At 32.3% G+C, this 72,089-nt stretch overlaps 2 protein-coding genes and 1 long non-coding RNA gene across 6 annotated transcripts in view; 1 reads left to right on the top strand and 2 right to left on the bottom strand.

The window, feature by feature from the left end:
* LOC107866084 overlaps nt 1–3,294 on the bottom strand; it is a 5,443-nt gene extending 2,149 nt beyond the window's left edge. The window contains exon 1 of the mRNA XM_016712268.2: nt 2,518–3,294. Coding sequence (XP_016567754.1) covers nt 2,518–2,679 — 162 coding nt within the window. The 5' untranslated portion in view covers nt 2,680–3,294. The remainder of the gene's footprint in view (nt 1–2,517) is intronic.
* Nucleotides 3,295–32,961: 29,667 nt separating this feature from the next.
* LOC124897106 lies at nt 32,962–35,757 on the bottom strand. Its single transcript, XR_007053717.1, has 2 exons — nt 35,454–35,757; nt 32,962–34,239 (listed from the first exon to the last, which is right to left on the bottom strand). It is a non-coding gene; the product is annotated as an uncharacterized LOC124897106 (long non-coding RNA).
* Nucleotides 35,758–38,662: 2,905 nt separating this feature from the next.
* On the top strand, nt 38,663–43,054 carry LOC107862976. 4 transcript variants are annotated; one of them, XM_016708706.2, is made up of 4 exons: nt 38,663–38,938; nt 40,287–41,745; nt 41,872–42,103; nt 42,196–43,054. In XM_016708706.2, exon 2 carries the CDS (start codon nt 40,363–40,365, stop codon nt 40,798–40,800), a length of 438 nt encoding a protein of 145 aa, XP_016564192.1. In that variant the 5' UTR covers nt 38,663–38,938; nt 40,287–40,362; the 3' UTR covers nt 40,801–41,745; nt 41,872–42,103; nt 42,196–43,054. The 4 variants fall into 4 exon arrangements, with proteins under 4 accessions (XP_016564192.1, XP_016564190.1, XP_016564193.1 ...); XM_016708704.2 differs by having other exon boundaries at nt 40,287–42,103; XM_016708707.2 differs by having other exon boundaries at nt 38,778–38,938; nt 40,294–42,103.
* The last annotated feature ends 29,035 nt before the right edge of the window (nt 43,055–72,089 follow it).

Genomic DNA, 72,089 nt, shown 5'->3' with positions numbered 1-72,089 from the left:
AAAATTTTAAAAAAAATTAAAGTTTTTTAAAATTTTTAAAAATATTTTTAAATTTAAAAAAATGGAGAAAAAAAAAGGACCCTTTTTAATTTTTTTTTATAATTTATTTATTTATTTATTAATTATTTTAATGTTAAATTGGCCAAAAAAATGACCCCCACTCGCACCCCCAGGCGAGTGGGTACACTTTCCTTGTTCTAATCAGCATGACTTTGCCACATAGGCAAGGTCAACGGTCAAAGGGTGCAAAATATTGTCTTTTGAATGGTTCAAGGGTCCAGAGGACAAACATGTAAGTAGAAGTGTTCAACTTACAAAACTGACATAGTACAAGGATCCAGAAGGTCATTTTGCCCCAATAAAATAAAAAAATAGTTGTTCCAAGGGATTCGAATTGGGGTATAGCATGTGAGGCATTTCTTCAAGCCCTTTTTGAACTAAGAAGCCAACTAACAATTTTGTTTATGGTTCCTTACTTATAATTTTTATATATTTAATATATTTTTAATATAATTACAAGGCATACGAAAATGCTTGGGGTTCGGAACCCACATTAGTAATGCTACATCCGCCCCTTGCTGGGTTCAAATTGGAAAATTTTCAGAAATAGCAATTATAGAATCTTAATTGTAACTTTTATAGCAACGATTTCATAATCACGAAAAATAGTAAATTATATTTTGTATTTAAGTAAACTATTGCTATACAAATACATATACAACAAGATTTACTACCTTTGTTTTACTCAGATTAGTTGAGTTAAATAAGGAATAATTATCTCATCTAATTAAATTCCCATAAATTACTCTTGTTTAAATTAGTAGATTTTTTTTTTCAAATCAAACTCAATTATGAAGATTATTATTTCCATGATTTTCTAAATTTGAAAATATCATTCTCTTATATCTCTAACTATTTTTTCTTGTTAGTTTTTTCATTTTTTTTTATATTTTCTTATTTTAATTTCTTTTTCTTTTCCACCTTTTTCTTCCCATTTTATTTTCTCTCTTCTACTTCTCTTTTTTATTCTTTTTTAGTTTATTTATTTCTTTTTTTTTTCTTTTCTCATTTTTTTTTCATTTTCTTCTTCTTTTTAAAAAAGAAAAAAATTTGTTTTTGTTTTTATACTTCTATTTCTAGTTTCTATTTTTCTTTCTTATTTTTTTTCTTTTTCACTTCTTTTTTTTTGAATTTTTCTTTTTCGTTTTTATTTTTTCTTTTTTCTTTTTTTTATACTCTTCTATCTCTATTTTTATTTTTAAAAGACAAATATCTATATCATATATACATATTCAAAAAATATACAAAATAAATAGACATACAGATTTGCATATGTATTTACGGTAAAAAATATACATATATATCTGCATATGTATTTACAGAAATACATATCTAACTCACATGTATATATATAAACGTATAGGTCCCAAAATCTTTATTACAAAAATAACAATTATATACATATACATATAGGTAATAAAAAAAATATACGACACATATCTTAAACAGTAAATATATATGTTACCCTCTAAAATAATATAGATGTACAGTTCAAAGACAAATCTAACACTGTATAAAATACATATAGCTCTGCATATGTATTTACAGAATATATACCTGATCCATATGTATATGTTTATTTTATATGAGTCACCTTTGTATTTCACAAATATGTATGAAGATATATAGTATATTTATATTTGTTACTGTTTAATATGAATATAATATGTATTTCGTAAATACATATTTATGTTTTATACTGTAAATACTTATACAGATCTGTATGGATATATATTTGATATGTTTTTTGAATATGTGTATGTGATATACATATTTATCTTTTTAAAATAAAAGTTAGAAATAGAAGAGTAAAAAAAACGAAAATAAACAAAAATATAAAAAGAAAAAAAAGAAAAAACAGAAGTGAAAAAAAAAAGAAAAAAAACACAATAGAATTAAAAAAAAAATATGAGAAAAAGAAAAAAAATATGAGAACAAAAAAAGAAACAGAAGAGAGAAAAATAAAGTTCAAAGAAAAAAATAAAAAAGATAACGAAATCAAAATAAAAAAATAAAATGATAAAAAAGTAAGACAAAAAAACTAACAAAAAAAAAGGAAAAAATATAAGAGAGTAAAAGACAATAATGATGATAATTATCTTCAAATGTGAAGGGAGAGAAAACAAAAAATTAAAAAAAAAAACAAAAAAGGAAAAAAAAATAAAATAAAATAAAATAAAAAAATAAAATGATAAAAAAAATAATATGAAAAAAAGAAATAAAAGATATGGCTATATTTGAGAAGGTGAAATAATGGAGTGAAAATAAAAAAATGTAAAGTAGTGAAAGTAAAATATATACTTGCCTAGTTAATAAGTAAAATAATGTTACTCTTGTTATATTCTGTAATTTTATAAAAGTGTTGTTTTTTATTGTAATTATCGTCTATACTTTCTGTAATTTTTCCATTCAAATTTCTATACTTTTTTGTTAGTGGAAAGAAAAATTAAGACGAACCTCCATCATAGCGCGAACCCAGAATTGACGATTGATTGAATTGATGCCGATGACAGTATGAAGAGGATGTTTAAGGATGCGATGAAGAAGCCACAAGTGATAAGCAACCATGAAGAGGAGGCCTACTGGTACCAACATGTAGTCCAAAACTTGTTTCTCCATGATTTTGAATGGAGTTTCAATTTTGAAGGTGGGAGTGTATTTCTCTTTAAAGGCTGAAAAATGCAAAAGTGAATGTGTATTTGGGGAAAATTTTTAAAGTGGTGTAAATTGGTGTAATCTTGTGACTCTACACTTGTCTCTTGCCTTAAATGGAGGAAGAAGGAGAGTCTCTCCAATTGTGACACGAGTCCTCCTTCCGGTCGAGTGGTTGGGTGGTGAACAGCTGATGTCTGGTAATTCGAGTAAAAATTTTCAAGTTTGAATTGCCATATCTATCAAAAACTAATACCAATATGGAGAAGGAGAAGAAAATTCAAAAATTTTCCTCCATAACGAAATAGAGTGACGATTTGCAAGTCATCACGGACTATCTCGAGTAAATATGTGTTATTGGCTAGAAAAATGTTGATCCACTCTCTGTCTTTGCCTTTTAGACTCTGCTAGCTTAAATTCAACGGCAAAAATTTCAGTAACATTTAAAAAAGCATCAGCAGAATTAGATATTTTTTTGTTAATTTTTGTTGGACAGACAAAAGTTCTGTCCAAAGAGCATGAAATGGCTGATTCTTTATCTAGAATTTAGCATCAGCACAGCCCACAATATTTGTACCTGTTTCATTTAGTTTGGCTAATTTTAAATGTTTATTTGAGTCACCTCAAATCTTTTCAAATATGCGCTAGATCTGAACCCCACTTGTAGATTGTTAATACTCCCTCCGTCCCAAATTGATATGATATATTGATTAAGAAAAATAATAAATAATACGATTAATTTATTATAATATCTCTATTAAATGATATTTATATTTTAATTTAAAAAAAAAGTAATTAATGCAAAGGGTAAAACATGAAGAAAAAAATTATCACTTCTTGATTAATGAAAAAAGACAAGTAAAATTAGAAATCAAATTAAAAAATTTGAGACGAATAATTTAGAACGGAGGGAATACGAATCAAAGACATTGTGTCAAATCAATAATACGTATTTAATAGGCAAGAATTGGCTTTGCTTTAAATGTCCAAAGGATTGTAGTCGTTAGTTTAAGTTGTCTAAATTAAATTCTTTTGATCAAGTTTGAGAGACTATTGATGTATTCACACACTTCTAATTTAAAAGATTGATGTATTCAGCCATTTAATTAAGGGAAATTATATTTGACTCGAGAATTTTTGTCTCAAAGGACTCGAATTGCATTTTTTGCTCGGTCAATTCGTAAATAAAGCGACAAATGAGAGTGATATTGTCTTTTCACTTTTTTTTCATACACAAAATAATCTCTCTAATTGGAAACTACCCGATTTTGACCAAACCACTACCTCAAAATTCAAAAAGTTAGCTGACATTGTTCCTTTCTTGCCCCCCACTTTCTCCTCCCCCTTAATCCTTTCCTCTTCACTTTTTTTTTTTTTTTGGTTTTCCATCAGGTGTCCGATGCTCGCATTGGAGCCCCAACTCCTCTTCACTTATTACTCATGAAACGTTTCATTTTTTCAAAAAAAATTATCATGTTGGCCAAGTGGTATTTGATTCTTTATCTACTTCTCCAATTAGTTTTTTATTTTTATTCATTCAATATACTCTTTAAAACTTGAAATTTTATTTACTTTACATTTTTATTCATGGAAGTGGAAGTCAATATTTCTTGTAAGAGTATTCGCTGTTTGATTTTGGTCAGCTTTTCGCAAAAACAAAATCAAATCAAATAAGTCACATTTTAAATATCAGAATCAAATTAATTAAAACAAATTTATTGCTTTGATTCTTTTTTTGGTTATACAATTTAGTCATTTTAAAAATAAATATTACAAAATCAATAACTCTTTAAGAAAGAAAGACGTACAAACATTTTATCAAGTTATTTATGAAACTTTTTCAAAAAATTGTAAACATTGTCAAAAATTTTAGTCATTTCAAATGAATATAAATAAAATTTCTTACAATAAATTTTTATGCAAATAATGAAATATTTGGTCGTATATATATTGATGATGGTATTTGAATTAAATAATTATAATTAATTAAAGAAGTACAAATTATTTTGAAAATTTAATATATTCTTAGAAAAATTACGTTATATCACTATTTAACTTATCATAACTATTAAAAGTTTTAACACTTAAATAATTATATAAATTCATGATTTCAGATAAGAGCTTGGATAACGATCTGATATATTCACGTAAAATTAAGTGATGTTTTCGAAAGAATGTGATGCGTGAAATGTAATGTATTCGTCTAAAATTTAATAATGTATTCAAAAAGATTTGATGTATTCGTATAAATTAAATCAGAATTATTATCATAATATTAAAAAGAATTGAATCGCTGTGACAAAAAAAGACAAAAAATAAAAGAATAAATAAAACTAACCTACAAAATCACACGAGTGCCTCTATGTTAATTGTTAATACATAGAATTTGATTTTATTTTTTGAATCCTTAACAAATTAATTCAATAAATAAAATAGTATGTTTATATTATAATACTAGAGTAGCATGACTCGTGTCAGCACAGGCCCAATATTAAGATATTTTAATTATGTACGATAAGTTAGATTAGTGTCAATCTGAATTATAAAACATGAATACACAAAACATATTAACTACTTGGTGGGATTTTTCAAGGAGCCAAATTATTTCACAAGATAATTATATATAACTTACTCATATAAATCAAAATTCAATGCATTTTGAAGTTCAGATCTTTAATCATATGACTAAATTCTGATTCATTAAGTATAAAATATGAGATTAAAATTGATACATAAGACTCGACACCTGTTGTATAAAATAGAGAATAATTGTTGAAAAAGATAAAGTGTTATTTAGTCATTGCATATTATATCAGTGGGTTGCAATTAATAGCCCAAAATTGCAATGTATTCTCCTACTAATCCCACATAAACATACTTTGCTTTCATTTCTCATTCTCTTTTATTTGTCAACTTGTTCTTTGAAGTTAAATTAAACTAAAATCTTAAATTTAAATTTTAAGTAATTTGAAAATTATTAAAAAAAAACTATAAGTTACCATCTATCATATTAATTTAATTGACTTTGAGAATACGATAAAACGTATTTCTGTAAATGTTTTGTCGAATTTTGTCTTTGTATATGTTCCTTCCATTGAAACGTAGGAGTTATTTGTTAGAGTGTATAAAAATAATTGTATTAGTAATGTTTGCATTAATAATACTTGTATTAGTAATGTTGGTATTATTTATGCTAACATTATTTCTTATACACTATTTGATGTGATGTATTATAACTTGTCTTTTCAATGTTAACATATTTAAACAAAAGTTTTTTTTTAAAAAGGATTGCATATACGTTCTAATATTCATCCGGGATCAAGCACGGGTTCAATACATGTTTTTTTCGTCTCAATTTATATGATACAAATACAATTTAGATAATCAATCATATTTTTAATATGTATTTAGATAATTTAAGTTGTTAAATATTATAATATATAGTATTTTTTATTTAATTTTTAAATAATATACATTACTTTTCTTGTCCAAACTTTTGTGGCATTGATAGTCAATTATATTGTAAAACTAATTTAAGTTTTTAATTATTATAATTTATAATACTTTTCTTCTATTCCAATTTAAGTGACACTAATATAATTTCAAGAGTCAACTAAATATTTTATATTTTAAAATTTTTTAACTTGTTAATTATTGTGATTTATAGTATTGTTTACATATTTTTTGAAATATATAACAGATTAAATTATTTTTAGATATTTTAAGTTGTTAACTATTATTATTTGTAATACTTTTTATGAATGATATATGTTACTCTCATTGTCCAGAGTTTTGTGTCGTTGATAACCAATTATATTTTTTAAATAATTTAAATTTTTAATTATTGTGTTTTATAATATTTTTTTGATTTAAATTTAAGTGGCACAATGCTTATATGACCATAATAATTAATTGAGAGTGATATAATAAAATAACGACTGATCAGCGAAGCATAAATATCTTAAATGATTTACAACGACTAATTAGAAGCGACATAGCAAAATTACTATAAAAATAATACCCGTGAAAAATTTTTAAGTGGATCTCATATAAGATGTCAAGTTAGTTTAAAACATCAAGAGTTAATTTATCATTTTAATATCTATTTTACCTTTTTATTAAGTATTATTAATTTTTTAATTTTTAAATGACTTATAATAATTATTTAGAGGTGATATTTAGTAAAACTATGATTGAAGAAGCTGAAACAAACATGTCATAAATTTCTATTTTACTTTTTTTGGTTAAATATTATTAATTTTTAAATACCTAAATGACTTATAATAATTATTTAGGGGTGATATAGTAAAATCGCGATTGAAGCAGCTAAAACAGACATATCATAAATGTTTATTTACCCTTTTTAATTGAATATTACTAATTTTTCAATACATAAATGACTTATAATAATTAATTAAGGGTGATATAATAAAATCACGGATTGCATATTATTAACTTTTCAATATATGAATGATTTATAATAATTAAATTACAAGTGATATAGTAAAATTACGATTGAAGTAGACATGTCATAAATGTTTATTTTATTTTTTAATTATATATTATTAATTTTTTAATATATAAATGACTTATAATAATAATAATAATTAATCAATGTTGATATAGGAATGATGGTGAATTTTTAAAAATCAAAGAAACACTAATTATTAGGTTTATTTAGTTAAAATCATAATTCGGTAGGTTTAAGATAAATCAAGAAAATATCGACTTAATCAAATAAGTTATACGAGTAAAATACATTTTATATATAATTTTTTTTAAAATAAAATATTAAAACTTTTGCTTTGAGTTTGAGGTGATTAAAATAACTACAATCCAACAAGTAATTAATGCTCAAAGTTTTAACTAAAACATCCATTAACTAGTAGAAATAGTATGCTTGATCCAATACGGATAATATGATTTGCATATATAAAAATAACTAATTATTATTATTTAGTAATGAATTATGTTTAACCTTATATAAGTAGAATCTTGTTAGGTATTTTTCTTTAATTTCTTTTTGTTGGTATATATTGACTTGGCACAAATCTTAAAAAAATATTTATTAAAAATTTATTTTACTAAATTAACTTTATTAATTATACATTAAAAATTTAAATTAGACAATCTTGTATTTCGTGGAACAAATAAGGAAGAAAGCAAATTATATATTTGATATGAAATGTAAATAAAGAGTAAAATGTATTTAATTATATTTATCATATTAATTATTATAATAAATTATTATCTTATTAATCAATCTACTTAAACATAATACATTTGAACAATTTTATATTATATAATCTGAATAAAAGCAGCACGTAGATACTGCACGTAGATACTTACTTTGTCCTAAATAAAATGAGAAATACAATTTATAGAATAATTACTATCTTTTTAGGAAAACAATGAAAAATGGATGACAAATAAAGGGCCCACATGTGGAAATGAATGCAAGGCTAAAAAGCCACTTGTGATGGCATTATGATAAATTTTTTACATGATATTGTTTGTAATTAATGAAAAAAGTGTGAACTTTATTTTAAAACTTTTGATAGGTCCACAAAAAAAAGCACAAAAGATTTTCAATATTTGCTTACAATTTTTTTTAAAGACATCAATACCCATATTTTTGAATTTAATGTCAAATAGATGACATGTTGAAACAACTCTTTCTAATATATAGAAAAGAAAAGAAAAGAAATAATGATAAATACGATATTCAAATCATATCTTTTATTTATTTATTTTGTAAAATTAAATTTTAATCCTTATCACTTATTATCTAGTATGATTTTTAAATTTGAATTAAACAAAATTGAGTTGGAATCCTATTTATAATTATTTTTTTAACATCAATCGTGCATCGCGCGGGTACGAAGACTAGTATAATTTCTAATAAGGAATGAACCTCCATTTGGATCTTGGTTTACTAGTCACATAATTCGGTGATCTTTGTATTTTATAATTTTATTGTCTACTTTGCCTATTTTCAACTGTTCTTTTGTAAACTAGATATGCACAATTCGTGCTAGCATAGGTCCAATATATATTTTTTTAATTTCAATTTATGTGACGTAAATAGAATTTAGACAAGTAATCATTAAAATAATTTAAGTTTTTAATTATTGTGATTTATAATACATTTTTTTTATTTCAATTTAAGTGGCAATGAAATAATTTCGAGAGTCAACCAAATATTTTATATTTTAAAATTTTAAAATTGTAAATTATGTGATTTATAATATTTTTTACATAATTTTTTAATAAAATATTAATACTCTCTCCGTTCCAATTTATGCGGCACAGACAAAATTTTGGAATTCTGTCAATTTTTTAAATATTTTTATTAATTATTGCTATTTACAATACTTTTTATTTCATTTTCAAATAATATATATTGCTTTATATCTTCCTCTGCCCTGTCCTAATTATATGACACTAATATAATTTTGATAGTCAATTAATTTTTTTATGTTAACATATCATTTTGTTATTCTTAATTTTCTAATACATAAATGACTTATAATAATGGGTGGTATGGTAAAATCATCATTTGAAGGACGACAATTTAATTTAAAACATCAAGAGTTAATTTTGAATTTTATGTCTATTTTATCTTTTTATTAAATATTATTAAAATTTTTAATATTTAGATGGCTCATAATAATTAATTAAGAGCTATTGATTATGATACTCCTATAAAAATTAACATAATTTTTTCATATCCAATAGTAATCATTGATAACTCACCAGAATAATATATTAATTAAATACGCAATGCTATATTTTGCATATACAAAATATGATAATATTAAACATTATTGAATAGGGCATTATGTTTATCTCTCACAATGATAAAATTTTATTGTATATTTTTCTTTCTTTCTTTTTTACTTGATACATATTGACCCAATACAAATCTTAAGAAAATATTTATTAGGAATTTATTTAATTAAATTAAATTTATGTACTTTAAAAACTTAAAGTTAAGTTTAAATAATAGTATTTCTATATAAGAAAAAAAATAATTTTAAAATTTAAATTTACCAAAATAAATAAGTAAAAAAAAATAATTTTAAATATAAAAGTCAATTAAAATAGTAAAATTGATTTACTTTAAATATTTAGTTGTAATATTTAAATTAAATCTATGGAAAGTTGGAAAGTACTGTGGGACCCAGTTACTTAAATGTAGCTTTGGGGGTAAACTTGTAAATAAATAGAATAAAGTGGATTTTTGTAAGGACATGTTCTGTAAGTAAATAGAAGATTGTGGACATTTTTTACCGCTATTAATAAGATACAACTAACATAGCATAAAAGACAAATTATTTAAGCAGATTTTTCTTGTAAAAGGATTAAAATGCCTTCAAATTTTCATTAAATTCCAAGAAGCAGCCATGTTGAAGTTGACTCTTCTTATGTCTTCCCCCGTTTTATCTCAGTTTATGTGTACTAATATAATTTCAATAGTCTATTAAATTTTTTATGTTGACATATCATTTGTGTGTATTTTATCTTTTTTTTTTGAATTATTTTAAATATTTTAATGCTTAAACGACCATAATAATTACTTAGGGGTGATATAGTAAAATAACGATTGAAGCAGCGAAACAAACATGTCTTAAATGACTTATAATAACCAATTAGAAACGATATAGAAAAATCATCATAAAAGATACTTTTGAAAAAAAGTAAAGGGATCTCATATAAGACGTCAAGTTAATTTAAATATCAAAAGTTAATTTATCATTTTATTTTTATTTATTTTTCTATTTAATATTATTGGTTTTTAATATTTGGATGACTATTATAATTAATTAGGGGCGATATAGTAAAATTACGGTTAAAGCAGCTAAAACAGTCATGTCATAAATATCTATTTTATTTTTTTATTAAATATTATTAATATTTTAATACATGACTTATTTAATTAATTAAGAATAATATAGTAAAATTATGATTGAAACAACTAAAGCAGACAACACAAACAGACATGTCGACCTGTTGCCTGAGTTAACTCCCTCTTATTATATATAGTAATATATAAAGAGAGGAGGGGGGAGGGGAAGTACTCTAATAATGTGGAGTACCATGACTATTTATATTGTTAATTTGGTGTAGATTCACATTTTTAACATTTTAAAAGATCCACAACTAAATTAAGTCTTGCAAATTAATAAAAAATAAATTGAGTCTCAAATTATCACGATTTTAGTTATCACAATAATTAACTTCTAATTGAGAAATATTGGTTCAATATATGTTAGAATTAAATTGAGTGTCAATTTGCCACGACTATAGTCAACATAATTAGTTGACTTCTAATTGGGATATACTAATCCAATATAGGATCGAATTGGGCCTCAATTTATCACTATTACAGTCAACATAAATAGTTGACTTATAACTGACGAATGTTGATTCAATCTGTGTTATATTTAAATTGAGTCACAATTTGTCATGACTAAAGTTAACATAAATGTTTGGCTTCTCTTTAAAAAATATTGATGCAATTTATATTAAACTACACATCGAAGGATCCATGCTAGCACAGACACGATATTATTATTTTTTTATCTCAATTTACGTGACACAAATATAATTTAAATAATGAATCATTAAAATAATTTAAATTTTTAATTATTGTGATTTATAATATTTTTCTTTCCATTTCAATTTAAGTGACCCTGATATAAGTCCGAGAGTCAACCGAATATTTTATATTTTTATGTGATTTATAGTGTTTTTAGCATAATTTTTCAATAAGATATCAATACTCTCATCGTCCTAGTTTACGTGTCTTCTCATTTTTAAATAATATATGTTACTTTATGTCTTCCTCTGTTCTATCATAATTTTTGTGGCATTAATATAATTTTGATAGTCAACCAAATAATTTATATTGACGTATCATTTTGAGTGTATTTTTTATATAAAATATTATTAATTTTTTAATATCTAGATGACTATAAAAATTAATTAGATGTGATATAATAAAATCACAATTGAAATAATGAAGTAGGCATGTCTTAAATGACTTATAATAACTGATTAGAAGTGATATAAAAAAATTACTATAAAAAATATTTGTGAAAAAAAATTAAATGAGTCTCATAAAAGATATGTAATACCCCAAAAAATGTAAATCAATATTAGCGGCATGTTTTAAGCTTATGCATAGTACATCATGGTTCTTTGGTAGTTTCATGATCAAGGTTGATGTGAATTAAGGTCTCAAATACATCCTAGCTATTCGGCGAATCAAAACATTCCTTACCCATTGAATTCTTGAGAAGGATATTGCTATAGTCAACTTCAAATGAGCATATATCTCGTTATACTATGAATTTTTGAGCTCATGGCCTACCAACAGATAGATAGTTGAATTAGCTTTCCAACTTACCAATTTCGCCAAAATTCGATATCGGAGTAAAAAGTTATGACCGTTTTACAGTAAGCTGTCCAAACTGCCAAAGTGCGAAGGGAAGGCCGACGGACCGTCGCCCAAACCATTACAACTGAGGCAGTAAGCCTGTTTTCTGGCCAAAAAGCGACGGGTAGAAGGGACGGTCTGTCCCCAAGGCGACGGTTCGTCGCCCAAACCGCCGCAGACCTCCATTTACTGACTTTAAGTCGTTTTTAAAAGGATTTTTGGATCTTTTCCACCATTTTAACCCCTAATCCCACCTATTTAAACAACATAACTCCTCATTCATCCCTAACATCAAAATTTAGGTTTCTCTCAAGATCTTTCCCCAAGAACTAGATTCAAACCTTTCCTCGAGAAACTAAGAAATTCAAGTTCTTCAAGTTCAAGAACCATAAAAAAAAAAAAAAACATCAAGATTTGTGTTTGCCAATCCAAGAACGTTCAAGAAACATTAGATCTCTTTCAAGATCAAGCTTTAAGGTATGTTAAGTATTTATCCTTGGGTATCTTTCCACCCTTGGAGTTCAAGAATCTATTTTAAACTACAAGTTGATTTCATAGATCTCAAGTTAGATCTAAATTTAACTTTGATTATGATGTTAAATTGAGTTTTCGCTCCATGATTTACCTCAAGATTCATGAAAACTAGTTAATGGTTGTCTGATTTATATGAACTTCACGTTGAACTCTTAATCTATAAATTAGATGTAGTATCCATGAGTGGATTCAATTGTATTCATGATAATAACATTGATTGGGTTTCTAATCCATGGTTAAGTGTAAGATTTTTGTGAAATTAATATTTATATGTGTAGTATCATGTGAATTCACGTTAGACCCTTCAAATTGTGAACTTGGTGTAGACCCTTCAAATTGTGAACTTGGTGTTGAAATTGTGATACTCATGTGTTGATTAGTATTATGTGAAAATACTATGCCTTCCAAGTGTTTGATGAATTGTTCATGTGAATTATACAAGGGAAATTATATCATGTAAGCATGTATACTAGTTCATGCCATTCAAATGTTTAATAAAATGCCTCTATAGTTGTATTATGAATGAATATGCATTTTTATGCTTTGCAAGAACATATGATGCTCTTCCTTTATGCTATCGAGTCTTGGGGTACTTGTACCCGACAATTTAGTTGTATGCCTAGATTCAGTGTCAGTTTACACGATACTCTTAGTCCAGCCATGATCAGTAGAATTCAATCAGTCACAGGACTCAGGAAAATTAATAATCTCAGTAATCTCAGTACTCAGTAATCTCAGTACTCTCAGTCAGTCATCAGATCTCAGTAGTATTCTATCAGTCAACGAAACTCAATGAACTTAGTCCAGTTAATCATGTTCAGTGTCTATTCAGATGGGAGTAGGATCCAGTACCGAGTGAACCCAAGGATGGGAAGCACACACTATTAGATGAGGGTGTGATTCTTAAAAGCAATCCCTGCGTTCCAGAACTATGTATCCAGCATAGGTTGAGACATCAATACTATCAATTGAGGTTTGATGAGGTAGATTAACACTTCCAGATGAGGGTCCCACCGTTCTCTTTTGGGGGTACTGCCAGATGAGGGTCACTCACAGCTTGTCCTTACCAGTGGTGCGATATTGACACTCTTCCAATTGGGGTTGCAGATTGTAACACCCCGTATTCAAGAACGTGTATTGGCGTATTCAAGTACGTGTATTGATCTTATATATATGGAATTATTTTTTTTTATTTATACCGGAATTTGTCCGTCGATGGTTCCATGAGAAGGTTATTGAATAAGCTTTCCAATGATATAAAGACTTCCAAAAACGGATAGGTTTCGGATATAATCGAGCACGTTCGAAACTATAAAACGGTGGCCAGGATATTTGGGAATAGTAAATGTGCAGAAAAATTTCCTATACACAAACTACTGAGGCCAGCCGAATTTTTGGGTCAACTTTGAATGATCATAACTCCCTTAATATAGTGAACTGGGAGAGATGCGACCTATGAAAAGAAATATCGTTGAGTGTTATTTCCAATGCAATTGGTTTCATCCAAATACAACGTCTGAGTAAGGATTTATACTCGTTTTACTTCAGCCTATCAAAACAGATTTTTAGAGTCAACTTCAAACGACCATAACTCCTTGTACAGGACGAACTGGGTGGCCTACTTTATATGAAATGAAATCCCTTTAAATTATCCTTGCAACGATACCAATTTCACCCAAATTCAATATCGAAGCAAAGAGTTATGGTCGATCTACTTTAGCTTATCAAAACAGTCCACCAAAGGACAGATTTGATATTATTTAAATTTTAAAGGCATTTTGGTCATTTCCTATTATATTATAAATGGGAATATGTGTATATATACATGTATATGAGTTCAAAAACTCATTTTCATCATCAATCATTGAGAAAGAACAAACCCTAGTCAAATTTGACCTTTAAATTACTTTTGATTCAACCGTAGAAATTCCAAAGTAATCCGATAACTGCGTTTGTCATCTCGAGAGCTTCGAACGGCACCTATTATTTGTGCAAACAGGATTGCATAATCAAGAGGTGAATTCTAAGGTATGAATATTGTTTGCCTTTATTCTTTTCCATATGTATATGTGTGATAGAGGATTATATGTATTGGTTGTTATTGAAAGGTGATGGAAATAGGGTTATGGACTATTTTGCATGGTTTGGTTGTATTGAATTGTGAAAGGTGGATATGGTAATTGAGTTATGAAAGGTGGATATGGTGATATACTATTGAATTAGTGATTATTTATGTCTATGGCTCAATTTGGTTTAGTGGATTGGTTGGAAGGATAAATGAATCCAAACTTGATATTGGAGGATGTTGTATGAATATGCATGGCATGTGAATGTAATTGGAGTATAAGAGGGTTAAAGTGACCCCCTTTATGGTGTGATGAAGGCTTACTACTTAACCACTAGTTTGGTGAATTCAAATAATTGAATTGTGACGTTTGGTTGCTAATACTAGATTGCTATATATGTTCATTGTAGATAAGTAATCCAAAAAGATGGGAAATCCATTTGGGACTAGTATTGAAGGTTGACAGTTAGGTATGTAAAACATACTCTATACCATATCTTTGGCATGAAAGTGAACAATTGTTCTATTAAGAAAGTTTCCAAAGTTATTCAATAACATGTGATCCATAATGGTTTTGTATGATGTCCTACGTTACTAATGAACTTGTTTCCACCCTACAAGATGTCAAGACATTCCAATACTTGTTTTCCAAATCTTACATGTTTATTGCACTAATGAATGTCAGAAGGTATCCGGTTACTCAAACAAGATCCATGTGCTATTAATGACTCCAAAACATTTCATTGATATACCAATAAGTTCCTACTTCATTGTTATGGCATTGATGAATCCAAAACACTTCCTTGATGTGCGAATGAGTTCTTACTTTTTTGTAATTGCATTGATGGTCTATTTATATGTCTCTTATTGATGTATCATTATTTCAAAGTATCAAAAATGCGGTGGCGATCGAAATAACAATGTCAAAGATTAATTGAACTAAGTGATGGAAGTTCTCTCTTATCGGGTGGTATCCCAGGAGCATAAGCCTATCATGGGTCGATCTCTATTTATGTGTTTATGGGTGGTATCCCAGGGGCATAAGCCTATCATGGGTCGATCCCGGTTGATATGTACTGGAGGCAGCCTAATGGTCACAGTACAGTACAGTAATGATTACAAAGATGATAAGAACGAAGGTAAAGTGATTGAATAAATACAATGTACAGGTTGTCACAAGTTCTAGTAAGTGTGGCCCACTCCTATTACGATTTATTCACTTGTTTCTGATTTCTATTGAGCTCCGATATCAAATGTGATTATCTACAGCTTTACATACTCAGTACATATTTTGTACTGACGTCCCCCACGGGGACCTGCATTTCATGCTGCAGGCACAGGTACCTCAGCTCATACACCGCACAAGTAAGAGCCAGGATATCCAGTTGCTTTTGGTGAACTCCAGTTTGCTTCGGGGCTTTTCGTGTCATATCCAGTCACTTTTGGTATTGTATAGAAGTTAGTTATATGGCGGGGTATATCCCGACCTTAGTTAAACTCTGTGTATTGTCTAGAGGCTTTGTAGACCTAATGTACAGTCAAGGTGGTATTTTTTTAATAGATGTAATGGCTCCAACGGCCAAGTATTGTATATATGTATATGTGTGTGCTCGATCTTATACAGGTGATTATTTCCTTTTATATGCGACATGATGCTGTCTAAATTTTGGGTTGTCATAGAGGTATGCATGGGAAGTATAAGGTTATGAGCTGGTTCTCCTGGGCCTCCTTGGTTACGGGTGTCAGTCCCCTCCAATAGGATTTGAGGCGTGACAATAGTGGTATCAGAGAAGTTCATCCTAGTGAGTCTACAAAGTCGTGTCTACGTAGAGTCTTTTTTATCGGTGTGTCGTACACCGCATCTATAAACAGGAGGCTATGGATATTTAGGAATTGTTTCTTTTCTTCATGTCTTAGATCGTGCGATAGAGACTATATTATATATGAAGTCATAGTTGACCACTGAATTTGTTTGTTTCTCTTATTATAGTAATGATGCCGATTATCAAAAGCAAGAACATCGGTAAAAAGTAGATGTGGCTGCCGGAGAGGGGACTAGTAAGTCACCCGCTATACCAGCTAATCAAAGTGAGGCTCCAGCTGAGCAAGCATCAGAAACTTCTTCTACTCCGGAAGAAATAAGGAGGAGGAGAACTATATCCCCAGAGCCACCTATTAATGCTGCTGATCAAGATCTTAGAAATGCAATGCAACTTTTGACTCGTATAGTTGCTGGGCAAGCTCAAGGACAAGTCATTCCTACCACGGGTTCTAGTGGTACAGATAGGGCGGCTAGCCTTCAAACACAGGATTTTATTAAGATGGATCCTCCCACTTTTACTGGATCAGATCTTAACGAGGACCCACAGGACTTTATTGATCAAATTCAAAGGGCCTTAGATGTTATGCATGTAATGGGTAGAGAGACAATGGAGTTAGTGGCGTATAGATTCAAAGGAGAGGCTATATATTGGTACGAGGACTAAAAACGATCTAAGGGTATTGATGCACCCCAGCTACTTGGAAAGAGTTCAAAGAGGCATTTCTTGATCATTATCTTCCATTCGAGATTCGTCAGCCCATGCAGATCAGTTTTTAAATCTTTGTTAGGTGAATATGAGCGTGAGGGAGTACAGTCTCCGATTTAATTCCTTGTCGAGATATACTCCTAATGTTGTAGCTACTATGGATGATAGAGTTCATCAATATGTGGATAGGCTAGATCCATATCTGGTTAGAGATTGTACTATTGCTGCTTTGAACAAAGATATGGACATAGCAAGGATCCAAGCTTTTGCACAGAAAATGGAAGATCAGAGGTAGAGGAGAAGAACACAGGAATTAGAAAGAGGATATTCCAAGAGGGCCAGATCTACAGGGCAGTTCATGGCATCCCAAGGAAGGTTCAGACCACAGTTTTCTACTAGACCACCTAGGCCATTATCTTCTTATTCTGCAGCTAGTGCCCCACCACAGTTCCAAGGGTCCAGAGAAAATCAATTTAGGCACAGAAGTGAGAGTCAGAGTTCGCGGACAGTGGGGTACCAAGGGCAAGGAAATATGAGCCAATGGAGACCTCCTCGAGAGCCATGCAATAAATGTGGAAGGTATCATTTGGGCACATGTCGGCTGGGGACCAATATTTTTTTTTGGTGCGGTATGTCGGGGCATATGATGAGAGAATGCCTACGAACGGGCATAGGGGGTATGGCATGACCTACGGGGGTATGGCACGACCTAAGAGGTGCACAACCAATGGGTCGTGTTAGAGGTGATAGAGGAGCCACGAGTTCTAGTGGGGCTCAAAATCGTACGTATGCTCTAGCAGATCGATAGAATTTAGAGGCTTCCCCAGATGTGGTTACGGGTACGTTGTCTATCTTTTCATTCGATGTATATGCCTTAATTAATCCCGGTTCTACATTTTCTTATGTTACTCCATTGGTTGCTGGAAAGTTCGAAAGAATACCCGAACTGTTAGTTAAACCATTTAAAGTGTCCACACCGGTTGGGGAATCTATTATAGCTAGAAGGGTTTACCGAAACTGCATAGTAACTGTTTGTGGTCGTGATACGATGACAGATATTGTGGAGTTAGAAATGGTAGATTTTGATATTATAATGGGTATGGACTGGTTGGCGTCTTGTTATGCCACAATTGATTGCTGCACGAAAAGTATATTTCTATTTTCCTAATGAACCAGTCCTTGAATGGAAAGGTGAAATTGGCGCGCCAAGAGGTAGATTTATTTCTTATTTTAAGGCAAGAAGAATGATTTTCAAGGGATACATATATCATTTAGTTAAAGTGAGAGATACAAAAACGAAGCCACCAACTCTTCACGCTGTTCCGATGGTAAATAAAATTTTTGATGTATTTCCTGAAGAACTTCCAGGTTTGTCTCCTGAACGAGAAGTAGATTTTGGTATTGATGTAATACCAGGCACCCAACCAATCTCCATTCCTCCGTATAGAATGGCCCCAGCAGAATTACGAGAATTAAAAGAGCAATTGAAATATTTGCTAGAGAAGGGATTCATAAGGCCTAGTATGTCCCCCTGGGGAGCACCATTGTTATTTGTGCGCAAAAGGGGTGGCTCGCTGAGGATGTGTATTGATTATCGGTAATTGAATAAGGTGACTGTTAAGAATAAATATCCTCTCCCAAGAATTGATGATTTATTTGATCAGTTACAAGGCACCAAGTGCTTTTCTAAGATTGATTTGAGGTCAGGTTACCACCAAGTGAGGGTCAAAGAGAAAGATATACCCAAGACAGCTTTTCGAACACGGTATGGTCATTATGAGTTTCTAGTTATGTCATTTGGGCTAACAAATGCAGCGGCAACTTTTATGGATTTGATGAATAGGGTGTTTAACCTATTCCTGGATGTATTTGTGATAGTTTTTATAGATGATATTCTAGTTTATTCTAGATCAGAAGAGGACCATGCCAATCACTTACGACAGGCATTGCAGACTCTTCATTGTAAGTTTTATGGAAAGTTCTCTAAATGTGATTTTTGATTAAAATCGGTGGCATTTTTGGGTCATATTGTATCTAGTAAAGGGATAAAGGTTGATGCTCAAAAGATAGAAGCTGTGAAGAAGTGGCCAAGGCCTACAACTCCTACGAAGATTCGTAGTTTGCTCGGGTTGGCTGGTTATTATAGAAGGTTTGTTGAAGGCTTTTCTTCCATTTCAGCACCCTTAACCAAGCTAACCCATAAAGCATCCAAATTCTAATGGAATGGTGCATGTGAGAAGAGTTTTTAAGATTTAAAGTTGATTTCTACACCCGTGTTGGTACTTCCAGAAGGCACCGAAGGATATACAGTGTATTGTGATACTTCCAGAATTGGTTTAGGATGTGTATTGATGCAGCATGGTAAAGTAATAGCATATGCTTCTAGACAATTGCGGTCACATGAGAAAAATTATCCTACACACGATCTTGAGCTGGCAACAGTTATTTTTGCTTTAAAGATATGGCGCCACTACTTATATGGGGTTCATGTTGACATATATACTGACCATAAGAGCTTGCAATATATTTTTAATTAGAAGGCAGCGGAGATGGCTTGAACTATTAAAGGACTACGATATTGATATCTTGTACCATCCAGGGAAAGCAAATGTGGTAGCAGATGCGTTAAGTCGTAAGTCTATGATGGCGTCTATAGAAAGGCAAGGAATGATTAAAGATCTTCACCAGTTAGCTAGTTTGGGAGTTCACCTTCTTGATACTCCGGATAAAGAGCTTATCGTATATAATGCTGCGGAATCTTCATTAGTAGCTAAAGTGAAAGAGAAGCAATATGCAGATCCTATTTTATTACAGCTTAAGGAGAATGTTCAAAGTGGTGCGACCAAGGCATTTGAGCTTACGCAAGAAGGAGTACTTCAGTGCCAAAACCGATTGTGTGTGCCAGATGTAGACAGGCTAAGAAAGAAGATTATGACAGAGGCACATTGTTCAAGGTATTCCATTCATCCATGATCAACCAAAATGTATCAAGATTTGAAAGATATGTATTGGTGGAATGACATGAAGAAGCGCATTGAACAATTTGTAGCTGAATGTCCAAATTGTCAAAGAGTTAAAGTTGAGCACCAAAATCCCAGAGGTTATATGCAATGCATTGATCTTCCAAGCTGGAAGTGGGACATGATCAACATGGATTTCGTTATTGGTTTGCCTCATACATCCTGGAAGTTTAATTCTATATGGGTGATTGTTGATAGGCTTACTAAATCTGCACATTTCCTACCAGTTAGGATCACTTACACAGTTCAAGAGTATGCGAAGTTGTACATTAAAGAGATAGTCCGATTACATGGAGTGCCAATCTCTATTATATCAGATCGAGGAACCCAATTTACCGCAAACTTTTATAAGTCTTTTCAGAGGTGTTTGGGAATACAAGTGAAGTTGAGTACAGCTTTTCACCTTCAAACAGATGGACAAACAGAACGTACGATCCAAACACTTGAAGATATGCTACGAGCTTGTGTAATAGATTTTAAGGGTAACTGGGATGATCATTTACCTCTTATTGAGTTTGCCTACAATAATAGCTATCATTCAAGTATCAAAATGGCACCATATGAAGCTTTATATGGAAAGAAGTGTAGATCACCAATAGGATGGTTTGAAGTGGGTGAAACTCTTTTGTTCGGACTAGATCTTGTTTATCAATCCATAGAGAATTTTAAATTAATTCAGCAATGACTGAAAACAGCCCAAAGTCGACACAAGTCATATGCGGATAGTAGAAGGAGAGAGCTAGAGTTTTCTAGAGGTGATTGGGTATTTTTGAAGGTATCACCAATGAAAGAGGTAATGAGATTTAGCAAGAAATAGAAGTTGAGTCCACGTTATATAGGCCCGTATAAGATCACTCGAAGGTTTGGAAAAGTTGCATATAAATTAGAGCTACCCCAAGAGCTCTCATCAGTACATCCGGTATTTCATGTGTCAATGCTTCGAAAGTGCATCGGAGATCCATCACATATCACTTCTACTGAGGATATGCAAGTTGCGGAAGATCTTACCTATGAGGAAGTGCCTATTGCTATTCTAGATCGCCAAGTTAAGAAGATGAGAAATAAAGAGATAGCATTTGTGAAAGTACGTTGGAGAAATCATCAAAGGGAAGAGATTACATGGGAAGCTGAGGAAGCAATGAAATCTAAGTACCCTCATTTGTTCAAAGATGAAGAGGAAGTTCAAGAAACGGAGTTAGAACATTAACAAGTAAGTTATTTTTTATATACGCATAGTATTTATGTGATGATGTGAATATTAATGATGTACTTGAACTTGTTTTGGTTGAATAACTATGCTAACATTCTAGGACGAATGTCCTAAATGGGGGAAGGATGTAACACCCCGTATTCAAGTACGTGTATTGGTGTATTCAAGTACGTGTATTGGTCTTATTTATATAGAATTAATTTTTTTTATTTATACCGGAATTTGCCCGTCGATGGATTCATGGGAAGGTTATTGAATAAGTTTTCCAACGATATAAAGATTTCTAAAAATAGATAGGTTTCGGATATAATCGAGCACGTTCGAAACTATAAAACGGTGGCCAGGATATTTGGGAATAGTAAATGTGCAGGAAAATTTCCTGCACACAAACTACTGAGGCCAACCAAATTTTTGAGTCAACTTCGAACGATCATAACTCCCTTAATATAATGAACTGGGAGAGTTGCAACCTATGAAAAGAAAGATCTTTGAGTCTTATTTCCAATTCAATTATTTTCATCCAAATCCAACGTCTAATTAAGGAGTTATACTCGTTTTACTTCAGCCTATCAAAACAGATTTTTAGGGTCAACTTCAAACGACCATAACTCCTTGTACAGGATGAACTGGGTGGCCTACTTTATGAAATGAAATCCCTTTGAATTATCCTTCCAACGATACCAATTTTACCCCAAATTCGATATTGGATCAAAGAGTTATGTTCAATCTACTTTAGGTTATCAAAACAGTCCACCACAGGATAGATTTGACATTATTTAAATTTTAAAGGCATTTTGGTCATTTCCTATTATATTATGGACGGGAATATGTGTATATATACATGTATATGAGTTCAAAAACTCATTTTCATCATCAATCATTGAGAAATAACAAACCCTAGTCAAATTTGACCTTTAAATTACTTTTGATTCAACCGTAGAAATTCCAAAGTAATCCGATAACTGGGTTTGTCATCTCGAGAGCTTCGAATGGTACCTATTATTTGTGCAAACAGGATCGCATAACAAGAGGTGAATTTTAAGGTATGAATATTTTTTGCCTTTATTCTTTTCCATATGTATATGTGTGATAGAGGATTATATGTATTGGTTGTTATTGAAAGGTGATGGAAATAGGGTTATGGACTATTTTGCATGGTTTGGTTGTATTGAATTGTGGAAGGTAGATATGTTAATTGAGTTATGGAAGGTGGATATGGTGATATACTATTGAATTGATGATTATTTATGTCTATGGCTCAATTTGGTTTAATGGATTGGTTAGAAGAATAAATGAATCCAAACTTGATATTGGAGGATGTTGTATGAATATGCATGGCATGTGAATGTAATTGGAGTATAAGAGGGTTAAAGTGACACCCTTTATGGTGTAATTAAGTATTACTACTTAACACTAGTTTGGTGAATTCAAATAATTGAATTGTGACGTTTGGTTGCTAATACTAGATTGTTATATATGTTCATTGTAGATAAGTAATCCGAAAAGACGGGAAGTCCATTTGGGCCTAGTATTGAAGGTTGACAGTCAGGTATGTAAAGCATACTCTATACCATATCTTTGGCATGAAAGTAAACAATTGTTCGATTAAGAAAGTTTCCAAAGCTATTCAATAACATGTGATCCATAATGGTTTTGTATGATGTCCTACGTTACCAATGAACTTGTTTCCACCCTACAAGATGTCAAGACATTACAATACTTACTTGCTTTCCAAATTTTACATGTTTATTGCACTAATGAATGTCAGAAGGTATCCGGTTACTCAAACAAGATCCATGTGCTATTAATGACTCCAAAATATTTCATTGATATACCAATAAGTTCCTACTTCATTGGTATGGCATTGATGACTCCAAAATACTTTATTGATGTGCCAATGAGTTCTTACTTCATCGTTATTGCATTGATGGTCTATTTATATGTCCCTTATTAATGTATCATTGTTTCAAAGTATCAAAAATGCGGTGGCGACCGAAATAACAATCTCAAAGATTAATTGAACTAAGTGATGGAAGTTCTCTCTTATCGGGTGGTATCCCAGGAGCATAAGCCTATTATGAGTCGATCCCTATTTATGTGTTTATGGGTGGTATCCCAGGGGCATAAGCCTATCATGGGTCGATCCCGGTTGATATGTACTGGAGGCAGCTTAATGGTCACAGTACAGTACGGTAATGATTACAAAGATGATAAGAATGAAGGTAAAGTGATTGAATAAATACAATGTACAAGTTGTCACAAGTTCTAGTAAGTGTGGTCCACTCCTATTACGATTTATTCACTTGTTTCTTATTTCTATTGAGCTCCTACATCATATGTGATTATCTACAGCTTTACATACTCAGTACATATTTTGTACTAACGTCCCCCACGGGGGACCTGCATTTCATATTGCAGGCACAGGTACCTCAGCTCATACATCATACAAGTAGGAGCCAGGATATCCAGCTATTTTTGGTGAGCTCCAGTTTGCTTCGGGGCTTTTCGTGTCATATCCAGTAACTTTTGGTATTGTATAGAAGTTAGTTATATGACGGGGTGTTCCCCGACCTTAGTTAAACTCTGTGTATTGTCTAGAGGCTTTGTAGACCTAATGTACAGTCAAGGTGGTGTTTTGTTAATAGACGTGATGGCTCCAACGGCCAAGTATTGTATATACATATATATGTGTACTCGAGCTTATACAGGTGATTATTTTCTTTTATATGCGGCATGATGTTGTCTAAATTTCGGGTTGTCATAGAGGTATGCATGGGAAGTATAAGGTTATGAGCTGGTTCTCCCGTGCCTCCTCGGTTACGGGTGCTAGTCCGCCCCAATAGGATTTGAGGCGTGACACAGATTGGACCCTAACTCAGCTATAATAGCTTATTAGGGGAATGTCGGTTAAATGACTACTTCCCATAGTTTCAGTTACAGAATCGGGACTTCAGATACAGTCACTAAGTCTTAGTAATAGAACTCAGATAGTTCTACAGAATTCAGGACTGTCAGATATAGTCACTCAACTCAGTACGGAACTCAGCTAGTTCCATCAGAATTCAGGACTGCCAAATACAGTCATCCAACTCAGCATAGAAACTTAGATCAGTTATTCATAATCAGGACGTTAGAAACGGTCTTTAGTATCCCAGTATCAGTAAGCTCAAACATCAGTAATTCCATGTTAGCAGTAGACTCAGTTCTTCAGTATCCCAGTATCAGTAAACTTAGATGACAGTAAATCAGTATTCAGAACTCAGTGTCCAGTACTATCACGACTTCAGTTACAGTTACGTATTCATGCATGTATTCTCACGTTCATGTTATTCAGTCAGTTAGTATTGTTCATGCATATGAACCCCATGCATCCAACCTACCTCACTTGCATACCAGTACATTCAATCGTACTGACGCATTTGTGCTATGGTGTTTTATACCATAGGTTCAGAAGTATGAGCTCTAGAGCATCAGTAGCATTTCAGTTTCAGCAGTCAGAGTCAGCAGTGAGTCCTCATTATGCAAGGATGTTATGATTTGATTATTTTATTTCTTCAGTACTTTGTTTATTTTAGTAGCTAGAGTTAGTTGGAGACATGCCCCATCAACTCCTTATTCAGACAGTTCAGTTAGTTAAAGGCTTTCAGACTAGATGTTTTCAGACAGTTTATTTCAGTTTTGGGAATTTCTATACCCTATTCAGATATTGTATTATTCAGAAGTTATTTAGTTTTAAACCTTACGGTCTTACAGTATACTCCGCATTTTTACAGTGTATTTATACAGAATATCATGCAGTGCTCAGTTACAGATATCAGTCATGGGTTAGCTTGTGTTTCTTCGGGATCATGAGCACCATGTAACGTTTCGGGTACCAGATTCGGAGCGTTACAAAACATCAAATTAATTTAAAACTTCAAAAATTAATTTATCATTTTATGTCTTATTTATCTTTTTATTAACTATTATTATTTTTTTCATACTTAGATGACTTATAATAGTTAATTAGGGTGATAAGTAAACTTATGATTGAAGCAGCTGAAAAAGGTAACACAAAACAACAAGAGTTAATTCATTATTTTATTTCTATTTTACCTTTTTATTAAATATAATTATTTTTTAATACTTAAATGACGTATACTAATTAATTGAGAATGATATAGTAACATTACGATTGAAGCAGCTGAAGCAGGCATGTTGAAGACGTGTTTGCTTATTGCCCTTTATTTTTATTAGTTAAATTAAATTAAGTCTCAATTTGTCGCCACTATAATCAACGTAAATGTTTGACTTCTAATTGAAAAATATTGATTCAATCTATAGTACGATTAAATTAAGTTTTGATTTATCACTATTATAATCAACATAAATGTTTGACTTTTTGATTTTCTTTTATAACCATGGTGTTCGGGCCAGCTTGTGCGCACCAATCAATGTTAGGATTGGATTGTATCTGAATTTGTCATGATCGACTATAGTCAAAATAAATGGTTGACTTTTATTTAGGAAATGTTGATTGAATCTATGTTAGGATTGAATTGAATTTCAATTTGTCGCGATTATAATCAACATAAATGGTTTACTTCTACTTCAAAAATATTGATTCCATCTCTGTTAGGATCAAATCGAGTCTCAATCTATCACAACTATATTTAAAATAAAAGATTGACTTCTCTATGGGAAATATTGATTTAATGTATGTTAGGATTGAACCATGTTTCAACTTGTCACTATAGTCAACATAAATGGTTGACTTCTATTTGGAAAATGTTGATTCAATATATACTGAGATTAAATCGAGTCTCAATTTGTAAATTTAATGACTCGCCAAAGTAATCATATTTGGATTTATGTTGATTATAAATTTAGCAACTGAACTATCACTATTTTAGCGACTGAACTATCACTATTTTCAATTCCAAAAACTTAGGCACCTCAAACGGACGTTATTCACTTTTGACACCTCAAGTAGTGTACGAATGTATCATTTTGACAAATTTTACGCAATCTTAAAAAATATATTAGATGTGTATATTACATGCACGCTGACATGTAAAGTAACCAATAATAGCAAGACATTTGTCATTTTTTATTCAAATAATTTTTAAATTATTAATTTTAAAAAAATTACCCCCTTCCTCTAACCTACCCACCCTGCCAGTCATCTTCTTCAAATACCCCGTCCTCCACCTCACCCCCGCCCACCCCCCTCAATAATCTTCTTCCCCTTTTCTTTTTTGCAAACACCCTGCCTCCCTCCCCCACCGCACCCCCAATCATTTTCTTCCCCCTTCTGCAAACACTCATCCTCCCTCCCTACCCCCACCCCCACCCCCACCACCAAATTATCTTCTCCAAATGCCCCATTCTCCCAGCCCACCTACCCATCTAAATGTTCTCCAAACACTTCCCCTGTCCCCCAAGCCCCACCCACCCGAATCTTCTCCAAACATCGCCCCTCCCCCAATCATCTTATCCAAAAACCCAACCCCACCTCTTTCTCCCTTTTAAAAAAAATTTCGTCGATTTTGCTTTGATTTTCAATTTTATTCATTGATTTTGCTTGGTTGTCAATTTTCTTCTTGGATTTATCTTTCTTCTAAATTTTTCTTCACCAATTTTGTTCGATTTTCAGCTTTTCTTCATTAATGTTGCTTGATTTTCAGTTTTGATTCATCAATTTTGCCTTTAATGATTAAAAAAGATTTTGCTTATTATCTAATCTTCACGAACCCCTAAACGCGTATGTAAATTTCTCTCAATAATTTTTACCATTAAATTTAAGATAGACAAAAATGATGGATAAAAATGTGAAAGAAGTATAAATTAATTGGGGAAGGGTGAGTTAATATACTATTTTTGGCAAGACAAACCCCTAAATGTGTATCTAATTTTTAAATCTCTCCCAATAATTTTTCACCATTAAATAAGCTTAAGATTGATAAAAATGAGGAAAAAGGTATAAATTAAAGGAGATGAGTAAATATATTGTTGGTGGGCTAACTTGGGAGCTACATCAGCCAAAAAAGGCTTTCACGCGCCTTAATGGGGGTGTAATACATGCACCTTGCCAACTCAGCAAAAGGTGTCAAAATGACACACCAGTACGCTTCTTGAGGTGTCAAAAATAAACAATGTCCACTTGAGGTGTCAAAGGAAAGATGACGCCAAGTTGAGAGGCCTGGCGATATATTCTGCCCTTTTTATGTGATTTATAGTGCTTTTAGCATAATTTTTCAATAAGATATCAATCTCATTGACCCATTTTACGTGTCTTCTCATTTTTAAATAATATATGTTACTCTATGTCTTCCTCTGTTCAATCGTAATTTTTATGGCACTAATATAATTTTGATAGTCAACCAAATAATTTATTTTGACGTATCATTTTGAGTGTATCTTATTTTTTTTATGAAATATTATTTGTTTTTTAATGCTTAGATGACCATAAAAATTAATTAGGGGTAATATAATAAAATCACGATTGAAAAAACGAAGCAAACATGTCTTAAAGAGTTAAATGACTTATAACAACTAATTAGAAGTGATATAACAAAATTACTATAAAAATATTTGAGAAAAAAATTAAATGAGTCTCATATAAGATATCAAATTAATTTAAAACTTCAAAAATTAATTTATCATTTTATGTCTAATTTATCTTTTTTATTAAACGTTATTATTTTTTTAATACTTAGATGACTTAAAATAATTAATTAGAGCGATAAGTATAATTACGATTGAAGCAGCTGAAGAAGGTATCACAAAATATCAAGAGTTAATTTATTATTTTATTTCGATTTTCTATTTTTATTAAATATTTTTATTTTTTAATACTTAAATGACTTATACTAATTAATTGAGAATGATATAGTAAAATTACGATTGAAGCAGGAATGTTGAAGACGTGCTTGCTTATTGCCCTTTATTTTTATTAGTAAAATTAAATTAAGTCTCAATTTGTCACCACTATAATCAACGTAAATGTTTGACTTCTAATTGAAAAATATTGATTCAATCTATATTACGATTAAATTGAGTTTCAATTTATCACGACTATGATCAACATAAATATTTGACTTTTTGATTTTTTTTATAACCATAGTGTCCGGGTCAAGTTGCACGCACCAATCAATGTTAGGAATAGATCGTATCTTAATTTATCTTGATCGACTATAGTCAACATAAATGGTTGACTTTTAATTGGAAAATGTTGATTGAATCTATGTTAGGATTGAATTGAATTTCATTTTGTCATGATTATAATCAACATAAATGGTTTACTTCTACTTGAAAAATATTGATTCAATCTCTGTTAGGATCAAATCGAGTCTCAATCTATCACGACTATAGTCAAAATAAAAAGATGAGAAAATGGTGAAATGCCCCCAACCTTTACCTCAAATCTCAACTACACACTTATATTTTGCGGGAGTCCTATGACCCCCCTAAACTATTTTAAAGTGGAATTATTACTCCTCTGAACGCTGACTGGCAAGAGAGTGTGTTTCACTCTCTTTAAAGAGAGTGAAAACGAATATTTTTATTAAAAATTTATTTTTAATATTTCTTTACTCTTTTCTTTATTCATTTTTAATTATTATTCTTCTTTATTCATTTTCTTTCTTCTTCTTCTTCTTCTTCTTGAACTCAACAATGGCATCTTCAAGAACTCAACAATGGCATCCAATCCAAAACTAACTTATCATCTCCTTCGATATAAATCACAGTAAACGGTCAAACTACACCAACTACCATTTCATCCAAACTAACAATCACCTCCCAAAAAACTCCATTCCTCAGAATACTAAGATTATTCAAACTTACATACTCATTAACCGAATTACCATACCAAGAATCATCATTCTCATGAAATGAAACATAAACTTCCAACAATGCTCTATACACATTTTGTGAAATCTTGAAATCTTTTAACTTTACATCGATTGAATTTTTAATCTCAAACCATTAATCATCATTCAAATCCACATTTCTTGAAATTGAAACAATCAAATCAGCACCATAATCAAAATCAACACCAAATTTTTTCACAATCATAAATTCAACATCAATTTTCATAGCTGAGAAATTAAAAAAAATAAAAAGGAAAGAAAAAGGAACAAGATTGAAAATGATATTTCTGCTCGGCATTGTATCAAACATTTGTTGAGCATAATCTAACATCCCATTTCTTACATACCCAGAAATCATACAGTTCCTATATTCTTTTTGGGGCATTCGTCAAACAATTTGCGTGCTTCCTCGACATCACCTTTCTTGAAAAAACTAGTAATTCTTGAGTTCCAATTGAACAACAAATTTGCAATTGAACTCACATAACGAATACAAAAATGAAAAAATTTGTTCCTGAAGCAAATGTGTGAAGCCGTGTAAATTTTCGTTCTTGAAATAATTTTTTTTCTAAACTTTGAGTTTAATAGTCGACTTTGAATTTACTATTTAACAAAGGTTTGAGATTTAACAACGGTTTGAGATTGAAAAAAATCAAATGAAGAGAAAGAAAAAAAAAATGGAGAATCATTATTGTGGAAGAACATGAAATAAATGGAAAAAAGTAATGAAATTGAAAGGAAATTAAAAAAGAATACAAAGAAAAAAATATAATAAATAGAAGTAATAAATTTTTTATATTAAAAAAAGTAATATTACGTGGATTTACGTAACAGCGAGTGCAGCTCACTGTCTGAAATAATGTCTGGGCGTCAGTTTTTGGGGTGTAAATATTCCACTTTAAAATAGTTCAGGGAGGTCATAGGACCCCCGCAAAGTATAGGTGTGCAGTTGAGATTTGGGGTAAAGGTTTGGGGAGCTTTTGTCCATTTTCTCTAAAAAGATTAACTTCTAAATGGGAAATATTGATTCAATCTATGTTAGGATTGAATCATGTGTCAATTTGTCACTATAGTCAACATAAATGGTCGACTTCTATTTAGGAAATGTTGATTCAGTATATACTAGGTTAAATCGAGTCTTAATTTGTAAATTTTATGACTTGCCAACACAAATGATGACTTCTAATTACTCAATTTCACTTCTTAAAATTTTTTAATGATGATGATGATAATAATTATTATAATAATTGACTTGATAATTTTTTGAGTTTAATTTTGATCAACTATTTAAAATACTTAAGTGAAATAATATAAAAAATATTTTAAGGTTTTAGTTCACACTATTATTGACTTCTAATAAATCAACTTCATCTTATGTATATTTTAAAAATTTATTTTTATGAGATTAAGTGAAATTTTTTTAAAAGATACTACCTTTGAAATTTCTTTTGAGTTTAATTTTGACAAATTATTAATATATATTTTAACGAAAATATATAAAAATATTTTAAATTTTTAGTCAACACAATTATTAACCTCTAAGAACTTAATTCACTCTTATATATATTTTCCAAGTGAAAATTTTTCAGAAAATAGCCTACATTTCAGCAAATTGGAAGAACCATAATCTAACTTCAAAATTATCATATTAAGTGAATGTATCAACCTACTTTATTTGATATAAGATATAAATACAACGAGAACAGTTAAATGCAATCTTTTTAAATTTTTTTCTCTTTTCGTTTTCTTTTTTCTTTTTATTTTTTCACTCTTTTTTATCTCTAACTTTTATTGCTCTTTCTTTTTCTTCTTCTCAATTTTTTTTTTTCAATTTTAGGTACTTTTTGCTCCTTTTTTTTTTCTTTTTCGCTTTTACCTTCTTTTTTTAAAAAATATGTTTTTTGGGATACTTTTTCCTCAGTCTTTTTTCTTTTGTGAGTTTTCCCTCCTTTTTTTTTTTTCTTTTTTCTGTTTTTGTTTCATTTTTTTTTATTTTTTCTCTCTTCTATCTCTTACTTCTATTTCTCTTTTTTTTTTTGGAAAATTTTTTCTTTTTAAATTTTTCTTTCCTTTCTCCTTTTTTGTTCTATTTTATGTTTTTTTTTTTTGTATTTTTTAAAAATATGGATACGTCAAGCATAAATCATGAATGATAATGAAAATAACACAATCACTTATTGTATTTGCACCATCATTTATATTTTTCTATTCGTTGATGCAATTCTATTTGTATCTATTTTATAGTTCGCATTTATATGGATGCACTTAATTGGAAAGAGAGACAATGAATTATAAATCATTTCACTCCCTCTTCTATTACTATTAGATATCGTTTGAATTGTAATTAATTAAAATTTACGCTAAATAAAATAATTAAGAGTTTATGTTTGTTCAGCTATGTAGTTTTTTTCTTTTTAATATTTATTTTTTGTGAGATGAAGTAAAAAAAAAAAATAAACAATATATTGAAAAAAAAAAATTGGCTTCAATTTTTATAAGCTAATTAATTTTCTTAGATAAAATAATTATGAAAATACTTTATAATTTTAGTGAAATAACATAAAAATACTTTCAAAATATTAAATATAATTTAACTAAAACAAATTTATATTTTATCGCGGCTTTCTAATCCCCAAATCGTGATTCAATTATTATAATTTTTTTGACCAGTTTGTTAGAATAACATTATGTGACGATCCCAATAATTTTTATTTATTTACTTAATCTTTGCATACTGTTGAATTTTTAATCAAATCTATATAAACTCAACATACGAATTTATTTAGAGTCAAGATAAAAATTACACTAAAATTTTCAAGTCAAACTTAATTAATTTACAGTTGAAATATCACGTTGATAACTATCAATTGAATTGCTATTTAAAGGCAATTTTCTTTTGTTTTGCAAACAAAATAAAAATGAATCTAACTTTAAAAGTAATCATATTTGGATTTATATTGACTATAAATTTAGTGACTTAACTATCACTATTTTCAATTCCAAAAATTTCATTTGTGATTTCTCTTAAATATTTTTGTTATATTGGATTCATTTGAAAAAAAAAAATTATAAGAGGAATTTTGTAGATTACATATATGGAACATTCAAAATTACAAAAAAAAAATAAAAAGTTAAAAAATCTATATAGTAAAATAATTAAAGAGATAGAAGTATTGGAAGAAAAAATATACAATACAAATCAAAAATGACGATTAAAAGATTTCAAATTAGACGAGAGAGCTTAGAATAAGTAAGGAAAAAGTAGAATGAAAAAGTAAAAATATAAAGAGTAAATATGAAAGAATAATAAAAAATCTGAAATAAGAAAAATATGAAAGAATAATAAAAAATAAAAAATAAAAGTCAAAGTGATTTTGTTTTTGAAGGGAAAAATAAAAGGTTTTGGTGCTTAAAAGTAGGTGGTTTTGCATTTTGAAAGGATGGTGATTTTGGGCCAAAGTCCAAGTAGTCTTTCTACAAATTTCTAGTCATTCGAATCAAATGCTCTTCGAGTCACTTAACAGCACCCTTTAATTAATTTGTTGTCCAATCATTTGGTACGAAACCTCACGTGCCCAGAGCCAAGTGCAACAGTGACAATAACTAACTAGTAGACTGCCAAAAGGTTAATAAGATCCCATCACAAGTTACAACAGTGGATTTTTTATAGTATACATCTTATTTTCAGACTTACACAACCGCAGGACGATTAAATGATCAATATGGCAGAAAGGCTCAAGATCAGATACATGATGGCATTGTGCACAAGTCTCCTGAACACGGCTCATGATCAGACACCCAATGTCATTGCGCACAAGGTTCGGGATCAGATACCTGATGTCATTGTGCACAACGCTCAGGATCGGATACCTGATGTCATTGCGCACAAGGCTGGTGAACTTTATGGAGCTGCTAGTTCAGAAATCAATAGGTGCTTTCATATGATACCATTAACTTTACTATTCAGGCTTTTGAGACTTGTGATTGATAAAAGATTCGCTGGAAATCAAATCTAGCATCAATTGCAAAACATCAGACAAGAGAGAATGGTACTATAAAGTAGAGGGAGCAGGAAATGAAAAGACTCTTCTCTTTTTCGATACTACTACTCTATGTCACTAACCAGGAAGGGGAAAAATGCATTTAGGCAAGAATGAATCAAGGGACTGTATTTATATTCTAGGATCAAATGTTCTGCAAGTTGAAATATGTATTTGGCACTTCCAACATTAGCATTCCTCATTGGAATTCCTGGAATTAAACAGCCTTTAGCAGAAATGCTAGGTAAGGCTGCGTACGATACACCCTTGTGGTGGGACCCTTCCCCGGACACCGCTCATAGCGGTAGCTTTAGTGCACAGGGCTGCCCTTTTATTGAAATTCCAGGAATTAGAAAGGAGAGGGGGCATAAATGACTGAACTATGCAATTAACAGAAAAAGAATGAGGAGACGATGTTTAATTCTTTGAAATCAATTATATCCTTTATGCTAGGTATCAACGGCTTCATAGTTGAACCATGCATTTTAAGTAAACAAGCATACAAAAATATTTGCCGTTTTGACACACATATAAAACAGGAGGCTTGTGGTATATTGACGGCCAACGTAAAATAGTCTAAACATGATGAGCTACCCTGAATGGACTTGGACACAATGGAATAAATCCAGACACTAAGTAATTACGGATTTAGGTGTAGTTGATCATTTGAAACAATTAAGGGAAAAGAATCCTCAGAAACCTTTATCAAATCAAACACCCAACTTTGGTAGAAGCGTCATTCGGCACTTGCAATATAAGCATTCATCATCGGATTCTGACTATGTACAACTGCACCATTCCAGTGGAATCACCCAACAATACATACAGTGAACCACTACAATTGTAAATGCACAAAGATTCAAACTAGCAGCTAAAACAATAATCACCAATGCTTGCAAAATGGCATTCGGCACAACAATAAGGAATAAACCCAACAATATGGACAACCAACCAAAATAGAACAGATTTGATTACACTAGTTTACGATTTACCTCCCTTCTGCGGAGTCTGACACAAATGTCAAACTTACAATAACAGCACACGCAGTATAATCCCACAAGTCGGATCTGGGGAGGGTGGGTGTACGCAGACCTTACCCCCACCTTGTGTGAGGTAGAGAAGTTGTTCCGATACAACCTCAGCTCAAGAAAATGGTTTCCAAATACAGCAACAACAACATACCCAGTATATTCCCACATAGTGGGGTCTGGGGAGGATAGAGTGTACACAGTCCATACCACTACCTCTAAAGAGATAGAGAGGTTGTTTTCGATAGATCCCCAGCTCAAGTTAGAAGACAACATACAACAGTATGAAAATCCTAGAACACAATAAAATAACAACGGTACGACATCCACAGAAAATTGCACGTTGCCCAACACAAGACCCCAAAGACCGTTTCCAAATACAGGTTAGATAAAAAGCTATGGTGAGAATGCAGCAAAATAGGAAAAGTATCCACAGCAAAAAGATATCAAAAGTAACATAAAAAACAGTACTAATAAACATTTTCACTCATTTCTGCTAATTACAAAAGATAACCAAAACTAAGCTTCACTTTGGCCATAGATTTTGAAGTTGAAACTTGAAATTTTGAGTTTTTGAAGCAGTGATATTTGAAACTTGAATTTATGTTTGGACATGAGTATTTTACCTGGAAAATTTTTGAACTTCTGTGACTGAAAGTGAAAAGACCAGTTTTTGGAACTTGAAAATTTTCTAAAAACAGATTTTCAAAACCTGGTCCAAAATCCAAGGCCAAACAGATATTTGAAAACAGATTTTCAAAATCTGGTACAAAATCTATAGCCAAAAGCTATCTAAAATTCTAAACCAACAGATTAATCAAGAGCAAACCATAAGAAGTACAGGTGAATAATTTTAGACTAGTATAACAAACAGAAAAGAGTTAAGACGATAGATCATCAAGATCAGCCCCATATATTTTTGTAAGAGCATGGCGTTCAATTAGTTGTTCTACTGACAGTATCAAATCAGATAAGAGTTATAGAAACCGAAAAGTAAATGAAAAGTATAACATAAAATTACTATATTGAGGTGAGAGTTAAAAGGAACAATTGTTCGAATTTCAGGATCCATCGTCGAGGGAGCTGGAGCCTGGAACTTTGAACTTGGAAATTGGAAATGGGATTGGGATCGGGATCGGGAATTGCGGCGGAAATGTAGGGTTTCAGGCTATACCTAAAATATCTTATGATTTCTCAGAAATACCCCTCGATTGTAATGGATATTTTAAATAAATAAAGTGCACTTTATTGGATTTTACTGGTTTGACAGGGGAGGTCATCTAAAAGAGAGAGGTAGTTTTCAAGTATTTTGGTTTTATAATAATAAAAAAAATAATAATTAATGAAGATGTCACTTTTGGCTTGTATTGATAGATTTGTGTAATAAGAAAGTGTCACCTAAATTTAAAGGTGAGTTTTACATGATTGTTAGATCAGTTATGTTGTATAGAGCGAAGTGTTGGATAGTTCAAAAACTCTCATATTAGAAACACAAAAGTGGTGGATGTGAGGGTGTTGTGATGGATGATATGGTTTAGGCATGAAATGGGAGGATGCATTAATGCGTGAGAAGTTGGTTATAGATGAATTCACGAGAAGTAGAGGTAGACCAAAGAAGTACTCCCTTCGTTCCATTTTATCCGTCCCAAATTTTCTAATTTGGTGTCCCATTTTACTTGTCTTTTTTTACTTATCAAGATAAGACATTTTTTTTTCTTCATATTTTACCCTTTGCATTAATTGTTTTTTCTTTAAATTAAAATGTAGATATCATTTAATAGGGATACTATGGTAAACTAGTCATGTTATTTTTTATTTTTTTTAATAGTTGTGTCATCCAATTTGGGACGAGTAAAATGGGATTGAGGGAATATAAAGGAGGAAGTGATTAAAACTGACATGACGCAGTTATCACTTATTGAAGACATGACCATAGATAGAAAGATGTGGAGAAAATGAATTAGAGTATAATGTTAGTAAAGAGAAATGCATATTTACGAGTGCACTATCTTGTTGCTTTACTAGTAGTTTTATGACTACCTTATAGTTTCTTATTCTTTATGTTTCTCTTTATTGTTCCGTGTAGTTCGATTGTAATATTATTATTATTACTATTATTATTCTATTATTTTTGTATTATCATTTTTACTATTTACTGTCTTTTATACTTCTATTATATACTTTTTAAAATTATTTTTATTTTGAGTTGAGAGTCTTTCAAACACCTTTGAGATAGAGATAAGGTGTAAACTCCACCCAAAACCAGTATGTGAAATACATTGAATAAGTTTGTTGTTTTCGTATGAATAATCACTTGAAATTGAATTATTATTTTTTTCTTTTTCTGGGGTGGGGTGGGGTGAGGTGGGTTTGAAGTTTGCACTATCAATATTTATTTATGTTAATATTATCAATCTCTTTAAACATATTATTCAATTTAAATTCATTTTTTAAACATAAAATTCAATTTAAATTCATTTTTTATACATAAAATTCAATTGTACTTATTCAAACATATTATATTTCAATAGTTATAGATTCGAAAACTTTCATTATTACCGAAAAAAAGAAAATCATAAATTGTAATTAAGTAAGTAGTAGAAGAAGGAAGAGTCCAGGACATTAATTTTCTCAATTTTGCGTATACTGCATTTAATTTTCTAAAAATTACACAAATACACAACTTATGTTTTCAATATTACAAAAAATTTCAATTCCCTAAATATATTACAAAAATCCCAATATATACACAGAATGTTATGTATATGTCGACTATGTTATGTATATTAATAGGGAGAGAAAGTAAAATAATTTAAAAAGTGGGAGAGAGTGTAATTACTTTCAAAAGGATTGGTATTTATGTTATTTATACTTTAATTTTATTAAGTAGTAGAAGAAGGAAGAGTCCAGGACACTAATTTTCTGAATTTTGCCTATGCTGACCATGAATATAAAATATTTTTGAAAAATAATTGCGCCATTAAATGATGCTGTAAAAACTAGCTGCCCGGAGAAATTAATACCGATGGGCGATGGGGATGAGGCCCCTTTAGAATTGGGTCATAAAAGTGATGGGTAGAAGCCCAATACTCGGATCCACTTATAAATAAAGGGCAAAATTCAAAAATAACATACTTATTCATTTTATTATGAGTTTTATAGCAACGGTTTTATAATTACACAATATAACAAGTTGTATTTTATATTTTTGCAACCTGCTGCTACAAAAATATAAATACATATGATTTTTACTGCCTTATGATCGATATGTTTTTTGTATTCTTGCAAACTGTTGTTACAAAAATACAAATACATACAAATATATTACAAAATGTAATTTGATAAAAATATTATTATTTTTTATAACTTAATACTTAAGTATGTTAACGTATTTTTTCCTATAAATAAACACGATAAAAACGGGTTGTTGCTGAACAAGCGAGACAAAGGCCACGCTCCCAAACACACCGTTATACCCAACACGTGTCAAGCACCGTTAGGTCTTTCAACTCTACTTTTGCCCTTTTGGAAAGTCTACTCTAACGTTACTAACCGACGACGACCTCGACAAAAAGCTCCCACCAAAAAAGGAACAATATAAACAATATAATACCCTCCACCTAAATTTATTTATCAAATTTTAATTTCACACCAAGTATATAAAATAGAAAATTTTTAAAATCTTTTGTTATTAAATTAAAAGTATCATTATTTTTCAAAAGCTGTCACTCAACCTCTATGCGGTTGTAATTGTAATTTGACAAGAAATTTATTAAATAAATTTTTTATTATTCTTAAACTAAAAGTATTAATATTATTTTTCAGAATCGGTCATTCGACCTCTACGAGATTGTTATTAGGTATGCATTTTACTTTCTTCAGACTTCATTTCTAAAATTTCATTAAAACTATAGTTGTAAACTAAAAATACGCATAATAAATATCTTTTGATCTTATAATCTTAAATATATTAGGTAAAAAATTGAAGTAAAAAAATTGCCAAATAAAAAAGAAAATATATGACATGGACATAAAAAAAAAATCAAAACGAAATAAAGAGAAACAATAATAAAAATTAGAGAAGAGCCCAAGAGCGTGGGGCACGTGACAGAAGATGGAGCTTCCGTTTGAGACGTAATAGTAACAGGACTAATACAACGCCGTATTGCATCCATTGAAGCTTTAACACACTTTAATAAATTGCAAAAAAGGGAGAAAAAATAATACTCTAACAAATTGCAGAAAAGGACAAAATTAAATTTCATTTGAGGTGAATTTCATGTGAATTTACATTTACGTGCATCGTCTACACGAGAATCGGATCAACACCTTATCCGTGTGTCCCACTGATTTATTCTATAAATACTCTTTCATAGTCTCCCCATTTCTTTGCTTCAGTATAGGGCATTGCGCTGAAAAAGTCTCCGAGAGAGAGAAAGTCAGTGAGAAGTGTGTGAGAGAGAGAGAGCGGAGGAAGAGCTTGTCAGGTTTCCATTTCCAGTACATGTAAGTTTTTTTCTTCTTTTGTTCTTTTGTTTCATGGATTTGCTCTGTTATTTTCTATTTTCTGCTTTTTTTTTCTGATAGTTCATGGTGATGCTGTGTTTTAATTCTATTTTTTGCTGATATTTCATGGTTTTGCTCTGTTTTTTTCTATTTCCTGCTGTTATTTTCTAATATTTCATGGATTTGCTATTTTTTCCTAATATTTTGTGGATTTGCTCTGCTTTTCCCTATTTTCTGCTTTTTTTTTCCTGATATCTCATTACTTTGCTCTGTTTTTTCTGATATTTCATGGATTTGCTATTTTTTTCTAATATTTTGTGGATTTGCTCTGCTTTTCCCTTTTTTCTGCTGTTTTTTTTTTCTGACATTTCATAACTTTGCTCTTATATTTCATGGTTTTTCTATATTTTTTCAACTTTTTTGCTGTTTTTCCCCTGATATTTTGTTGTATTAATGTGTGATTTTGTCTGAGAATTAGCTAGTTGTGATTTTCTTTATCGCTTTCATGATAATTATGTTGTAGTTCTTCAGATTTGGTTGTAATGCTCACGTAAATGGTTGTGGAGAGGAAAATTTGGACGGTTGAGCTGAAATTGGGATTTTTTACTGTTTATTTACGCCTTGTTTGGTCAATTTTGACCTGGATCTTTTGTTTTAGGTGTAATTTAGAGGTTTTACTGTTAAAATTTGCTGGTGAAAAAGTAGTACACCTAACTTTAGAAAGAAACACTTTCATAAAATACATGTAAACAAACATTATTGTTTTATGTGTTTCTTTTATATTTTTTAATACCTAACTAAATTATAATTTTTCTTTGTTATGTTTGTATATAACATATCAAATTTTGAAAAAAAATTGATTAGGTTTCTCATGATTATTTGAGCTAGATATAGCCCAAATTTTGTTGGTCTCAATTGGGCTGCGCTTATAAATAGACAGGTCAATAATCAAAGTAAATTTGGGCATGTTATGATTTTATGGGCTAACTTTGCCTGTCTAACTCTAGATCTGTAAATTAACAAAGCTAAGATGATATCTTTTGAATCAAGGTCTTTACTGTGGCCAGTTAATAGTCAATTTCCTGGTGTTGTTGACTAAAACACACTCCTTTTCCTTTCCTTATGAAGTTCTATCGCCCTTCTGGTGTACAACTCCAGCTTGGGGTGGGCATAAGACTTTCTGGGAGTCTCCTTTAGTAATTGCTCGAATATAAAGCTAAGCTCTTTGATTTTATGTTTCTTTGCTGAGGTCTTCACTACCTGAATGTTGCTTTTCAGTTTCCATAGGAAAACAATCAATTATATTCCATGATCCTCCCACCAATCTTGACGGATCTTATTTGTCAAGTCTGCAGAGCATCCGGGGCAAGGCGAGTGGGGTGTGCATATCTTCTCAAACTCAAGTTTTCTGAATAACTGAACCAATGGAGGTACTTGGAAAATCTATGGTAGCAGTGCCTACAAATGTTATATATCTGTCAACTATTCTTGGCCAAGATGGCCCAAACCCTGTTCACAAGTGTGATTCGAAATGTGAAAATGAACATGTGTGTGGGAATATGTACCGCTGCCGTCTAACTGGGCTGACACACATTTGCGACAAAAACTGTAACCAGCGAATATTATATGATAACCATAACTCTCTTTGCAGAGTTAGCAGACAGATTTTCCCATTAACACAAGCTGAAGTGCAGGCTGTGAGAGGTGTACGGAGGAAGTTTGATGCTGATAGTTCCCCTTCTGATAGCTGTGCCTTTAAGCGCAGAAGGGATGCCCATTTCCACCCATCACCATTTGAGAGATCTTTCACTGCTGTTAGTCCCATTTGCAGTCAAGTTGGAGATGGCATGGACATGAACTAGATTGAATAAATTTCCATCCTTTCATTTGTTTAAATGTCCTGTCTTTTAGGACAGGATTAGTAACAATTTCATAATTTGCATGGCAGACTTGATTGTCTTGCCATTTTGTAGGAGGACTTATATTCTACATTCCTATGGACTGTAGCTCTATATAACTGTTTAGGAGTAACAAAATTATGTCTTAAAACGCTGATATGCGCCTGAGTTGATGTCACGTGAAGGCTTTGACTATATATAGTGCTGCATTTTGTATAACCTTTATTTGGTTTTACTGTCTAGTCACTTTTTACCTGAGTAGTTACAATTATCCCTTCTTTGGGTTGTCAAATGCCTGTGTTGGCTTTCTGGACTTCTTAAGTTGCCTACGAACCACTGTGATTAACTTTGGGAGGTTTTTATGTATCCTTTCAGTGGAACTATATGCCTTTTTTCCTTTCCTACAGGAACTTGCACCATCAGATGAAGAACACTCTTTTCAGTGAGCTCATTAAAGCTCGCCTACTTTTTTTATGATTTTAATTCCCTATGTCTTTGGCAGGTTTTAGATGAAATCTCCATTTTATTTCATACTGTTGCTCTAGTCTCCTCTTAACTCTGTTTTTATTTGCTTTTTGAACTTGTTCATATAAGGCATCCTAAAATGGTTTTACTTTTGCAGGAACTCAAACATTTACAGTCAGGAGAGTTGACATATAGCTTATTTCATTGATATTTTGTTATCTGTCTTGATTCATTTGCAGCAGAATCATGAGTTTCTAACTGAGTTTTTTTTTTCCTTATTCAGCAGATCCCTGGTCCTTCACAAGGTCTAGACTTTGAACAAATAGATTCAGCTATAAGCCTTGAACTCTTGAACCAGGATAGTTCTGTGGAAGAATCTAACAGCAGCCAAATCAGTTGGTGTCTTGTAACCATGTTGAAGTGTGACTACCCTGCTGTATCATTGTGAGTAATATATAGTCTAGTATCATGTCTGATCTTTCGAAAGTAAGGTCCTATTTGGTTGAACTGGCTTGGAGTCAGACATCTGGTGTTTTACTTCCACCTATCTGCATCTGTTTTTTCTGATAGTGTTACCCGAAGAGGAATATTCCACAGCCAAATCAGGGGTGTCTAACCGCATTAAAGTTAGTAACCTGTTGTTCAATTTGCCCCTCTGTTATTGCAAAAGAAAGGATGCCTTTTTGTTGAAAGTGCTTGATGCCAGAGGTGTCGGGACTTTCTTCGTTCTGAAAATTAGTGGATCTTGTCATCTGTGCCTTGCTGCTGTTTATTTCGAATTCATCAGAAAGCTACTCTTGCTGTATGTTTCCCGTTTCCTTGTGCTTTGAATTCCACTTGGCGCTCGATCCAGTGTTTGTTTATATGCTGCTATCTTGCTTTGCTACTTTACAGGATGACATATTTACAAGGTGACTGGCAATAACCATAAAAAGTCAATTTTTTCACTCCGGCATTTCACAGCTTCGTTTAGCAATATTTGAGGTTTCGGCTTTGGTGAAAGTAGGGGTCATCATATTCAACAACAACATACCCAATATATTCCCACATAGTGGGGTCTGGGGAGGGTAAAATGTACGCAGTCCATACCACTACCCCGACGGGGGTAGAGAGGTTGTTTCCGATAGACCCCCGGCTCAGGACCAAGGACCATCCTTCATACCAAACACACCCTTCCACCTCATATTCAAGAGTCAAATATCATTTCCCACTGAAATGTCCTCCAGGAGGATGATCAACATTCAAATTCAACATCGACCACTGGGAGAAGGCTTCTTTGTCAGTTGTGTTGCTAAGATTTGTTGCAACAGAGCTCTGTGACGGCTTCCTACAGAAAAATGATTTTTCAGCTTTGCAGTAGGTGCATTTTGTGTGAATTTTTTTTGCAATACGTGGCATAACTTGGACAACACCAAATCCACCTGCGAATAGGGATTTTGCAATACGTGGGAAAAAGTTCATGAATTCTTGTTGTGGAATATCATACATTGGTTGCACTGTTATGGACTGAAAGAAACAACAGACCCTCTGATGGCAAAACTAGAAACATACTTGAGCCTTAAACATAGATGCATTTCATTGTTAGCTGTTTAGTGCAAATTCAACATTGTACATGATGTAGATACGATAATTCATCTGATTGGGGATTTGCAATCTGTAACTATCTTTTGTATGACTGGCTCACTGCAAGTTTGCCATTTATAAGAAATTTCTGGTGCTTGCAGAGAAATGGAGAATACATCTTTTAACGGTATATCAGCTAGTTTCTTTGATCGGTTGGTGATCTTAGGCTGCCCTCTTGTATATATGCTTTTCTCCTTGGGTTATTGTTCAGCGTTTTGTTCTTATTTGCTGTTTCTCCTTGGGTTATTGTTCAGCTTTTTTTGTTTTAATTTGCGGGTTTTTCATTATATTATAGAAGAGGTGATTTCAACATGATAGTTTTTTGTCTTTAAAAATGTCATTACAATAAATTATAAGTTCAATTCAATTATTTTTTATGCTTAGATTTTGTAACTTCATCAAAAGTTTGAATAAAAATCCATTCTTTTCTCTTTAATTACAAGTAATGTCATTGAAGAAATTTACCATAATGTCACACACATATATTTCCACACATGTGGGCCCTTTATCTTCCATTAATTTTTCAATCTTATTTATCTTTTTTATGTATAAAATTGTTTCAAATATATTTAAGTAAATTGATTAGTAGGATGATAATTTATTGTAAAAATTAATTATAATTGATGCAATTAAATAAATTTTGTTTTTTTATTTAATTTCATATCAAACATATAATTTACTTTCTTTCTTATTTGTTAATACAATTTCATCTAATTTAATTTTTTCCTAATATATTCAATCGTGATTTTACTATATCATCTCTAATTAATTATTATGGTCATCTAAGTATCATGTCACTTAAATTGGAGTAGAAAAAGTTTTACATAATAATTAAAAATTTAAATTATTTAAAAAATATTATTTTTCTATTTCTTTTCTTTTCTATATATTAGAAATGATGGTTTTGACATGTTAGCTTGTGGGTATTAAAACAAAGTTTTAGGATACTAAGGTCTATAAAATACTTTGCAAGATTAGTTTGTTTAGGTTTTGTGTTTTAATGTTTGGACCTTATCAACAACTATAAGAAAAGTCCTTCCATTTTGAATTAATTACAACTCATGTCATTTCAATAAATTACCACTTTGCCATTGATGCTGCTCCTATTGAATATGATGGAGCCCACATATAATTAATTATTATAAATTATTTATATATTAAAAATTAATAATATATAATTAAAAATTCAAATAAATATTTATGACATGTTTGTTTCAAACGTAATTGTACTATATCACCCCTGACTAATTATTATATCACACCTAATTAGTTATTATAAGTTATTTATATATTAAAAAATTAATAATATTTAATTAAAAAATAAAATAGATATTTATGACATTTCTGCTTCAACAGTAATTGTATCATATCACTCCTAATTAATTATTATACTGCTCCTAATTAATTACTATAAGTTATTTATATATTAAAAAATTAATAATATTTAAGTAAAAAATAAAATAGACATTTATGACATGTCTGTTTCAATCGTAATTTTACTGTATCACCTCTAATTAATTATTATGGTCATTTAAGCATTGTGCCACATAAGTTGAAATAGAAAAAAATAATTTAATATGTTATATATTTCAAAAAAATACATGAAAAATACTAGAAGTCACAATAATTAACAACTTAAAAGATTTAAAAGATATAAAATATTTGGTCAACTCTTGAAATTATATTAATGTCACTGAAAATAAAATAGAAGAAGAGTATTATAAATCACAATAATTAAAAACTTAAATTATTTTTAAAATATAATTGATTATCAATGCCACAAAAATTTGGACAAGAAGAGTAACGTATTCAAAGGGAAAAAGAGTAAAATTTTAATGACATTTAAAAAATAATTAAAAAATTGCTACATATACTCAAAGAGCAAAAGAGTAAAAACACATAAGAGATAAATGTTGAGAAATCAAGAAGCACCAAATGTTACAAATGGATTATTAACATTGGTAACATCCATTTGTAACATTCAACACATTTTTAAATGTTTCCAATTTCTTCTTGAATCAACACATACACATAATAAAATTAATAAATAATAATAATTACATTTTACTATATCACCCCTAATTAATTATTATGATCATTTAAACATTGTGCCACATAAGTTGAAATAGGAAAAATATTATAAATTATAATGATAAAAAATTTAAATTATTTAAAAAATATAATTGGTTATCGTCGACACAAAACTCTGGACAAGTAGAGTAACATCTATTATTCAAAAAAAATTATATAAAAAAGTATTATAAATTACAATAGTTAACAAGTTAAAATATCTAAGAACAATTTAATATGTTATATATTTCAAAAAAATTACATGAAAAATACTAGAAATCACAATAATTAACAACTTAAAAGATTTAAAAGATATAAAATATTTGGTCGACTTTTGAAATTATATTAGTGTCACTGAAATTGGAATAGAGGAAAAGTATTATAAATCACAATAATTAAAAACTTAAATTATTTTTAAAATATAATTGACTATCAATGCCATAAAAATTTGGAAAAGAAGAGTAACGTATTTAAAGGGCAAAAGAGTAAAAACACACAAGAGATAAATATAGAGAAATCAAGAAGCACCAAATGGATTATTAAAATTTGTAACATTCAACACATTTCTAAATGTTTTCAAATTCTTCTTGAATCAACACATATACATAATAAAAATAATAAATAATAATAATTACATTTTATTATATCACCCCTAATTAATTATTATGGTCATTTAAGCATTGTTCCACATAAGTTGAAATAGAAAAAATATTATAAATTACAATGATAAAAAATTTAAATTATTTAAAAAATATAATTGGATACCGACAAGAAACTCTGGACAAAGAGAGTAGCATATATTGTTCAAAAAAAACAAAATTATATAAAAAATATTATAAATTACAATAGTTAACCACTTAAAATATCTAAAAATAATTTAATATGTTATATATTTTTTTTAAAAAAATTACATGAAAAATACTAGAAATCACAATAATTAACAATTTAAAAGATTTAAAAGATATAAAATATTTGGTCGACTCTTGAAATTATAGTAGTGTCACTGAAATTGGAATAGAAGAAAAGCATTATAAATTCCAGTAATTAAAAATTTAAATTATTTTTAAAATATAATTGACTATCAATGCCACAAAAGTTTGGACAAGAAAAATAATACATATTATTTAAAAATTACATAAAAAATATTATAAATTATAATAGTTAACAAATTAAATTATCTAAATACCTATTAAAAGTATGATTGATTATCTTAATTCTATTTGTGTCATATAAATTGGGATAAAAATTAATATATTGAACCCGTGCTAGATCTCGAATAAATCTTAAAATGTATATGCAATTCTTTTTTTTTTAAAAAAAACTTTTATTTAAATATATAAATTTTAATGCAGCACGTTAAACAATGTATAAGAATTAATGTTAACATAAATAATACCAACATTTACAAATAGAAGCATTACTAATACAAATATTACTAATATATTCTATTCAAAAAGAAAATTTATACACTATAACAAACGACTCCTACGTTTCAATAGAAAGAATATATACAAAAGAAAAGTTTGATAAAAAATTTACAGAAATATATTTTATAAGTATATTTTATCGTACCAATGGAAGCATTCTATTGCTCAAACTTCCTACTTCAACATAAATTTTAAAATTAAAAATTACAATTCACATATTTTATTATTGAACCTGTGCTGACACGGACCTTGCAGTTCTAGTTGTTATAGAAATGCAGACTTTGACGTAAGGATAGTGGGAGTTCATCCACTATAATTGTTAAATAGTTATGGCCCTATATGGTGAAATTTAGTTTTATGTACTTAATTGACAAAGTCAACCAGCAAGATGTTTGTTAGGTTTGCTGGCGTTGGTCATGGGTCAGATCCACCAAAGACCAAAGTAAATTATTTCACCATGTATATGTATATTTCTATTTCCATTGATGGTTAATACAGAGTAAATATTTCAGTAGATAGTACAATTGACTATGCTGCCAGTGCAAAGCTACCTCCATTATAATTGGCTATTCGAGTTGGTTGGATCTGACGACATCCACTTAATTACAGTGGAAACAAAAAGAGAAACCACTTCAATTCTATTTAGGTGTGTTCAGTATGATAGGAAAACATTTTCAGATTTTTAAAAATAAGAAAAATAATTTTGTTGGTGAAAATAGAAAAACAAGTTTAGATATTCCAAATTAGTTATGTCCTACCTTTCAATTAGCTTTATCTTCGTCCTCGTAGCCTCCATCTCTACCAGGGGTGTTCATGAGTTTGGTTAAAAATCAAATCGATTAAAAAAATCAACGTTTGATTTGGTAGTTAGGTTTGACTTTAAATTTTAAAAAACTGATGCTATTTGGTTTGGTGATGGAGCGAACCGATAAATTTTATATGTATATATTATAATTATTTATATATAATTTATAAATAAAATATAAATATTTTATGAAATTTAATCTAAAACTAAATTTTAATCTATGTCTAACCCAACCAATACTTTAGCCCAATTGCCCAAAGCCCCAAACCCAAGTCCAACTCTACCTACTATTACTAATAAGTTAACCCTACGGTCCCTACCTCACTTTTTCTACTTCAGCTTTCATAATACAAGTTACCATGGTTCCTGGTTCAAATGCTAGTTTTATGTCTCCTTATTTATTCAATCGTTTCCCTATATGATTTGCTTACCTAACTAGTCTTTAAAGTAAACAGATAACTCAAATTTGCCCAACTCTGTCTTTTCTTGCAGTACACTGCAGCAAAATACAAAGCCCTGTTTTACAATATACATGTATGTGTTTGTATGTTGTTGGATAATCTTAGTGCCTACAATACAAAGGTGGTGTTTTTCATCTCAATGTTAAAAAAAAGGCAGCCCGATGCATTAAAGCTATCGCTATACGCGGTGTCCGGGGAAGGACCCCACCACGAGGGTGTATCGTACGCAGCCTTACCTTGCATTTCTGCCAGAGGCTGTTTCTAAGGCCTGAACTCATGACCTTCTGGTCACATGACAACAACTTTACCAATTATTGTACAAATATTTCATGAGAAATTGTTTAATGTGTTTGTTCTGATTTTCAAGAGTTTATAGTGTCATTTATCCATCACTGTACAAATATTTAAGGAGAAATTGTTCAATGTGATACTCTTTTCTATGGGTTAAAAAAAAAGAGTTTATTCTAGAGATGGTTGAAGTTGGTTAGTCAATAATCGAAAAAACCAAACCAAACCAAACCAAATCAAACCAAACCAAACCGCAAGAACCAAACCGACAGTTATTTTCTTTTTGTGGTTTGATTTAGTTTTAGAAATTCAAAAACCGACTAAATTGATTTTGATTATAATTTTAACCACTAATCGATCCACACCGATCTATGAACACCCTAATCTCTACCACTCCACCCCTCTACCTAGAAATCCTACCTTTCATAAAATTTAGTATCTAAATAATGTATATGTGTTGCTTAAGCATCAAACACAGGAAGATGAGTTTAAAAAACCCAATTATTTCTTTTAGATAACATTTTTTACGAAAATTATTTTCCTTTCAAAATCGAAATAAGGGGGAAAAAGTCAATCCTGCAAAACCTAGCACACGTGCTCGACTCTGTGAAAGCTTATCTGAGTTTGCCCCTTCGTGAATTCAGCCTGTTTAATACTATATTCGTTTTAAATTAATTGACTCTTATTGATTTAATACTTTGTTAAAAAATATTTTATTATAAATTTAACTATCAAGTTAGTCATATTAATAGTGTTTTGGAAATATAAATTTAATTATATATAATTTGCTTAGTCATTTAATTATAAGGATAATATTAGAATAACGTAACAAAATTATCTTGATTTTATAAAAGGGACAATTGAATTAAAATAAATATTTTCATAAAGAGCTACTCCGTCCCAATTTATATGAGTTAGTTTGACTTAATATTAAGTTTAAAAAAGAAAGAGAGACTTTTGAAACTTGTTGTCTAAAATAAGTTATAAATATTTGTGTGTATAAATCAATTCATTAAGAGTAAAATAAATATTTAAAGTTAAATTGTTAGTATTAAATATAAAAACATGACATTCTTTTTGAAATCAACTAAAAAAAATTGAGTCATATATAAATTGAGACATGAGAAAAAAATAAATAAAAGGTCACTAACAGTTAGTAAAGAAAAATAATTAAATAAATGTAAGGAAATGTGGAAAATATGTGTATATACCAAATATGTTATCAATCTACTACATATGGTTAAGCAACAAAGAGGAAACAATATAAAATAATCCAGTTATAATTTCAAGAGATAATACATCAAAACTCTTTTGAACTTGTCCCGACAACTTAATTTAGCACTTAACTTTATGAATAATTATTTACCCTCTAAATCTTTTTGAAGTGATTATATACCACCTTAAAAATACATCACCACTCTCATTACGGAGAGTGTATTACACTTGCACTATATCAACGCCACATCAAAATTTATTTTTAAAAAGTGACCCCACTAATTTATTTATCATAAAATATTTTTTAAAAAAAATCCCCCCGCTCCCCCCTCCGCCCACCCCGCCCCTATCCCTTTCTTCTTCAAGCCCCACCACCCCCTTTCTTCTTCCACCCCCACCCTGCCCCAGTAATAAGAGAGACTTAAAACAGAACAACAAATCTCACTTCCTAGACCCAATTACTTGATGTACTGAGACATCCATCTGAAGCCTTCCCCATAACCCATTTTTTGGACTATGCTGCACATGAACATCTCAAGTGGACGGACATCAGAGTCTGCCAGGTTTACCTTCCCCTTTCCATGTTTTGCTTGATCAAGGATGTAGAGTACAAAATTCAAATCAAAGCTTGCATTTAAATCAAACATCCAAATTTGTTTATTGATTCAAATCAAAACTTGCATCAACAACCAAACATCCAAACAATTAAACCAATCATCAATTTAGGTATGAAGACCATAAAGAAGCTCATATTTTTCAATGAATTTTCACCGAAAAATACCATCACCATCAATTTCTCCACCTCATAAAAAAATATCATAAATTAATGACTAAAAACCCAACACACCTTATAAATTAGATCAAATCAACACCAAATTCTCTAAATCAACAACCAAACATTCAAATCATGTCAATTTTTAAATTTTCAAATTCAATTTCATTTTTTTTTTATTATTAGGGATGAAGGAGGAGAAATTAGAAGTAGGAGTGAGATTTGGTAATTGGAGAAGTAATTAGGGTTAGATTTTGGAGGGGGGGGGGGGGTGGTGGTGGTTGGGGCGTGTTTGGGGGGAGATTATATATATATATATATATATATATATATATATTAGTAGGCATTTCAAAAATAAAAAAATAAAAATTCACGCATTTTTTTAAAATGCCACGTCAGCATTAGGGGTGAAATTAATTCACTTAAAGATGTTAAGGGAGGTAAATAATTATTCGTAAAATTTAAGTGTTAAACTAAGTTGTCGAGACAAGTTCAGGGGGGTTTTGATGTATTATCTCTAATTTCAATAAAAACAACGGTCATACAAAAATCTCATATATTTTGTTTATCAGAAAAGGGCCTAAAATGTCCTTCAACTATCTAAAATGGTGCAAAAATATCCTTCATCTACCTATTGGGCATAAAATGTCCTTTCCGTCTATCTATTGGGTCAATTTTGCCCTTCCATTAACAACTACCTATTGGCCCCACCCCATTTATACCATGACGTATTCCTATTGGACAGTTAATATTGAATTAAACTAATTACTTTTATCCTCAAAACCCAACCCGCCCCAACCAAATAACCCGACCCAACTAAGACCCGCTCCAATTCCTTTAACAAAAAAGAAATTCCTATTCAACGATCTTAAATCTGCTTATCTCCTCTCTTTTCTGCACTCCGCCATCTTCTCAATCTAAAGCAAACTGTTGGAGTAACATTCTTGGAGGACATATTGCAGAAGTAATTTTGCTCCTTTTCAAGTGCAAGAATCCAATTAGCGATAAGCGTTATCACTAAATCAGTTACACAGTGGACATGTTTTGGACTATTGTTGCTAATGCACATGTTTTGGACTATTGTTGCTAATGCATCTCCCACCATATTCCGGATAGTTGAAGCATCGCTAGATAGTCTTGCACCTATAGCACCACTGTCTTTGATAAACTTCAGCATCAAGAAATTTGGCGAGTTAAGAAAACCGTTAATACATTCACGAACTTTATGAAATTTACCTTGAGTTTGCAGGGTCATCAAACCAACTGATCTCGTGGTATACCAACTTAGTAATGTCATGGAATGTATACGTTGGATCAGTTTTGCACCAACAACTCCAAATGCATAATTTTGCAAAGGTGCAACAATCAAGACAACAACTCCAATAACCACAAACATTAGTTCCCAAAAGCGAAAATCCTTCCGAAGATATGGGGTGGTTCATAAAATACACTGATAATTGTTGATACCATAAGACTGAATATAGGATAAACCGCACCATATATGGTAGCAGGTATTGTTCCCACGAGCATTGTGGGTACCTCAGGATTATTTAGGTATGCAAGCGACGTTAACTTTTGAGTGGAGACTTTTTTGTTACTATCAACAATATACTCACTGCATTCAACTCCATCATCCCTTCTGATACTCTCATGGAAATCAATGACCTCAGTAACGCCCAAGTCATATGCAAGGGAATATCTACTACTCTATCCTGATACGAGTACGATCGTGATTGTGGATCAATACGTAAAAAACTCGTGCTCGGGTGACTGGCCAACTAATGGAACAAACTTTAGAGTGTTGGCTCATTAAGGGCATTTTAGTCATTTTGTAATAAGTTGTAGCCTAGGCTTTAAATAAAACATATTAGGTCATTTTCTCATAACTTAGATGATATTTTGAGATCTCTTTGAGAGTGTTCATACAAGTGTGGATATCACTTATGACAAGTGTGGAATCACTTGTGTTGGTTGTTTGTTTTGAAACATTGGTTGCTTGGGGATTCCGTTCCCTTGAGGTCACCGTAAGAACTTGATGTTATTTGTATGAATTCTTGGGTCTTAGTGTTCAATATAAACTTTGGTTCATAGTGTTTGTGCATTGTGTGTCAAGTTATCTATCATTCTATCTTATTATTGTTGTTGTATTCATTCTCGATTTTGGGTGTCTAAATCTGAGACCTTGTTGTGTCATTTTTGTTCTTGTTATTGTGTTGTAATCTTAGTTTGTGGCTCATTGATTATAGGTGTTTAACGACTTAGAATCTTGTTGCTATCGTGCTTGTATTATTATTGTGTAGTGAATCCGAGAGGGGCTCGGTTCTTCAAATCATGGACTGTTTTGGTGTGTGTTAGTGTCTTCTTTGTCGATCTTGTTTCATTTGGTATCAAAGCATGGCTTGATTTTGTTTTCACAAGATCAATATTGGGCTAGCTAGCTTAAAAATACAACAAAAAAAGAAAAGTGTAGAAGTTGTTCTTGTTCTTGGCCGAGACATGTTTCTTTGTGGCTAGATCTTGTAGTCTTTTGTTTGTTTAGATTGTTTCTAGTGTTGGTTTCTTTCTCACTAACACTAAAATTTTTAGATCTAAAGGTTTGAGCTTATGTTGTTGACCTTGTTGATGTAAATTGGAAGTTGGTCGTGTGTTGATATTGTTGATCTTGGCCGTGTGTTGCAATTGTTGTGGACTTGGAGGTGAATGTTGGTGGTGTTCTTGAGAAACTATTGTTGATATTTTGTTGTTCTTCACATCTTGACATCTCTTAATCAATATAAAGTATAACATAGATCCAAAAAAGGTGTAAGATAAAGTTAAAAAGTTGTTAGTGAAGAGACTTGAACACATCACTTCAAAGACTTGTCAACCATTTTTTCATATTTCAAGGACCTTATTTTGTGGGAATAGTAAAGTCAAGTCCCACTTTTTGAGTTGAAATTTGAAAAAGTTTCTAAGACTTGAATTTTTCCACCAAAAGTCAAACTCATCTATTCCAAGTTATATCAAGACAAAAGCTTCAAATTGGTGATTAAAAAAAAAATTGTGTGGGACCACGACCAATTACGTGGCTGCCATATCATCACATTTTACTGTTCACGCAACATAAGTAAGCTCTAATTTTTTTATTTCTTAGTTTCTAATCTTTGTTTCTTAGTTGCATTTTGTTAATTCTATTGCTAATTAACAAACTAGTAATTGTCTACTAGGTTGTAAATTAGTTTTGGGTTCGTTTATTTGTGTCTACGTTTCTTTGTGTGCTTTTATCTTTTCGAAAACTCATTGTAGCCTTTTGATTCAAGTACGTACAAATTTATTTTGAGTCGTTGCAAACAAAAATCCATTCCGACCTTAAGCCATAGTGGGACCAAGTAACTTCATTTGGGTAAAAATGATGTACCAACACTTGTGAGACCAATTGAGTGATACTTGAAAAAGTGTGAGCTTGAGAGTTAGTGAGGGTGATTTTTTCTAACCTTGATTTGTTATTGTTTGTGTTTTGTTTAGTATTTCTTATTAGGTATGATAGCTTCGGGTGAAGGTAGTCCAAGAGCCTCGAGAGAGGTAACTATGGATGCTTTGTTGGCGGCCATAATGAGCGTGAAACATGATCTTAGTGGTCGAATAGAGAGGATGGAGGGAAGGATGGACAGGACGGAGGGTTCCTTTTCAAGGAGAATGGATACGTTGGAAGTTCATTTAGATTCCAACCATTCAAGTTCAAAACACTACCACGCCTCGACTAGTGGACATGCTACCACCCCGGATACACTTCCCCAATTGTTCAATCTACCTAGACCAACCCATGAACCCATCCACCAAGTCCCTACTTATCGAAAAAACCGAAGTCAAGTCCATCAAGAAGCTTCCCAAATCAGAGACCCCCTTAATATGCCGATAGCACCACTAAACCAAAACCAACCAATCCAAAATTAATGATGTGAAAGTTAAGGGTCTTTATGGAGGTGAGGGGTTAGATGGAGCAACTCTCTTTATGGAACTTATGCACAGTAAAATAAAAATTTATGGTAGGGGACATAGAGGCCGAGGGGGAAGAGTTGGACCGGCTCCTCATGGTAGGGGCAACTTGGGACACCGACCTCATGTTCAAGAAGGTCTAGTGGACCAAGGAGGCAATGTGGGTAGAGACATGGGCCTAAATTTCATTAAGATCGCTCTTCCTTCTTTCAAAGGGACTAGTGATCCATCTCTCTATCTTGATTGGGAGTTACAATGTAATCGAATTTTCCAACTCAACGAGTTAACTTCCCAAAAGAAAGCTGCACATGTCATTGCTCAATTTGAAGGTTATGCATCTACTTGGTGGGAGACAAAGCGGTTGCAACGGGAAAAGAATGACAATCTTGAACTTCCAAATTGGGATGAATTGAAAGCTCTTATGAGGGAGAGATATGTCGCAGAAAGGTACAAACAAGAGCAACTAACAAAGCTCTACGACTTGACACAAGGAGATAGAAGTGTGGAGGAGTATTATGTTGAGTTTCAAAACTTGATCCTACGTCTTGACATAGTTGAACCTCTAAATCATTGCCTAGCTCGGTTCAAGGGTGGCTTGTGCTATGAAGTTATTTCTCAATTAGTTGTCCACAAGTTTGACCGAATTGAGGACCTTGTAGAAGCGGCCATTAAAGTTGAAAGGAACTATCATGCTAAGAAGACCTTCAGGTGGGACAAGTCCTACAAGCCCTTAGAGAAGAAACCCTTTGATAAAACAATCCAAAGGTATCCACGACTTGAAGGTACTAATTCTTCCACTCCTAATCCTAAGGGTATCATTTTTTTTAAATGTCAAGGTTAGGGTCACAATGCTAGTGAGTGCCCAAACCGAAGGAACATTGTACTAGTGGAAGGTGATCCTTATTTTATTGAGGATAAAGTGACCAAAAATGATGTTAGTGAAGGAACCCCTCAAGAGGATGATGGAGATGATGGTGAACCCGAGAGGGTAGTGGAAGAAGGGGAAGTTAATGTGCCTTACGGATTGATGAGGAGAACACCTCATGGTGATGCTTGGCCCGATGAAGGTGAGGTCTTGATTCCACTTTGACCTCTTGATGATGAAGAACCCGAGAGTACACTATGGTCCTTGCTCCAAGGAAGTACACTTTTCTTTTTTTCTTGTTTCTTGTCACACTTAGGTGGATAGACAAGTATTTCTTTTGGTGCTTAGAAGGGTATCTTATTCCCTAAGTTCCCACGGCATGTGTAGAATATACACTCGTGGTTTGATATTTTTTTTGTTGATTATGCTAACTTTAACCCTCATGTTATAAGGAATATGTGTTCTTTTGTCTCCTCTATTGTTTTGAAGGTTTGGATTCAAGATCAAATCCTTTTTCACGAAGGGAAGGATGATACGAGTATGATCATGATTGTGGATCAATACGTAAAGAACTCGCGCTCAGGTGACTGGCCAACTAATGAAACACACTTTGGAATGTTGGCTCATTAAGGGCATTTTAGTCATTTTGTAATAAGTTGTAACCTAGGCTATAAATAGAACATATTAGGTCATTTTCTCATAACTTAGAAGATATTTTGAGAGCTCTTTGAGAGTGTTCATACAAGTGTGGATATCACTTGTGACAAGTGTGGAATCACTTGTGTTGGTTGCTTGTTTTGAAACATTGGTTGCTTGGGGATTTCGTTCCCTTGAGGTTACCGTAAGAACTTGATGTTATTTGTATGAATTTTTGGGTCTTAGTGTTCAATATACACTTTGGTTCATAGTGTTTGTGCATTGTGTGTCAAGTTATCTATCATTCTATCTTATTATTGTGGTTGTGTTCATTCTCGGTTTTGGGGTCCAAACCCGAGACCTTGTTGTGTCATTTTTGTTCTTGTTATTATGTTGTAATCTTAGTTTGTGGCTCGCTGATTATAGGTGTTGAACACCTTAGAATCTTGTTGTTATCGTGCTTGTATTGTTATTGTGTAGTGAATCCGAGAGGGGTCACCAAATGGGGTCCTCGGTTCTTCAAATCATGGACTGTTTTGGTGTGTGTTAGTGTCTTACTTGTTGATCTTGTATCAAATCCTTTGCTCGCGGACTTCCCACTAGAAATAGAGAATGTTTACCAAAAGGAGAGAATGAGTTGGCCGAATCCTTTCATAGGATTGATGATTTTGATTTCATAGATAAATATAAATCAGTTGCCAGTCAAGTACTAGAACCTGGCCAAGAAACTAATAGTTGCACTACTTACTGCCCACCCGATTCAGTAGCGAGAAACCAAGAAGGGGAGAAACCGAACTGAAGAAGCTTTTCTTGTGGATTTATTTATGCTTTCTATCATGGACAGTTCTCTCCTGATATCCCTAATTCTTTCCCCCTCCCTCATGTAGCTGGTAAATCGAACATAGGACAAGCGATTAGATGCAAAGGATACTAGCTCTTCATCTCTGCCTTCGGGTTATTTGGCTGGGACGGGTTGAATTTTGAGGATAAAATTAATTAGTTTAATTCAATATTAATTGTCCAATAGGGATATGTCATGTCATAAATGAGGTAGGGGCAATAGGTAGCTATTAAATGGAAGGGCAAAATTGATCCAATAGGTAGATAAAGGACATTTTTGCACCATTTTAGATAGTTGAAGGGCATTTTATTCCCTTTTTCGTTATCGATCTTTTACGTTAGGACCCATAGTACCAAGAAGAAGAATATTTGAGCTAAAACGTATTAATTCTTCATGCTTAAGTGATTTTTTAAAACAAATAATACATGCCATTTATTTATGGAAAAAGGGTCAAAAATACTCCTCAACTTTCATTAATTGACTAACTTTACCCTTTTTCATACTTTGAGGTTAAAAATATCCTTATCATTAGGAAACTGAACAAAAATGCCCTTGTTTTTGACAGATTTCCACCATGGCAAGGTGAGATAAACTTTTGATTAAATTAGACACATGTCATCTTCTAATTGGATAATGTACAAAATTAATTTAATTATTATTTCTTATTCCTTTTCATTGTAGATTTTTATTTTATTTCTTTCTTATTTTCGTTCCTTATATCAGTGCCAACATACCATTTTATTTCTTTTTTTATTTCTCCCCAGAAATCTCAATTCACAATTTTGATTTGTGCACTCTTTGTCTTCATCACTTTTCACCTTTTTATTGTCTCAACTTTCAAACCTATTTCGTGAAATCATTTAAATTCGAGAAATACCCAATTTCTTCAAATCTCAAATTTCCCACCCCAAATTAGAACATATAGAAACACTCACTTTGATTATGTAGGCGAAAGACGAGTTTCAGTTTCTGCAGAAATATGGAGAGAAGCAAGACAGCGGCGGTTATTTTTATGATGAATTTAGAGATAAAAGTAGGGTTGTTTTGACAATTAATTTGGGGATTAAAGTAGACAAAATAACAAAATTAGTGTTTTATGTTTGGTATAGGTTCAAAGTAACCCCTTTAAACGTATTATTGAGCATGTTTGATCTACAACTTCTTTCTTTTTTGGGATTGAAAATCAGCTTTTTCTTTTTTGAGGTGCAAAAAAATTAATTTTTTCACAGACATTACAAGATATGGGTTCATTAAATTGAACAGGAAAGGAGTAACAATAACTTATTTGTTGCTTATATAGTGAATATATAACGAACTAATTTGATAACATCATTGTTGAAAAGAATATACCGTTCTTGAAGCTCATTCATGCCTAACAAGAAAATGAATTATATCTTTGAGTTTTGATTCAATTCATTTCTTGATTTCAAGCAAGAAAGAGAAGGAAAGTGGAGAACCCATATGATTCGCAAAATTCAATATAGTATATTTGATTATATTTTTTTATATGTATCTAATGTTTTGTAAGTATTATTTAAATTAACTCAATAATAGATACATGTTTACAACCTTATAGATACATTTTCTCTTATCTTTTATTACTGTTTCACTGTTTATGAATAGTATGTATCTCGTATTGTTTAACATTTATTGATTTAAGCATATCAATAGATGCATGTATTTCAACCAAGATACATATTTGTATTATCTTGTATCTATAATATTATGTTCATACAGTTTTTCTATAAATTGTTCTGTGTTATTGTAGAGTTATTGCATCTAATGTTATTTTTTTAATTTGATGTTTTTTTAGGTTCCATTCCGAGTGGAATATGTTACTGTGATAACACAACAAGATAGTGGAAGTTTGTAAGTATTACATTACCTTTTCATTGTTTTCATTATCTTATACAAGTATATTTGTATTTTTAATTCAATTAGTAATCGCTATATAGGAATTGTGGTGTATTTGTAGTTGTTTATGCCGAGTACCTGAGCGAGGGATTAGGCATTCCCTCATCAGGTATTGATGTTCAATGCCATCGCATGAGATATGCCACTCTTTTGTGCAAGTATGGCTCTGTAAAGGCGTAGAAAGAATACTTTAGTGAGAATGACGATCCACCAAGGCCAAGGAGCAGCTTCACACAAAACGAAAAAGTTTGTGCTTTGAATATTGAGTAGTTGTTTACTTGTTGGCTAGTTAACTGTTATATAGTTTGATGATGTTAGTACATGTTATTATTGCTTTTTTTTAGATGTTTTTCAACATCATGCATTCTACCTTATCACCAATGATTGTCATACGACTATTCCAGATTATGATATATTATTATTTTGTTGTACGTTTTTATTACACTTTACAAAGTCATCATATTTAACATTTTTTGTTACATTGTATTAGATACATATTTATAACTGTTGACACCTAATTTTTGCCCTCCACGACTAAATTTTAATCCTAAATTTTTACAATTTTTAATAAAATCAAAACATTTATTTCATCCGAATAAGATTTTGAAAAGTATATTTGTACATGATTTTGTCACTTTAAGTAGCAATTATATATTATTATGTTCAATTATGCGATATTATACGATTGGATTACTTAAATGTTTATTCTATGGAATATCGGATTTTAATTAAGGATTATTTTGAAAATAAATACACTAATTAAAATCTTGATTTGAAAATGATCTATTTCAAAAATGGCTTATTTGGAGAAATGTCTACTTAATTTTATCAAGTCAAAGAAGCTCAGGATTAAACTAGTTGCTAAATTCGTTTTCAATCTTGACTCAATTTGGTCAATGTATTAAATTAGATTTAATCGAAGTTGATTTGGCTACAATTGCAATACAATTGGCCGATTAATCTTCAATTAGGTCAAAATTTAAACAAAATTGACTAAATCTCTATAATAGGCTATTTATCAAATAACTTAAACTTAATCCTAATCGGGCTATATCTTAAATAATTCCACTAGCTCGATACACTAACCCAACAACCTCTCAAGACTAACCCAAGCCCAATTTCCGTTTGACTTTGCCAAACTAGCCCCAAATTCCCATCAGCACTATCCCAGGACCAATATTTTTCAACACCAGCCCAACAACAAGGCAATTTCAGCCCACAACTAATCCAATCAACAATTTCAACCCTAATCGGCCCACACCCCTATCCTCTTAAGCAACTTCTACAACAACAATATCAACCTCAGTCAAAAGCGCGTACAACTCGAACCCCAACAATGACAACTCCTCATCAGCTTACAACCAACACCAAACCTCATCGACGTACAACATAACCAACAACACGTACAGCTTCGAAAAAACACCAAAAATCAACCTGATTCCCCTCGTTCTAGATCCAAATTCGTCAACCCACAACCAACCCATCCTTTTTCTCTTCGTCGTGCATCTTACGCACCAGTGAGATGAGGAAAAAATGCTCTAATCTTCTATAAACAAGATTAGGTGTCATCTCCAACGGTTAGCTCAACGAATCTCGAGATAAGGGTACGATTTCGTACATATTTCAAAGGTTTCTATTGGTTCTTAGAAAAAATTCATTTGGCCTAATTCTTATTGGTCCATCAATTTTGAAATTGGTACAACTTATTGAGGGAAATTTGAGGGTGAGGGGGAAAATTTTGAATTCCTTTTGGAAAAGGACCTTAGCCTATTTCTCTATATAAAGGCTAATTGAGGTAAGACGGGCAGGGCAGAAATTTTTGGGGGAGAGAAACTGAATTTTGCAAAAACAAAGAAGATTTTAAGGTTGGAAAATTAGGGTTTGAAATTGGGTTAGGTACTCTTCTCTTGGGTTCGAAAAGAGAAGAAGGAAAAATCTCTTTAGGTGGAAAATTTGGAACCTGCAAAGAGCGAAAAATTTTCTTGTTTTCACTGGAGTCTCGAAAAATACAGCCATTTTAAGCAAAAATCAATAAGTTCTTCCATTTTAGTAAAAGCTTAAAGCTCGTTGGAGTTGTTCGAAGTAGCTGCTAAGCTTTTTTCGGTGGTCGGAATCCTGACGTTGACTCGTTGTCCTATTTTGCTGCTCCGCAACAGGTAATGCGTCGTCTCTATTAGCTTTGAACATTTTCTTCTTCTTCTAGTCTATTCCGTTTTTAGCGTTTAGCAGCTTAATTGTGGTATTTGCTACAATCACGTTGATAGTCGTAAGTGCTGGGAATTTGTTGGCTGTAGAGGTCTTACAGGCCATAGATTTTTTTCTGTTAAAGTTTCGTGCTTTTGATTTTTGTTTTGGAGTAACTGGTATCCTATTAAGGTGTTTGGTAGCTAAGGTCTCATGTCTCTTCGATTCTGTTTTGAATTGCTAGTATGCTGTTGAGGTTGGTTTCGTCGTTTAAAGTTTCATGCTATTGAAGTCTTGTTTGCCCGATTTTTGCGGTTAAAGTTTCTTATTTAGATTTTGTTTAGTACGTTTTGAGCTGCTGAATCTTGTTCACCTGATATCCATGTTCCATTTGTTATGAAATTGCAAAGTTTGAATCTTTCATTTTCTTTTTGAGTTTGTTTCAAGTCGGTGTTTTGTTTGTCTGATCCCCGAAGAAATGCATTAGCTTTATTATAAAAGAGAATGGATAGGGTCTCTTTGGTGTCAAAAAATTGTTACATGGGGTGAATTCTCTTTGAATTGGGTTTTCGATTTTCTTTCTAGTAATAATTTGCAAAGCCTAAAATTCCTAGAGTTTTGGTAAGGCCGCTTCCTGTGTAGAGACAAGGTTTTTTATATGAGAGAAAATTCCTTAGTTTTCCCTTGGAAACAAATTCGGAAGATGAAATGAGATCTTGTCATAACTGATTCCCATCTTCACAGTTTCTCTGCCAAGACTCTAGATAGGCATGTTTTACTCTATTCTTTACAAATATTCTCTCCTTTTTGCTTTCCGTTCATCAAGTCTGCCTGCGCTTTAGGGTATTACTGGTTATGCCGTTGTTGTTCATTGGAAGTGGTGGCGGGGTTACTCTTAAATTGATAATTACTAAGACTCTTTTGGCTGCTCAGGGATCTGCTACTTCTTTGCTCACTGTAGTATAAATATGTTATCTTTTTTTTTTAAACTTACAAACTTACTTTTCTCGAAAAAGTTATGATTTTTAGTTGTTTGAACAGATCTTATGTCAAGTTTCATGCACTTTTCCTTAAGTCATGGTATTCTATTGTTCGTTTTCCAAGCTGTTAGATTTTGGTATGGTATGCTTAGGAGTTGTATCCTTTCGAAGAAATTATACAGTGAAGTGCTCTGTTTCGTTTCCCTGAAAAAAATGCTTCTTTTCTTACTCAATGTTATGAATAGGTCGCTCATGAGATTTATTTTAAACCCTCAAATCTAGTGTACGTCTCATTGTTTTCTTATTCCTGTTTATGAGAATTCTTGCAAATTTAGTCTTAAACATTTTTTTTTATTTTGTATGCGTGTTTATGTATTGGTGTTAGCCATAATTGCATGACTTTTTCTTGGATTTTTTTTATATCTTGACTTACTGTTTGCTATGTCATTTTAGATTACAGTAGGTCCCTTTCTTTTGTTTATTGATTTGTTATGCTGCTTTTTCGTATGGCGTTCCGCACTTTGAATATGCACATTAATCTCTCTTATTTTCATTTCTTATATGTGAATCGATTGAGTCCTATATGGACTCTTTTCCTCTTGCATACTCATCATGGGCCAATGAGGCCCATCTTATTCAGTCAATCCTGAAGGAAAGTCTAAAAGTCAATCGCATGGCAAACAAATATGAAGAGTCGAACGAAGAAGGAAAACGGATTAAAGTCCCGTATCTGAAGCGGCTAAGTGACTTAAAGAGTCTCATTTATTTGCTTAGTTATTTATCGTTGTCTTTATGCATTCATTTCTCTGTTGCCTTATTTCTTTATTTTATTCATTCGGGCCACGAAGCCAAAGTTGTATTTAATACAGGTGGAGCAAGGTTTAAAAACTAGACTAGGACAGGTTATGGGCCGAAAGCCTAACTAGATTAGGACAGGGTTTACCGATTTGGGTCCACGGGTCTAAATTCTTTACTTTCTCATCCCTTTCCCCTTTTACGTGTTTATTTGCTTATTCGTTTTGCTTAGACTTAGTCAAAATCCCTACTAAGTCGCCTAAATCTATCTTACAAAAGTCTTTTCTAAAAAATCAATCATTTTTCAATAAATTAATCTTTTCAAAGTTAATCAAAAGATAAATTTCAAACAGTCCGGATAACCGCAAGTTAGTGGATGTTTTAGGTGCCTAACACCTTCCTAAAAACATTAATAGGAACCGCTTATTCAGAATCTCTAACTTAAAATAATTTTTTTGTTTTGAATCTTTTTAAGTAACTCTCTAAAGGTTTCTTAATTCCTTTTCAAAATTAAGTGGCGAATCTCTCTCAAAAAGTCAAAATTTTTCCGTAAAACAGAAATGGCGACTCTGATGGGGACTTTCAACTAGGTTCTAACCAAATATTTAATTTCGTCTTTTGATTAACTGTTTATGTATTTATATGTTTTGATTCTGTAAATATTAACTATCGCATCTCATGGCATATCCCTGCATTATTTAAACTATTTTGGGGTTTCGTGGATGTCCCGGCCACTGTTGTTCAATTCTAAAATGTGTTGAAAATATGTACGACTTATTAGCACGTGAGTCGTCTAACGCTGTTCATATTTTCAAACTCAAGTTTTCCGCTTGAGAACCAGTGTTCAAAACCACTCTAGACATCGAGGATAGGACGAAACCAAAATCCTATTTAGCCATGAGCCTAGGACGATCCAGTACCCGAACGGGGTATTGGGCCCATTAGAAAACTTGCCCTACGTCTATTGACCCCGAGTCAATTACAGGCGAATCATATTTATGTGTTGAAAAAAATACATGCTTGTGTAAATTCAATCCATTATCCTTTGGGGTCGGGGGAGGGCTTATCTTTGTCTACTTTCATGTAGGATATGTCTCAACTACATTCCCACAAATAGTTCAAGATGGTTACTAAACCTGACAATTTCTTGAAGCTATGGTGGGACCATATGAGCGCAGAAGAGAAAAAGATTGTTAGAACACACATTGGGCATCTTCCTTCTTTGATCGAGATGGACGCTTAGCCCGAAATGATCCATGTACTAACAACTTTTTGGGATGATCAGAATATGGTATTTCGCTTTGGGGATGTTGAATTAAATCCTACCGTTAAAGAGGTACTGATTTATTACGAGAGTACGAAAATGTGTTTTAAAAGAAGGGAGACACCTGATAAGAACATTTTAGTTCCGGTTGTGTGGGATCGTCAAAAGATCAAGGAGGTATTTTTAACTAACGACGATACCTGGCTAGGAGAACATGATGGAGCAAATATCACTTTTCATGAGTTGTATCATCGGTTTGGGAGATTCAATGTTTTTCACAAATTTGGGCATAAATATGAGTCAGAAGCAAAATGGAAGGAAATGAGAGCCTTTGCATTAGCGGTGGGCCTACTTGGAACCATGGTGTTCCCACAAGGGGAAAATGGCACAATTCATCCGAGGGTTGTCTCAGTGACCCATGAACTCTTCTTTGGAATGGAGTACAATTCTAAAAAGGTATTCCACAACTTAGCTCCTATGATTATCACCGACATATATCGAGCTTTGGGAAGGTGTCAAGTCGAGAATCATTTCTTTCAAGGCTGCAACCTTATATTACAATGGTGGATGATGATGCATTTGGTGAAAAATCCTAGAACGGCACAACCTGACCATAAAACAAGATGGAATCTGCTAGAATCACACGACATGTGGTTGTTTTTACACAGGTTCAAAAGGGAAGCATCTCATGAATTTTGGTTTAAGACTCTTGGAGAATTAAGAGATGACGATGTCCAATGGTTCCTTAACTATCTTCATTCAGGGAAATATATTATTCGAAGGGGCGAGTGGCCTTTTCTAGTGCTTCTGGGTCTCAGGGGAACCCATCCTTACAATCCTGGCAGAGTTCTTATGCAATTTGAGATCAAGCAGGAGACGCCTCAAATCGATTCTATGCTCAGATTCTTCACCGACTATGATGAAAGTGAGCCCCTACTCAAAGACTATATGATAAATGGATGGAGAAGGAGAAGTTGGACGGAAGTCTCTTTCCGTATAGGGTATGAACCTGAATTCAGCGACACTTACAAGGAGTGGTTAAAAAAGAGAAGATAAAGGCAGACGAAGGAGCCTTCGTTAGCTAGTTTTTCTATTTCCCTTGCGCGGGAACTTATTTTCTTTCATGTTATTTCTCTTTTTCCCTAAAGATTGTATCCCTCTTTTGTTATCTTTTGTAGGCATTTATGCCCTTTTTCATGTCTATATAAGTTGGGGTATAATGGATTGACTTTAAGGAAGCATTTATTTTCTTCAAAATCGTTAGGCCTGAATCCTTGGCTCAAACAGGGACACCCCAGTTAGGATACGCATTATTATAACGTTTTGTGTAATATAACTGTCTTGTGTTCTTGTTTGTGTTTGTTTGGATCAAAGACAAGTTTATCCGCTATGCTCCTATGGATGAATTTGCCTATGACTCAAACAACTCTACGTGGTTATTTCTTGTCAAATACCTTGCATTACTTATCACATACAGAAACTAACACATCTGCTTTTGAGTTGTTTTACTTTACAGATAATAGAAACTACTCTGTATTAATATAAGCTGGCAGAACATCCCTACTTCGCCCGGTCAAAAGCGCACAAAATCCCATCCTCTGACCATCATTCAATAATGACTGAAAATAATGAAGAAAACGCATTGACCATCAGGGACAATCTAATAGCAGAATAGAATAAGATAATTGCGGAACTCGCAGGAAAGCTTGAAATGCTTCAAGAGGAAATAAATCATACTTGAGATTTGGCTCACCTGGCCATCACTGTTAATGCTCCCGCTCTAGGAGGACACGGGACTCCACTCCAAATCCCTTCCCTTAGTACGCCTACTCTCAGGGATCAGCCATAACATATCATCCGTCTCTGCCCTTCCACTTGTCCAAAATACCAATCGCGAAAATAACCCAGACGCCTACCATCCACAAAACCCATCTTCGAATCTATTCCCAAATCCCCTGAACACATTTTAAAATCAAGAAAATTCATTCCCAAATCCACAAGATTCACTTCCAAACACGCAAAATCCATCAAATCTATTCCCGAATCCACCAAATTCATTTCCAAATTCGCAGAATTCTTCTCCAATTCCACCAAACCACTCGCAAATTCCACAAAACCTTTCTAAATTTCAAAAGGTCCTCCCCACCTACCAATAAACTTCCTTTCATCCACAAAATCAAGCCTCTCTTCTAAATCCCTCTCATGTCATCATATCCCCTGACATCTATAATTCCCTTCCTAATACCAAGGTAGACCATTACGAGGAGAAGGAGAAAGAGTGGAGGACCGAGCATGAAATAAAGTTGCTCGCTATGAATGAAGCGATCATGAAGATCAAGGAATCTCATGGAGCGGGGAATAACTACGAGTTAGGTTACGATGATTTATGTGTTCACCCTGAAGTAGATCTACCAGAATGGTATAAGGTTCCTAAATTTGAAGTGTTCGATGACAATGGCCCATTTGAGAAGGTATTGTGATCAAATGGTGGGAGTAGGGAAAAATGAGGCATTATTGATGCGCTTATTCAGCCAAAACTTAAGTGGCGAAGCCTTAGATTGGTTCACGTCACAAAAATTGAAAAAATGGACTAGTTGGAGGGCATTGGCCAAAAGTTTCCTTAATAGGTTTGTATTCAACATTGAAATAGTCCCTGACCGATATTCATTAGATCGGATCAAGCAGACGAATGATGAGTGTTTTCGAGACTATGCCTTCCGTTGGAGAAAAGAAGTTGCCAAAGTACAACCTCCCATATCTGAGGAAGAAATTATGTCTATGTTCTCTCGTGCTCAGGAGGGAGTATATTATACCAGGTTGGTATCCGCGGTCCGAGCAACTTTTACAGATTTAGTAAAGATCGGGGAATCCTTAGAGGAAGGCATCTGAACAGGAAAAATTACCAAAACCCCAACATCATCTAAATCTTCTGCATTCTCAAAGAAGAAAAGAGGGGATGTGACTGCGGTTTCTACTGATTTTGTAGATAAATTGAAGAGGAAATTCATGCCTAGGAATATTCTTTCCTCACCACTGTCACTAAATTTTCAGCCTGTATTCTACGCCCATCCCTAATATCAAGCTTCAATTTCAAATATTTTACCCCAGTGTCAAATTCCACAGCAAAATTATCAATCTCATGTTCAAGTTATTCTTTCAAACAATCAAATAAATGTCCAAGCGTCTCCAAACTATTATCAAGTACCTCTTCCTTCTAATCAAAATCAGTATAACTACCCACGTGTAAGCCCCGAGAAGAAGCCTACCAGAAAATTTACTCTATTGGCTGAAAGTCGTACCCATCTCTTTGGAAGATTGATGAAGGCCGATTATTTACAGCCTATTCCACCAAAGACTACCAATCTTAATTCTCGATTCTTTCATGTAGATCAAGTCTGTGCTTATCATTAAGGAGCTCCCGGGCATAATACTGAAGATTTCATCAATCTGAAACACAAGATCCAGGACTTGATTGACCAGAAGATCATCACTCTTCAGGCGTCGGCACCAAATGTTGCTAGTAACCCATTGCCTAATCACGAGGGAACCGCGGTTAGCATGATTGAAATAGCAGGCGAATGGGTATCTAGCGAGATAATTGCTAATGTGGACTCACGAAACTCCAAAAAGACAGAAGGAGTGGAAATGATAGAGAAAGTTGTGGCTGCCTTGAGTAAGAATTTGGAAGAAATTATTGAGCCTATTATGGTCCCGAAAAGAGCATTTAAGCGTGGAGTAGGATACCATCCAAGAAAGAAAGATGAGATCGAAGATAATTTAAAGGAGAGTCTGTTTAGGCCCTTGCCGCTCTTGTACCAGTTATTTCCCGTACATGAGATGTCAAACAATGATGGTCTTGGGGATGGGATAGGAGATCTGTTAAAAGGATACCATGCTTTACCAGATGATTTCCCAAAGTCCTGTGGGGTAAAGAAGATTGCATCAGAGGAGGCCTTGCAAAACTGGACCTCTACTCCACTCATAACCCATCACCCATCATGGTAGATGAAAAGGGCAATTACTAATAGTTTTTAAAATCGATGATGATCTGGAGGAGGCCCCGTGATCCACCCTTTTATGTCTCAAATTTTCGTGTTTTACAACTTTTAAAAAGGCATGGGCCCATATTTGTGTGGGTCATGAGCCATAGTTTATTTTATTTTACAAAAGGCCTCCCTTTATTTAAGAAGTTATTGTTTTTAAAATATAATTATCTATCATGGTTTATTTTGGTAGCAATAATTTAAAAACCTGTCAATATCATGTCATGTCAAGGGTTAGACGAACAAAGCAAAGGAAATAATGATGAACAGAAAAGGTGAAAAGGAGCAGTTAGTAGTAGATACAGAGGAATATGAAAATCAAAAGAATCCCAACCTGGAGGAGCCCTAGTCCTACCTGATATGGATGGTCAAAAGTGGACCAAACCAATCAATTCTGATGCGGTAAAGAGATATTGTGCTTGAAAGATGTTATAGTTTTTGTTTCTTGGTTTATTTGTAATCGCCTTTACAATAGTATCAATTTCATGATGTGTAATTGCCTAGAACCCCTTCCCTTTATGTACGAACAACGTTTGACCTGAATTCTCAAGAATGAAATACGTAGGCGGCCTATGTCGGGTTTGGTCAACCCCTTAGAAAAATTTATCCTTTCCTTTTATGTATGAACTATGTGATGACCTGAATTCCCAAGAAAGGGATACGTAGGAGGCCTATGTCGGCTTCGGTCAACCCACTAAAATTTATATATATCCCTAGCATAGTCTTGAATTACGTTTGACCTGATTCCTGCTTCAACGGGATACATAGACGCCCCAACGACTCGGTCATATAACCCAGGAAATGAAAACTGGGGCAGAATTTTTGAGAAGAAATCTCAAAAATTCAAAAAAGAATATCAACATCCAACAAAGAGAATGAAGATCAGCAAAGACTTCAGATCCTCTCGAGATGATATCATCTCAGGCTACTTTAATCTGGGGCAAAAATTTTGAGGAAGGCCTCAAAATTTCCACCAAATATTGAAATATATTTCAACTTCCCCAGCACTAGAGGTCGAAGTTGAGATCTAAGAATCACCACCTGTGATAAATTCTGGGAAGATTGAATCTCTGTCTTTGATAAAACTTCTGGTAGAGGGCCTAAAAAATGCTGAATTCCTAAGCAATCCTCCGTCAAACGTCAGACATTGTCAGAATCAAGAGAAAGTTGGTCGTTGAGCTATTACATGACATGACTGGCAGAGATTTTCTAAAAGTTTTTATATAAGTTTTCGAAACTATTTTCTAAAAATTAAGACTACTTTAATAAATCTATATAAATCTTTTACTTAGTGATTTCCTAGACATCAATTAGGACGGGGAGTCAAGGGTGGAAGTCCTAACACGATAGAGTACCCAAAAGATGGCGTGGAGAAAATGGAGAATCGAAGAAGGTCAACACGAAGTAGTTTCATTCAAACTAATCGCTTTTCTGTGGATGCAGGGATCGATACACAAAAATGAGCATTTTTTTCAAAAAATCCCCAAGCAAGTTGGGAGCCATGCCAGAGCATATAATGCTTAAGAACGGTACATGTAGAAAGCAAGACGCTGACCAATAAACTCAGGTAAACTATTTTTAAATTGCCAAGAGGGTTATTTCATATCATTGCCATGAAGGCCATTGCATATCATTGCCAAAAGGGCCATTGCATGTCATTGCCAAGAGGGCCATTGCATATCATTACCGAGAGGGACATTGCATATTATTGCCAAGAGGGCCATTGCATATCATTGCTGAAAGGACCATTATATATCATTGCCGAGAGGGCCATCTCATACCTTCTCCCAAGAGGGCTATTTAATATTTGTTGACGCGCTAGACACAACGTTGGCATCGAGGATATCATTAGCATTCAATATATCTGTTGACACGCAAGACACAACATTGACGTCAAGGATATCATCATCATTTTATATCTGTTAACACACAAGAAATAAATGCTGGCATCGAGGATATCTTATTATTTTATAAATCAACATCTGAATGCATCGAGAGCACACGATTTGAAGGGACGTCTTTAATTCACTATCTAAGGATGAATGATATATAAGATTTCCTAGAAATTGACAATTTGAGGGTCATCTATAAGTCATATTATTTGAAATAGGATAGTACGCAAGATCACCTATGAGTTGATAACCTGTAGGTCATCCGTAAGCCACAATAACATCCTAACCAGATAGTGTGTAAGATCGCCCAAAAATTGATAGTTCAAAGGTTATCCATAAGTCGCAACTAAATCCTTATCGGAGAATATGCAAGATTATCAAATTGATACGCCCAAGGGTTCTCTATAAGCCGCGTCACATCCAAGATCGATTATGTGTAGGATTACCCAAAGACTAACAATTTGAGGAATTATCTATAAGTCATATTGTATCCAAAGGCGGATGATGTGCAGGAACACCTGAAAGATAGTGATTGGAGGGATATCTGTAAGCCATCTCTTATCCAAAGTCGGATAATGTGCAGGATTACATAAAAGCTAGAAATTCAAAGAATATCTGTAAGTCACCTCGAATCCAACATCAAATTATGCGCAAGATTATCCAAAGATTGATAATTTAAAGAAAATTTATAAATCGATCATCGGCTATAACCGGAGAGGTTATCATTCTACATGCAACAAATGATATAGGTACCCAAAGGGTTGCCACACTAGCACAAGATTACACGGTTGTAGAGACCGTTCTACATAAAGTATTATCGATGTCCAAAAGGGCCACCCCACTTTGAAGACATATTAAATCGATAAATGTCATAATTATACAAAAACCAAGAGGGTTGTTGTGTTTGTTATTGCCGGTTATTTCATTCCAAACAGGTACAGGAAGATATGGCTTCGCTTTTCAGGCCACAACTCACGTGGAGATATGGTAAAAGACTATATACCTCTTTCATGAATTATGTTTAGCACTAACACTTTTTGCTTAAAGCATTGTCGAGAACATCCGAGAGGATGAAAATCTCAAATCAAACCCACAGGTGCGGACGACTCTAAAAAGGATGCAGCACAACGTGGAGCTCTTTCTTAGCAGCAAAACGGGACATAGTCTAAAGAGGGACGTCAAACTCCTTGGACACGAGCTAAAGGATGATCACCACCACCATCCAACCACACCCCTGTTAGAACGCATGTGGGTATTTCAGGATATTCTGGTTTCAGCTTTACCTTCGGGATATTTCTAAATTCATGCCGAGGGTAACCTTCTCTTTCTTTCAAATTCGGGTGGCAACATACTTAGAGTTTTGGAAACTATGTCCAGGTAAGTTCTTGCCTATGGATGTGAAGGATACCACATTTATGGTTAAGAGGTTAAAATCCTCTTTTCCGCAACTAGATCAACTTGTCACTCATTCCGAGCCAAAGATGGTCTGAAATAAAAGACTATCTTTTCTACCGATTGAGTCGAACTACAAGCAGTCTGATTCCCTGAAATCTTGGGGATATGTAGGTTGGGATCTATGTAGAAAACTCGACTGAATTCCAACCTCCCCCCTAATCCCTTTATTCCCCAGTTTCTCGATTTTATCAAAAACTCTTAAACTGAGATAGTTTGTGAATTTTTTGAAACTTGTGCGAAAATCAATCTCTCTTAGATATGAATTTATGGTCAGACAAAAATTAGGAACGTCAACGTCAATTTGCCCAAGATTACTTGCATCCATCCTACCCAAAGGGAGGGGGCAGTTGTTGACACCTAATTTTTGCCCTCCACGACTAAATTTTAATCTTAGGTTTTTTCGATTTTTAATAAAATCAAAACATTTATTTCATCTGAATAAGATCTTGAAAAGTATATTTGTGCATGATTTTGTCACTTTAAGTAACAATTATATATTATCATGTTCAATTATGCGATATTATACAATTGGATTACTTAAATGTTTATTCTATGGAATATCGGATTTTACTTAAAGATTATTTTGAAAATAAATACACTAATTAAAATCTTGATTTGAAAATGATCTATTTCAAAAATGGCTTATTTGGAGAAATGTATACTTAATTTTATCAAGTCAAAGAAGCTCGGGATTAAACTAGTTGCTAAATTCATTTTCAATCTTGACTCAATTTGGTCAATGTATTAAATTAGATTTAATTGAAGTTGATTTGACTAAAATTGCAATACAATTGGCCGATTAATCTTCAATTAGGTCAAAATTTAAACACAATTGACTAAATCTCTATCAATAGGCTATTTATCAAATAGCTTAAACTTAATCCTAATCGGGCTATATCTTAAATAATTCCACCAGCTCGATACACTAACCCAACAGTCTCTCAAGACCAACCTAAGCCCAATTTCCTTTTGAATTTGCCAAATTAGCCCCAAATTCCCTTCAGCACCACCCCAAGACCAATATTTTTTAACACCAGCCCAACAATAAGGCAATTTCAGCCTACAACCAATCCAATCAACAATTTCAACCCTAATCGGCCCACACCCCTATCCTCTTAAGCAGTTTCTACAACACCAATATCAACCTTAGTCAAAAGCGCGTACAACTCAAACCCCAACAATGACAACTCCTCATCAGCTTACAACCAGCACCAACCTCATCGACGTACAACATAACCAACAGCACGTACAGCTTCAAAAAAACACCAAAAATCAACCCGATT

The sequence above is a fragment of the Capsicum annuum genome, chromosome 3 (assembly GCF_002878395.1).
Source record: "Capsicum annuum cultivar UCD-10X-F1 chromosome 3, UCD10Xv1.1, whole genome shotgun sequence".
In the NCBI taxonomy this organism is placed as follows: domain Eukaryota; kingdom Viridiplantae; phylum Streptophyta; class Magnoliopsida; order Solanales; family Solanaceae; genus Capsicum; species Capsicum annuum.
Note: the sequence above shows the minus strand (reverse complement) of the source record. Positions and strands in the feature narration are given on the sequence as shown.

Bases quoted from the DNA above. Each gene is read 5' to 3' on its own strand.
- LOC107862976 (XM_016708706.2), top strand. From the start codon at position 40,363: ATGGAGGTACTTGGAAAATCTATGGTAGCAGTGCCTACAAATGTTATA.